Raw genomic sequence first — 70,587 nt, forward strand, 5'->3', positions numbered from 1 at the left:
ATTTCCTCCTTGCTTTTAGGGTCTGACTATGCAGCTGGAGCTGGGATATGGGGATCCCCTTGCTGACTCTCTGTCCACTCTTCTTCCAAATTCAGCCACCCTTCCCATCTCCTTTTCTATATTTGGGTCCAGGTGGAGGCATTTCACCTTCTGCCAGTTCCCTAGCTCTGTCAACTCAAGTTGTTCTTGGTCCTCAGAAGTCAGACCTGGAGAAGCAGTCAGCAGAGCACAGATTTGAGTGCCTCAGTGTCCCCCTGGTCCCCAGGCCTGTTCTCACTACTTCTGAGTTCCCAGATGTTGCTCACCCATGTTGAGGACCTGTGTCCCAGAGACGCTACGAAGAATCTTCCAGGTCCCCAGCAGCCCAGGTCACAGTGGGTCTTAGGGATGGACAGGAGACTAGAGACCCAGCTGGAGCAGGACTCTGTTCTGAAGCCACAGTGGCCTTTGAAGAGCAGAGGGGGAGTGCCAGGGCCTCAGCAGGAACAGCCACAAGCTGGCAGGGCTGAGAGCTCCCACTCTGTTGTCCACAAACACAGATGGGCTGGGAGAGTCAGAGGGAGGTCCTGGTGGAATGTGGGTCATTGTCAGCTGTAGGATTCTAAAGGCTCCTCAGGACTGTGGGGAATGAGTCCTGATGGAAACACGAGGGTCTGTGGACGTCTAGGTTTAGCAACTTTAAGACCTACTTCTGCCACTGACAAAGTACAAGGTCTGTCTGGGAAACAGTTCACAGACGGGAGTCACACATGGCCTTCGGGACTTGACTGGCCCAGCCAACCCGAGTCAGTAACCTTGACCCTGAATCTGGATCTAGTCACTTTGAACATATGAATGAAGCACGGGATGGGTGTTACAACAGTGTGACAGCTCTCAGGCTGAGGAGCCCTGGTTTAGGTCCTCCTTGGGGTCAGAGGCTTGTTCGTAACCCCACGTCTTAGTCCAGGCCCAGATTCAAGAGTCAGCCTCAGGGGTCTGCAGCTCAGCGGCAGGCTTCTGGCTACCCACACCAGAAGGGTGGCAGGTGAAGTGTTTGTATCAAGGTGTGTGTATGTGTGTGTGGTGGGGGGTAGAGGGTGGGCTACCTGGGGGCCAGGCAGTGAGCCAGTGACTCCAAGTGGACTGGCTCAAGGCCACTGGGTGACCTGGCTCCAGCACAGCACGACTAGACCTCACGGGGCCGCCTCCACAGCTTCACTTTCGAAGGAATCTGCCTGGCTGTTCTGTGGCCAGGCCAGAAACAATAGTGGGGTGGGGGTGGGGGGGGAATGACACCGAATCCAAGCTGCTCTTCAGCTCTCAGACCCCTGGCCACGCCACCCCCGGCATTCTTTTCAAAATTGACCTTCCCTTCCTCTCAGCACTGGGCGGAAGGTAGACATGGGAAAGGGTTGACCCCATCCCAGATGGGCTCTGCATGAGGCATCCTGCACCCTGGGGTCCCCATAGACCCAACTTCATGTGCAAACCAGGGTTTGGCCTGCCAGCTCATGAGCCTAAGAAAACCCCAAGAAGAGCAAGGGACAGACCATTGGCTCTTCTGGCCACTGGGGCACTTCTCAGTGCCCCCTAGGGCTTTGGAGAACTACCACCAAGGTCCTACCCGGAAACAGTTAGTCTGCACCCCTGGCCTGTTTGCTTAGCCGTTATGTGAGAAGTTGCATGGATTACCCCTACACTCTCCTCTCGGCAGCTGCAATTCTAGGCAGGCAGTAGACAACTCTAACCTAAGACAGTCTAGGAATACTGCAGACACCTACCTGGGCATTTGTTCATCTGCTCCATGGGCATCTAGGAAGCCTAGACCCCAAAGGCCACACCCAGCATGATCAGACACCTTCTCTGCTTCTCAAGCCTCCTACCCTCCAGAGTCCAGAGCAGCCAGTCCCTTGGGAAACCCCTTTGTCCCTGTGAGTGAAGGGAGCAAAGGGAGAAACTGCAGTCACTAGAAGGGCTTATGGTAGGGCCTTTGGACTTGGAGCGCCTCAAAAGCAAGGCTCTGCTGCCCTCTGTTGGACACTTCTATAACTAGCCATTTCTGACTATATTGTCCAGAATTCACAAATGTCTACCTCAAAACACTGAGGGACACCCGATTTGAGTCTGTGGGAAGACTCCTCAGGGGTCTCCTCCACTCACAATTAGGCCAGAGACCCAAAAGCCAGTGTTTGGGGCTGCCTACTGGCAACTTTTCTGGGCAGGCTGACTTAAGAGCAACCTGGTTCTGTGGTGCTTCCCAGCCCTTGGTTCAGAACCTTGCTGGGCATAAAGACCTCAGAGGGAAAAAGTGGACCTCAGCATCCCTGAACCCACTTTTCATGTCACTCAGGGTCTCTTTTAGGCCTGGAGAACATGATCACAGTAAACATTTATTGATAACATAAGAAGGCAAAGACTGTCCCTGGGGCTGGGCTGAGGTGCCAGGTCATCTGTGCCAGGAGACAATGCGATCTTGTGGAGCCAACCTGAAGGCAGCTACATTGGCAGATCATTTGAGGTGCCTGGAGACCTGTATTGAGAGTGCACAGCGGAAGAGTGGCTGCCCTGGCTCCAGGCCTCAGCCATCCTGTGTGTAACATCGGTTTGAGTCCCTCCATCCCACATACATGGAGCCGAACCACCTCATTAGACCAGGCAAGAGTACAACACGGGTATAATGGCTGTCCTTGATAATACCCTAAAAGATTCTGGGCCCCCAGATGGTAGGCAGAGGTGATGAGGGGCCCCAGCAAGGTTGGGGGTTGTTAGGGAGCAGGTCCCCATACAGCCCCAGTTCCAACACCAAAGTGACAGGCATAGCTTGAAGAAAATGTTTATTGTGGTGAGCTCTGTGGACAAGGGGAGTCCTGATTCTGAGGGCAGGCAGGAGCCTTTGTGCTGCAGGCTGTTGTGTGCCTGGAAGGGGCTGAGTGAGGCAAGGTCAGCAGGAGCACCTGAGGCAGGTCAGTGACTCACCTACATGGGGCAACCCAGGGGCTTATGGAAACCTCCGAAGTCATCCCCTGGCATCTCTGGGGTTAGTACTCAGTGTGGTGCCAATCAAAGGCCGAGCTGATCCAACCTCCGCTCCCTGGGCACTGGGCCACTTTGGGTGACTGCTTCTTGTCCCCTGGAGGGATTGAGAGGCAGCACACACCTGTCTCTAGTATTCTGCCTCTTCTCCTCTTCAAGGCCAAGAAGGAGAGCCCCAAACCAAAGTTTCAGGAGACCCCAGGAAACCAGGAAGGTGAGGATTGCCTCAGCCTGGGAAGGTTAAGAGTTCTGGGGACAACCTGCCTCTCCCTTGAGGCCTGGTCAAAGGCCCCAGGAGTGAAGCCAAAGACAGGAATTCTGATATCTGGGCCATACTCTGAACTCCCAGAACCCATAGCAAGAGTCTCCTGCATATTGGGTAAAGCTGGGCTTGTCCCACAGGTCCAAGGACCCTAAGATTCTTGTTCCTGTCGTCCCTGACTCATGTGCTCTAGAGAGTTTGTAGCACCTGAATGGTGGGGTGCCACATCTGTCCATCCACCTAAGGCCCAGGCAGCCATGGCCAATTGCTTTCTGGATGCTCAAGAGATTCCCCCTCCCAACCAGTCTACTTCCTAGTTTCTGCTTCTGCTCTTGCTCTGCAGAGACTCACATACCTCCACTCCAGCAGGGTGCCCATCTCAGACTGTGCTAACTGACTGCTGGGGTGTTCTCCTAGAAGGATCACAGCCACCTCCCTCTCTCCTCTTCCAGGCTCAGTGTCCAGCCATCCACCCTCCCGTTCAGTTATGGCCTCTTTTTCAGGGGCAGGGCTTGCAAGGGGGCTATGACATTCCTCTAGGTAAGGGTGTGGTATTGTCACAAAGAGGAAGTGACTGGGAAGGGGTCCTCAGGGATGCTCTAAGAGTTTCAGCAAGAAGCTTCCATGTCTAGCTCAGAGCCCTGTCACTCTGGCCCTGGGTCCAGCTCTTAGGGTGACACAGATTGGTTTGGCTAGGGTAGCTGGTAGGTCAGCCAGCCCTTGGGATGACCAGGGTCACTAAGTTTTCCTCTGCCTGACAGGTGCCACCCAATCTGTGTTCAGTGGGTGCTGGAGAGAGAGAGAGAGAGAGAGAGAGAGAGAGAGAGAGAGAGAGAGAGAGAGAGGGGGGGGGGGGGGGGGAGGGAGGGAGGGAGAGAGAGAGAGAGAGAGAGAGAGAGAGAGAGAGAGAGAGAGAGAGAGAGATGCTTTGTGTTGAGATTTCCCCAAAGACCTAGATGTTATGTGGCCTTTCCTTAGGACCAAAGATTTTCCTAGAGGAATTGCTAAACAGTCAGGTTCAAGGAATCTGGTGAGAGACCCTACTTAGAGGCTGAGAAGTGACAGGAGATCCCAGGCCTAGGCCTTGTATCATCTGGCTCCCTCATGGCCCACATTGCCTAGAACTCACTAATGGGTCACTCCTGAGCCCTGGGGTTCTGAGGCTCCTGCCCAGTGCTGAGGGAATCCTTCAGTATGTCCTTTCATCCCTGTGGAATACCTCTCCTGTCCAGAGCACTAAGGGTGGCTTGGAGAGCCTGAGAGGGGCTGGGGATGTTCTCTGCCTAAGAACTAAGCACCGTGAGCAAGGTTTCCATAGCTGTACGTTCCCAAGCCCAGTTTCTGGTCCTTCGGGGACTCCATCTAAAATAGCTCTGGAAACAGAACTCAGGAAAGTTAGCTAGAAGCTTTTGTTAGATTATTCTGGCCCTCTTTCTTTTAAAAGTTTTCTGGGGCCCTTGAAGTTCCAGGGCTACGAGGCAATGAAGCACCAGTTCTTAGCTGCCATCCGCGCTGTCTAAAGATGCCTAGATCTTCTCTATTCAGCCAGGACAGCTCAGGGTAAGGGCTATAGGTTACCTGAAAGTGTTGACCACTTTGGGGAGGGAATTGTCTATGTTCCAGTGGACACTTGTGGTTGCTCAGGGAGCCAAGAGGAAACTGGGAATGCAGAGAGCCCAAAAGAGAGAGTCTTGGGGAGATCCTTGAGGAGCCATCATGACCAGGCAGGTGAAGCTAGGGCCACCCCAGACATTCCCGCTCACATCCTACACACACACACACACACACACACACACACACACACACACACACACACAACTTGTAATGCTCCTTCAGAGGTTTTATTCATTGCAGGAAAGTGAGGAAGCAGGCTGGGTGGCGGCGGGGCCTAGTTGCAGTAGTTCTCCAGCTGGTAGAGCGAGCAGATGCTGGTGCAGCACTGATCCACAATGCCGCGCTTCTGCTGGGCGACCTCCAGCGCCAAGGTCTGGAGGTCACCCGCTCCGGGGCCCCCACCCAGCTCCAGTTGTGCCACTGCCAGGGCAGGCCGGAGCACCAGCAGCACAGAAACAAAGAAACACAGGACAATCCAGTTAGGAGCAGTGGAGCGGTCCCCTGCCTACCCCAGGCTTTCTCTCACCCTGTCCCCTACTAAGTCAGTGTAGGTGGCAGGGATTGCATGTATGTGGGACAAGTCACTGGGCATGGACTCAAGGAGCTCCAAAGGCTACACACCCTGCCACCATCCCCCAATCAGTGAAGTGCTTTATGGGGGCCCAAAATAGGTGCCTATCCCGGGGCCTACTCATATGTCTCCAGAACCTAGGAGCCTTAAGGCAGGATCCTCATTTATTCCTGGCAGCTGCCGTCTTTACCTATGTCCAGCTGCCCATGGAAGTGTGCGCCCACCTTCCCCCCAGTTACCCTGAGACCCCCACATTCCCCCCTCCCAGTTACCCTGAGACCCTCTACACCCAGGACACAATCTGTGAGGTCTTGAGGGTAAAGAAAACCAGGGTGATAAGCACTGAGGACAGAATTTAGGGGCAGAGCTCACCTTGTGGGTCCTCTACTCCACGTCGTGACTTGGGTGTGTAGAAGAAGCCACGCTCCCCACATACCAGGTAGAGCGCCTCCACAAGGTGGGAACCACAAAGGTGCTGGTTGACAAAAGCCTGGGCGGGGTTGGGCTCCCAGAGGACCAGCAGGGCCAGCAGGGGCAGAAGGCGCATCCACAGGGCCATGATGGGACAATGACCTGGAAGATAGGCAGGGTTGAGACTAGCAAAAGGCGCATCAAAGAGAGGAGTCCAGCACATCTTCCCTTACATGCTGGGAGTCTTGGCCGTGGAGTCAGGTCAAATAAGAAGAGTACGTACCTGCTTGCTGATGGCCTCTGATTGTAGCTGGTCAAGTAGGACTGGGGACTACTGGGTCCCCATTAGTTTTATAGTTGAAAGCCCCTCCCCTCTGCCCCCTGGACTCTGGTGTTCAGCCCATTAAGGTCTCCCTGGGGTGGCTCGGCAGATGGCCAGAGGGGCTGAAGCTGCAGTTTCCGAACACTTTCCTGGTGCTGGGTCTGCAGAAAGTTCTCCTTGGACGTCAACACCTCTACTTAGCCCTAGGGTAATTAGAGTCTTAACAAGGGGCAGGGTGGCCTAATGATCCACTTCACAGCAGGGGGCATTGCCCCAGCTAGATTTAGGCCTTCTTTGGCCTTGACTGAGCAATTTCCACATCATTTCCCCCAGGGTGCTGGAGCTGTTGGGGGCCTGGTATCTCTGTCCCTTGGACTGTTTCACAGTCCCCATTGGTAGCCAGGTTCTTAGCTCAGCTGAGAACCCCTGCTCACCCTCAGAGGTAGGAAGAAAGCAGAATTCAGGCAGCAAGATGCTTGTTGGTCCCTTCCCCTCTGTCTCTCCTTTCACAAACCCATAGACCACTCAGGGGTTAGCTGTACTGAAGGCCTGTGGTACACCTTCCTATCCTAATACCCCAAGACAAGCACCCGAAGGCCAGCAGGTCATCATCAGAGAACATGTTTCAGAACTCAGAGTCTCTGCCTCGATCTCTTAGTGCAGGCTCTACCCCAGCTACAAAACCCTTCTCAGACTCCACTTGGAGTGGTTGGGGGTTCCTTGACCCCTCCTGTCCCTGATTTGGGACTGTCCTGTTGCCCGGCCAACTAGCAAAAAACCTTGGTGTAGCCACATGAGCTAGACTCTACCTTATGCAGGGCTTTATAGCCACTAGACTAGAGCTGTGGGCCCCGTACTCCCTGCTCCCTGTCCCCCGAGAAGTGCTGCAGCCATTCATACTCTGGGTATCTGGGACACTCCAGTGGACTCACTGGAGCAGGGGATATGTGGGTACCTCAAGAGGAGTGCAAGCAAGGACAGGGCTAGGGCAGTGGGGGAGGGCTGTCGTCAGGACCATAGAGAGGCTAGAGAGCCTTGTTGAGGGTCTCATTGGGGCTCCAACTTCCCAAGGAGAATTTTCTTTTGGCAAAAGAGTCCTGTGGTATATCTAGGCTTGTCTTAAACTCACAACCTTCTTGTCTCATCCTCCCAAGTTCTGATACTCAGGTATGTATCTCCTTGGAACTTTATAAAGGCTTGGTTTTTCTGTGACATTTAAACTCTTTCTGGGATTTCAGTGACACACAGGGACAACTCTGAGCATGCTTTCAGGGCTTTAAGCCCTCCACAGGCCCATCATAGGTGCTCAAACCTCTCCAGGGTTTCCATGGGGATCACACCTGACTTGAGTCTCAAAGGAGCTCATGAACATGCCAACACTGCAATGGGCTTACCCCACCCCAAGGTTGCGGCAGGGTTCACAGCCTAGTTCAGGGTTTCCCTGTGACTTAAGGCCTTCCTTAGGGCCTCACATGGCTCAGCATCCACTCCCTGTGAAGGTGTCAGTGTGACTCTGGGCCTTCCCTAGAGTACCAACAGAACAAATGCCTTCCTCAAGTCTCTGTAAGGTTATCGAGCATCCTTAAGTACAACAACACCCAGAGACAGCTCCAGTTTCTTAGTGGTGCTAAGACCTTCTCTAGACATTTCTGGAGCTCACAGCCACCTTCCTCGGAGTCTTAATAAGCACCATGGTCCTACATTACTGTGGCTATTTCAAATCCTCACAGCCTTCCCCAGGGTACTAAAGGGACTTAGGTTTTCTCCAGGTGTTAGTGAAGCCCCGTCTGCTTGGGGACTCAGTGGGGCTCATATTGTCTCCCTGGCTCTCATTCAAACTCAGGATATTCCTGAGGGCCACAAGGGGACATAAGGCCTTCCCTAAGGTCCCATTGGGCTTCATTGACTTCCCAACATCTGAAAAGAATCTAATTCATTGGTTCCCTGCATTAATTCCTTTCATATCCCTGTGAATGAATCCCCCAAAGAAGCAACTTTGGGAAGGAGGAGTTTATTTTAGCTCAGTGTTTGCGGGTACATGGCCCGTCATGGAACAGAAGGCATGGTGGCTGGAGTTGGTCTGATTGTGGCAGCAGGAGCTTGCAGAGGCACTGGTCAGAAGGTGAGGTCAAACTGGATGCCAGCCGGGCCTGTGACCCTAAGGCTCACTCTTATGACCCTGTGTCTATCAGCTAGGATCCATGTTTCGCAGTCTTCAGGAACAGTACCACATGCTGGAGACCCAGTGTTCAAACATGTGAGCGCGCGCGTGTGTGTGTGTGTGTGTGTGTGTGAGAGAGAGAGAGAGAGAGAGAGAGAGAGAGGGGGGGGGGGGGAACTTCACACTCAAACCATCACAAAAGGAACTCAGTGGGTCCCAAGACCCACTCCATGGCTGCAGTGGGACCCACAGCTTCTCCTAAGGTCTCAGAGGAACAGCGAACCCGCCAGGGATCTCAGTGGGGTGCATTGCTTCCAGTAGGGTCTCAACACAGTTCCAGGTTCTAAACGGTCTTATTCCCTGCCCCGGGGTCCCAGATTCTTAATGAAGACCCCGTCTTCTACACTCAATAGAGTTCATGGCTCTCTCCAAATTCCCGCTAGCATGTTGTGAGTCAGAATTTTCCAGGGCCCTGAAGGAGCTAAAGCCTTGGCACCTCAGTGGGGTTAAAGACTTCCCTAGGAGCTCGGGAAAGTCTGTCTTCCTTGGGATCACAAGGGATTGAAGGCCTTGCTCAAGATTTAACATTGTTGCAGCTCTTCTCCAGGTCTCAGTGGGGCTCACGGACTTTTCAAGAATTGCTGAGGTCTGAGGCCCTTCTACAGTGTCCTAAAGGTGCTCTCCTCCCTCCTTAGGGTCTCAGTAGCCTAGCAACGTTTTCTAAGGCCCCAGTGGAACACAAGGATTTTCCGGAGTCTCAGCAGTTCTCAAACACTACTCAAGTGTCTCAGTAGGGGAGAAGGCTTTCTCCAGAGTATCTGTGGGCTAGAAGATAGTCTCACTAGATTTCATGGCCCAAGGTCCCATGGCCTCAGCGAAACTCAGACTTCTGAAGTCTCAGCTCTTCTTTAACCTCTATGTTCTAACTAATTAATCAGTTTGTTTGGTCACTTCCAAATGTGGACGTCAGATGGCAATCCATGGGGCACGAGTTCCTCTTTCCACAAAATGAGTCCTGAGATAAGCGTAGGTCATCAGGCTTAGAAGCAAACACCTTTACAAGCTGAGCCATCTTGTTAAGCTCAGATATCAGTACTTGTTAAGGGCCTAAAGCCTTTCCAAAGGTATCGCTTAGGCCTAAAACCTAGAGATGGACTTATCAGGGCCTAAGTTCTGTCCAGTGGCTGAATGGGAGCCCAAGAGCTTCTTCATGTCTCATAAAAACCTAAGACCTTTCACAGAGACTCATCGGGACCAGGCTTTACCAGGGTCTCAATGGGGTCTAAGATTTTCTCTACGCTCTTTTCTTAGGGCCTTATTGTAGCCAAAGGCTTACCCCAGGGTCTCACTGTGGCCAAATATTATCACCAGGGTCTAACTGGGGTCTAATATCTGAGCAGGATTTCATGAAGTCCAAAGGCTTCCTTTGGGTCTCTGTAGCATAAGGCCTTCCCAGTGTCTCACTGGGGCACAGGCCTTACCCAAGTTCTCCCAGGAGCCTACAAGGGCTGTAATGGGGACAGATAACTTCTCCAGGGTGTAAGACCCCAGAGTCTAAACTATCACTGAGGACTTAGGTCTTACATCAGGTGACCTAAGGTGTTCTCAGGTTCTGACTGGGACCTAAGCAATTCTCCTGGCACTTACTGGGGTAGCAGACTTTCCCTAGGTTCTCACAGGAGTTTCAGACTGGGGCCTGAGGTCTTCTCCAGATTCTCACTGAGATCCCAGGTCTTCCCCCAGGGTCTCAGTGGTGCATAAAGCTGTCTTCAGGATTCAAACTTGTCTTATACTTTCCCTAGGGACTCACTGGGATCTAAGGTCTTTTTCAAAGTTTGATTTGAGCTTAAGAGCATCTCAGGGTTTCAATAAGGTATAAGGAGTTCCCAGGGTCTCACTGAACTCAAGATCTTTCTATGGACTCTCTGGGGGACCAAAGCATTCAGTAGGGTCTTTCTGGAACTTAAGGGGCATCCCCAGGGTCTCACTAGGGCTTCCTGACTTGACTGGTGCTTAAGGCCTCCCAATGGAACATAACATCTAAAGAGAACATAAAATTTTCCCTCCTTCTCACAGAGGCAGAAAGGCTTCTTCAAATATTATTTGTAGCTAAAGCATTCCTCAGTATCTCACCTGGGCCTTCCCAGAGGAGTAACATCTTGAGGATTCTAGAATCTTGCCCAGGGTCTCAAGGTGGTTGAAGGTTATCTCAGGTTCTAGTGGTACCTGATGACTTCCCAGGGTTTCACCAAGGTCAAAGTTTTTCTTCAGGGACATTCTGTGGCTTAAGCTCTTCCCAGTGTCTCTCTGGGACCCAGGCCTTCCCCAGGCCATCAAGATCTCCAAGGTTTACAATGGGGGCTGAGAATATCTCCAAGATGTCATAGATACTGAAGACTTATCCAAGATATTATGAAGGACTAAGATCTAATGTCAGGTATCACTGTATTTCCCCATATTCTTACTGGGGCCCAAGACTTTCTCAGCTTCTTACTGGAACCTAAAGCTTTCTGCCAGTACTCACTGAAGTCTAAGGCTACCCCCAGGTTTGCTCTATGACTTAAGGGCTACACTGTATTCTCACTGGGACCTAACACCTTTAACAGGTCTTCACTGGGTCCTAAGATTTTGCTCATGTTCTCTTTGGACCTAACACCTTCCCCATGTTCTCAGCAGGGCTGAAGGCCTTCTCCTAGTACTTGTTGGAGTTTAGGGCTGTCTTCAGATTTCCTATAGGGCCTAAGGACCCTCCTCATTATCTCTGAGACCTAAGGCCTTTAAGTTCCCACTGGTTCTTAAGCACTCATCTTAAGCACTGGCCTAAGGACTTCCCAGGTTGTCACTGGGGTTTAAGTCCTTCCCCATATTCTCACTGGGTCTTAAAGCCTTTTCCAGGTTCTCACCAGAGCCTAAGGCATTACCCAGGCTCTCAATAGACCTAAAAATTTCCCCAAGTTCTCACAGGGACAATAAGGCCTTCAACAGGTCTTAAGTAGGTCTGAAGACATTCTCCATGTTCTCACTGTGGCCTAAAACATTCTAAAGATTGCTACTGGGTTTCTCCTGGTTCTCACAGGGGCCTAAGCCTCAGGTCCTAAGGCTGTCTCTAGAGTCTTAATGATCTTCTTATGTTGTCAGTAGACCCTAAAACTTTCTTTAGGTTCCTACTGGGGCTTAAGGCCTTCCCAGGTGGTCCCTGAATAGTAAGGCTTTCCTCATGTTCTCAGCGAGTCTTAAAACCTTGCTCAGGTTCTTACTGGAGCCTAAGGCATTACCCAGGCTCTCACTGATACCTAAAACATTTCCCAAATTCTTACAAGGTCAATAAAGCCTTTAACTATTTTCACTGCATCTCTAGATCCTCTAAATATTCTCACTTGTTCTAAAAGTTTCTAGATCTTCAGCCGGGCGGTGGTGGCGCACGCCTTTAATCCCAGCACTCAGGAGGCAGAGGCAGGCGGATCTCTGTGAGTTCGAGACCAGCCTGGTCTACAAGAGCTAGTTCCAGGACAGGCTCCAAAACCACAGAGAAACCCTGTCTTGAAAAACAAAACAAAACAAAAAAAAAAGTTTCTATATCTTCTCACTCATGCTTAAAGCTTTATCAAGGTTCTCACTGGGACCTGAGGCCTTCCCCAAAGTCTCAGTGAGTCCTAAGGACTTCCCAGGTTGTCATCAGGTTCTAAGACCTTCCCCATGTTCTCACTGGGATTTAAGTCTTTGCCCAGGTTCTCACTGGCACTAAGACATTATTCAGGGTGTCACTGGACCTAATTTTTCCCCCTAGTTCTCACAGGGTCTTTAAAGCATTTAACAGACTTTCACTGTGTGATAGTTTAAATAAAAATGGCCACCATAGGCTCATGCACTTGAATGCTTGGTCACTATGGAGTGGCACTATATTGAAAGGATTAGGAGGCATGGTCTTGTTAGTGTAGGAGTAGCCTTGTTGGAAGATGTATCACTGAGGGTGGGCTTTGAGATTTTCAAGCCAGTCTCAGTGGGTTTCTGTTCCTTCTGTCCACAGGTCTGAATGTAGAACTGTCAATTATCCTAACTGCCTGTGTGCTATCATGCTTTCTGCTGTAAGGATAATGGACCAAGTCTCTGAATCTGTAAGCAAGTTCCAGTTATAACTTTTATAAGAGTTGCCATGGTCATGGAGTCTCTTCACAGCAACAGGACACTAAGACACACTGGGGCCCAAGACCTTCCTCATGTTTTCAAAGTGGCATAAAATCTTCTACAGGTTCTCACAAGGGCTTAAGGCCTTCTCCAGGTTCTCACAGGTATCTAAGGCCTTCCTTTCTCAAAGTCTCATTTAGGTATTTGGCTTTCCATGGGTATTCTCTGAAGCCTAAAACCTTCTATAGCTTCTCACTGAGGCTCAAGGAACTGGAATCTATGACTTTGCCTACATTCTCACTAGGCCTTAAATCTTCATCCAGGTTCTCACTGGAGCCTAAGGCATTCCTCAGGGTCTAAATGAAGCCTAAGGCCTTTACTATGGTCTTACTGGGTCTTAAAGTTTCTCCAGGGGCCTAAGGCCTTCCCAGATTTGTCACTGGACTCTAAGTCCTTCCCCATGTTCTCAATGGGTCTTAAAGCACTGACCAAGTTGACCCAGGATCTAGGGGCTCTCTAGGGCCTCAATCTCAAGTTCTCACAGATGCTATAAGGCCTTTAAGATGTTTTCACTAGGTCTGAATGCCTCCCCCATGTTTTCACCATGGTCTAAAACCTTCAAGTTTTCACTGGGAATTAAGGCTTTTTATAGGTTATCACTGGAATCTAAGGATTTATCCAAATTCTCTTTGAGGAACAAAGGGGGCCTAAAACCTTTTATAGGTTCTCGCTGAAGTTTAAGGCATTCCTCAGTGTCTCAATGTCTTAAGATCTTTCCCATATTCTCACGGCATATTAAAGCTTCAGGTTCTTACTAGGGTCTAAGGCCTTCTCCAAGTTATCATTAGGGCCTAAGGCCTCCCAAGGTTCTCATTCTGGAGCTGAAGGCATTACCCAGGATCTCACTGGACCCCACAATTTTTCCCCAGTTTTCAGAGGGTCTCTAAGGCCTTTGACAGATTTTCACTGGACCTGAAGACCTTCCCCATGTTCTCATTGTGGGTTTAAATCTTCTATATGTTCTTATTGGGGTTTAATCCATCTAGACCTTCTCATGGGATCAAAGCCCTTCTCGAAAGTCTCACCGAGTCTTTGGCCTTCCCCAGTTTCTCAATGGAGACTAAAACCTACTATAGGTTCTAATGGGAACCTTCAGTCTTCTGAAGGTTGTCACTGTGATCTAAAGCCTTCCCCCATCTTCTCATTGGGATCTAACATCTTATGTAAGTTCCCACTGGGTCTTAAAGCCTTGCTCAGGTTTTCAATGGAGCTTAAGGCATTACCCAAGTTCTTACTGATACATAAAAAAATTTCCAAGTTCTCACAAATTTTATAAGACCATTGACAGGTTTTCCCTTGGTTCTCATTGGGGCCAAAAACCTCCTGCAAGTTATCATTGTGGTTTAAGGTTGAAACTGAGGTCTAAGACCTTTCCATGTTATCACTAGGTCTGAAAACCTTGCCCAGGGTCTTCTGGTGCCTGAGACATTACCTAGGGTCTCAAGGGTGCTTTAAAATTTTTTCCATGTTATCCCACAGTCTAGAAGACTTTGACAGATTTTTCCCTCAATCTGAAGACTTTCCCTTTTTCTCATTGTGGCCTAAACCTTCTACAGGTTCTGACTGATGCTTAAGACAGTCTCTAGTTTCTCAGTGTGAGCTAAGTCCTTTTCCATAGTCTTGTTGAGGCCAGTGGACTTCCTCAGATTCTCAATGGTGCCTAAAACCTTCTGCAGGTTCTTACTGAGGCCCAAGGCCTTCCCAGGTTTTAACTAGTATCTATGTCCTTCCCCACATTCTCACTGTATTTTAAAGACTTGCTCAGGTTTCACTGGAGACAAAGGCATTATGAAGTGTCTCACAGGAACCTAAAGGTTTCCCCATGTTCTCACGAGGTTTATAAGCTTTCAACATGTGTTCACTATGTCTGACAGCCTTTCCCATGTACTACTCACTATAGCCTGAAACCTTCTATATTTACTCACTGGAGCTTAAAGCATCCTTCAGGTTCTCAATGGGGCCTAAAATCTTTCTCATGTTCTCCCTGGATCTTAAACCTTTCTCACTGGGGCCTAAAACTTTCCTCTAGTTATCAGTGATATCCTAAGGCCTTCCCAGGTTGCCATTCGGGCGTAGGGCCTTCCTGTTTCTCATTGGTGTCTAAGGCCTTTCACAGGTTCTCACTGAGCCTAAGGCCTTCTCAGGTTATCACTAAAACCTAAGGCCATACCAGTGTTTTCAGAATGTCTTAAACCTTGCTTGCCCACATTCTCACTGGAGACAAAGGCATTACCAAGTGTCTCACTGGTGCCCAATATTTTTTGGTACGTCTCCCAAGGGTCTTTAAAAAGACCCTTCAGCTGGCTTTCACTGTGTCCTTCTCCATTCTCACTTTGGCATAAAACCTTTCCCAGGTTCTCATAGGTATCTGAGGCCTTTTCCAAAGTCTCACTGAGGCCTTAGGTCTTCTCCAGGTATTCACTGGTGCCTAAAATTTTCTTCAGGGAGTCACTGGGGTCTAAGTCCTTTCTATGTTCCCAGTGTGTCTCAGTGATGCCCAGGTTTTCACAGGAGCCTAAGGTATTACCCAGGATCTCACTGGGGCCTAAAAGTTTTCTCTATTTCACACTATTTTATAAAACTTTCAGCATGCTTTCACTATATCTAAAGGCCTTTTCCAGATTCTCACTGGTGTTTAAGGCCTTTCTTATGTTCTCACTAGTATCCAAGGTCTTTACCAAAATCTCATTTCCCCAGGTATTCACTGCAACCTGGGAAACCTAAAGATTCTCTCTGGGGCCCCAGGTGTTCTTAGGATTTAACTGGTATATAAGGCCTTCTTCCTGCACTCACGGAGTCAAAATCTTTGCTCAGGTTCTCATTGGATCATAAGGCATTCCTCAGGGTCTCAATGGCACCTAAGGTCTTTCCCTTGTTCTCACTGCTTCTTAAAGCTTTTTCAGTTTCTCACTGGGGCCTAATGTCTTTCCTAGGTTGTCAGTGGGCCTTAAGGTCTTTTCCAGGTTCTGAATGGGCCTTAAGTTCCTGCCCAGCTTCTCACAGGAGCCTAAGGAGCCAGAGTCTCACTGAGGCCTAAAATTTTTCTTAAGTTCACTCTGGTTCTATAAGCCCTTCAACATGTTTTTACTCATGTTCTCACTATGGCCAAAAACCTTCTACAGGTTTTAACTTGGTCTAAAGGCCTTTCCCAGGTCTCACTATGATCTCAGGCCTTTCCTAAAGTCTCATTGAGACCTAACACTTTCTCCGGGTTCTCACTGGGGCTTAAAGCATTCTACAGGTTCTTATGGTGGCTTAGGATCTTTCTAGGTTGTCACTGGGGTCTACATCCTCCCCCGTGTTCTCAATGAGTCTTTCAACCTTTTCTATATTTTCACTGAAGCCTAAGGCTTTCCCCAATGTTTTACTACTACCTAAAAACATTTCCAAGTTCTCACAGAGTCTGTAAGGCCTTTATATTTTCTCTGGGTCTTAAGATTTTTCACACGTTCTCACTGAAGCTTAAACCTTTGCTCTGGTTCTCACTGGGGCTTAAGGCATTACCCAGGGTCTTACTGGGGCCTAACAATTCTCACTAAAGTCTATAAGGCATCCAGGAAGTTTTCACTGGGTCTGTAGCCCTTCCCCATGTTCTCATAGTGACCTAAAATTTCTAGAGGTTCTCACTGGTCCTAAGACATTACCCAGGGTCTCATAGGTGCCTAATATTTTCCAAAGTTCTCACAGGGCCTCTAGGGTTTTTTTTGGCAGGCTCTCACTGTGGTCTACCATCTTTTACAGCTTCTCGCTGGGGCTAACGGCATTCTCCAGGTTCTCATTGGGTTCTAAGGCCTTCTCTAGGTTTCTTTGAGGTCTTAGGACCTTCTCAGGATCTCACTAAACTGAGGTTTCTCACTAAGGATTAAGTTCTCCAGTTTTTCACTATGAAATAAGGCTTTCCCTAAATTTTCATTAAAACCTTCCTTAAATTCTCATTGAGGCCTGCCTAGGCTCTCACTATGGCCTAAAACCTATAGATTCTCACTAGAGTTTAAGGTATTCCTTAAGTTCTAAATGTGGCCTAAGGTCTTTCTCAAATTCTTAGTGGTTCTTAAGTCGGCTCCAGTTACTCAGCGTAACTTAAGGCCTTTGGGAGATTATTACTGGGTACTAAGGCCTTCACAAGTTGTTACTGAGGCCTAAAGTCTTCCCAGATGCTCACAATTTTAAAATCCTTTTACAGGTGCTTATTGTGGCCTAAGGTCTACCCAGGTTGTCATGGGGGACTAAGACATTCTCCTAAGAACCTAAAACCTTCTATAGGACTCACTGAGGTCTAAGGCTTTCCCTAGGTTGTCAATGGTGTTAAATTCTTGCCCAGGTCCTCACTGGAGCCTAAGGCATTTCCCAGGATTTCAGGATAGCCAGAGTTTTCCTAAGATCACACAGACTCTATAAGATGTGTGAAAACTTCCCTCTGGGTCTGAAGGCCTTCGCACAGTCTCACTGTAGCCTAGAATTTCCACCACATTCTCATTTTGCCTTAAGGCTGCTCTGCATTCTCAGTGATATCTAAGCATTTCTCCTCAGTGTCATTGAGGCCTTATGCATTTCCCATCTCTCTTACTGGGGCCTAAAGCCTTCTATATACATTCACTGGGGACTAAGTGCTTCTCACTTTGAAACTAGGGACTAAGGCCTTATCTATGTTCTCAGTGGGTTTTAAAACCTTGCCCAGTTTCTCAGTGAAGGCTAAAGCATTATCCAAGGACTCACTGGGGAAATAAAAATTTTCCCAAGTTCTCACACAGTCTATGAGGACTGTGACAGTTTTTTACTGGGCCTGAAGGCCTTCTGTGTGTTCTCACTGTTGTCTAAAACATTCTAGTGATAACCTGTGAAGTTACTTAGATCCAAGTGAAAAAAAATCTCAAGAAAGCGGTTGGCCTCCTTGAGTCTTTCAGGAAGACCTTACAGCACAAAGAGAAACTGGAAAAAGCCCTGAGCCCCAGAGAGAATCTATAGAAGGTTTCAGGTTTTCTTTGGGGCTTGCTGGCTGTGGGGTACCGGGCGGGACAGAAAACCCCAACAAGCAGGTTCTTAAAGGAGTCTAAAGCTTTCAACAGATTCTCACTGGATTCTAAGTTGTTTTTTTTTTTTTTTCTGGACTCATGCAGCTAAGGACATCTCCTTAAGTGAAGCCCTAGTGTTTTCCCCCAGCTAGTAACTCAGGCCTAATGGCTTCTCATGTAATCAATTGGGCCTAAGGCCTTCCCTGGTTGTTACTGGAACCTAAGACCTTCCAGATTCTCATTGGTGCCTAAAGCCTTGCTCAGGTTCTTACTAGGACTTAACCCTTGACAAGTACTGTATGTGTCTAAAGGCCTTCTCTGTGTTTTCACTTGGATCTAAGGCCTTAGTCAGGCCCATCATTTCTTTGGCCTGAGATGCTCACCCTGGCTTCAAACCTTCTTCTGGTTCTCAATAGAGCTTAAGGAATTTCTCAGAAGTTCAGTGGGGCTTCAGCTTTCCCCATGTTCTCATTGTACCCTCAAACTTTCTGCAGGTTCCTTCTGTGGTGTGAGTACTTCTCCATGTCCTCACTGACATCAGAGTTCTTCTCTAATGTCTCCTAAAGTCCCTAGCTCTTTCCCTTTCCTCACTGGAGCTGTGGACTTTCTTACACTTCTCCCTGGAACTTGAGGCCTTCTCTAGGCACTCACTGCAATCTAAGACTTTCCTCAATGGTTCCTTGAGGCCTGAGGCCTTTCCCAGATTCTCCCTGACTTTTAGGCATTCCTACCTCATTACTAGTGTCTAAGGTCTTCTTCAGGTTCTCACTGGGGCCTAAGGTCTTCCCAATTTGTTGATTGTTCTTAACACCTTTCCCCATTCTCTCAGTATCCTTAAGGCATGGTCCATACAATCACCGTGGCTTCAAATTATCCTCAAGTCTTCATGAATTCAATAAAACCATTGCTAGATTTTCATTGTATCTGTATTGTTTCTCCTTGTTTTCCCTCTTGTTTAGAACTTTCTGCAGTACAAATGGAAGGAACTAGAAAAAGAATCCCAAGTGAGGTAACCCAGACCCAGAAAGAGGAACATGGTATGTACTCACTCACAAGTGAGTACTAGCTGTGAAGCAAAGGATATTGAGCCTATAGTCCATGATCCTAGAGAATCTAAGTAACAAGGCGAACCCTAAGAAAAACATACATAGCTCCACTTGGAAAGGGAAAACAGACAAGATTTCCTGACAAAATTGGGAGCATGGGGGTGAGGGGAGTAGGGAGGATGAAAGGAGAAGAGGAGGGGAGAAGGAGAGGTGGGAGGAGAACTTGAGGGAATGGGATAGTCGAGATGGAGGAAGGACAGAGATGAGATCAAGGAAAGAGATATTTTGATTGAGGGAACCATTATGGGGCTGGCAAGAAACCTGGCAGTAGAAAAACTCCCAGAAATCCACAAGGATGACCCCAGCTAAGACCCTAAGCAATAGAGGAGAGGGTGCCCAACTGGCCTTTCCCTGTAGTCAGACTGATGAATATCTTAAATATCACCATAGAATCTTCATCCAGCAACCGATGGAAACAGAGGCAGAGACCTTCATCAGAGCACTGGTCTGAGCTCCCAAAGTCCAGCTGAAGAGTGGGAGGAGCAAGAGTATGAGCAAAGAGGTCAAGACCGCTGAAACAGTCTACCTGAGCTAATGCAAGCTCACCAACTCCAGCCAGACAGGGAAGGGAACAGCATAGGTCCAAACTAGTCCCCCTGAATGTGGGTAACAGTTGTATGGCTGTGGCAGACTGTGGGGCCACTGGCAGTGGTATCAGGATTTATCCTTACTGCTTACACTGACTTCTTTGGAACCCATTCTCTTTGGATGGATACCTTGCTCATCCTAGATATGGTAGGGAGGGCCTTGGACCTTCCCCAAAGCAATGTGCCTTACCCTCTCTGAAGAGTGGACAGGAAGTGGGGTAGGGGAAGTAGGAGGAGGGAAGGGGAGGAGGGGAGGGAGTGGGAACTGGGATTGGTATGTAAAATGAAAAAAGTTTGATTTTTTTTTTAAATAAAAAAATCTTTCTGCAGATTCTCATCTGTTCCTAAGGCCTTCTCCAAGTCCTCACTGGGATCTAAGGCCTCCTGAAAGGTTTGTATATTCCCCATGTGTTTCCTGGAGCCCAAGATCTTTGACAGGTTTTCACTGGAACTTATGGTTTTCTCCAGGTTCTAATCGTGACCTAAGGTCTTCTCCCCAACTCTCAGTGAAGCCTAAGGCTTTCCCCAGGTTTTCCCTGGAGCCAAGACCTCCCCTGTCTTATCACTTTGCCCTAAGACCTTCCCAGGTTGTTCAGGAGCTCCAAGGGTCTCACAGGTGTCTAAGACATTTCAGCTCTTCACTGGGTCCTAAAGTCTTCCCAAGTTTTCAAAGGTGTCTCAGGTCTTGCCCATATTCTCTCTAGGTCTTAAAACTTGACCCAACTTCTCACTAGAGCCTAAGGCCTTTCCCAGTTTCTCGCTGGGGCTTAAGAAGAGCAGGAGTTGCCAGAGTATAGCAGATTGCTTTTATTCCAGAGTGTCAGCACGTGGACTTTGATCTGCTTTTTGTGATTGATATCTTTTGCGTTCACTACCCTCTGTTTGAAGTGTGGAATTCTTATCCGAGTGCTGCGAGATATTTGATCACTTTGTTCAAATATGATCCTGGTTTACCTTGCCCGCCTAGGCACCTTCTGATTGGTTTATCAAAGAGCTGACTGATCAGGCGAGGACAGGTGGAACTTCTGGAGCGAGGTAGGAACTCTGGGAGCAATCTGAGTTGAGGGAAATTCACCAGGCAGATGCAGAGGGGAGCGGACATCCTGTGCTCTGGAGAGGTAATGAACCACATGACAGAACATAGGTTAATATAAATGGGTTAATTTATAAGAGCTAGTTGGGAACAAGCCTAAACTAAGGTCAAGTTTCCGTAATGAATTAGAATCCTCTGTGTCGTTATGTAGGAGCTGGCAGCCCAAAGGAAGTCAAACGACATCTGAGTTCTTCCTAAAAGGTTCAAAATCTGCACAGAACTTGATCGAGATGTCCTCTGACTGAGCACTGCTCTGTCATCCATTTCCTTGTGAATTTTATGACAATAGAAAAGCCTTTGGCGAAGCGACAGTCAGTTCACCAGAAATTGGTTCCCCTGCTGCAGCAAAGCCAAAATTCACCCTGGAGTGACTCTGTTTCTTCCATGGCCTATGTGAGACCGAACACTAGCACTTGGTGCCCATGTGCTGGGGCTGGGGATTAAAGAGCTCCAGATGCTCAGGACTGGAGGGAAACCCGTGCCCTCAGGATAGGAGGGCTCCAGGATGTGGCGGGGTCATGGGGAATTTAAACGCCCCATCTCAGGAGCACCAATAGAATGACTCCCGAGACAAATAATAAATCAAGGAAAATGTCCCTCCATGGTAGAAAAAAAAGGGAATTGTTTAATAAAAAAAAATTCTGGGTAGAAGAAGGAAAAAAATGTTTAACCAAGGCCTAAAAATAAATAGGCCCCATAAATGAAAAATAAAGAAAAGGAAAAAAAAAAAACTCTTCCAAGTAGGAAGAGAGGAAGGAATAGGCTCTTTCCAATAAAAGAAAGAAATTAGGTTAGCTGGAACCCAGGACTCTCTGGTTGCACACTGTCTGTCAGTTCCTTCAGCCAAGGGGCCCACCGTCACAGAGCGGTGACATCTGAGATGGAAAATGATGGGGAGGCCTCACTGCTGCAGCCTGAGCTAGCACAGCCTTGCAAGAACTTAGATTTTCTTGTTGTTTATTTGCTTGGTTTTTGTTTAAATGTTTTTTTTTTTTTTCTCTCGGAGCAGGAATAACTCAACACTAAAGGTCCCTTCGTAGGAAATATTTACTGTTTTCCTTAATAGTGGGAATAACTCATTAACAATGGTCCCTTCATGGGAGAAAGAAAAAATTAAAACAAGCTCAACTTCTAGAAAAAAATCGCAATCAGGCATATTAACTATAAATACTAAGTCATTGCTGTTTAAATTTCCAGGGGTTTTAGTCATTTGTTGTATGGAGTACGTTATCTTCTCTTGATTTTCTGATTAATGTTTAAATAAACGTGTAATTTTCATAGCAAATTAACTAAAAGAGCAAAATTCATGATCTTAAACTATATTTTTGGGTATTCTCTTGTCTTTTTATCATTATTGAGGGTTTTACTTTTCTCTTTAAGTTGCTTTCTGGAAACTCTAGGTTAAATTCTATAAAGTGTAGCACTTACTTGAGACAGAGCAGGTTGTTATCTTATTTAATAATCTGGCTGCTAAGGCAAAAGATCTCAGAAATAGTCTCTTCCTGATAAAGAACCTACAAAAGTAATTTTACTAATAAATAAAATATAGGTAAATTATTTGCTCCACACTGTTAATTATTGGTAAGTCATATTAACATGTTACTTGGGAATCTACATAAAAGGATCCTATTTTTAAGGTTTTATAAAAATACTCCAAGGGTATTGCCTGAAGTTACCTCTTAAAATTCTATAGAGATTGCTTTCATGCTTTTATAGACGGCTTATGTGAAAGGGACTATGCGGATAGAAGCTGGTGATAGAATTGCTCAACTCTTATTGCTTCCATATCTTAAAGGTAAAGCAGCTTCAATATGTAGGACAGGAGGTTTAGGAAGGACCAAAGAGAAAGTATTTGGCAAACTGTTATTAATGGTGAGAAGCCGAAGCTAAAACTTCAAGGAAATGACATTGAGGCTGGAAGTTTGATGGACGCTGAAGCTAATGTATCTATAATTTATCAAGAATCTTGGAATCCCAATCGGCCGTTCCAAGAAATCTCTACTTGCTTTTTAGGCATTGGGACATTATCTCAGGTGAAACAAAGTGTAGAATGGATTAAATGTGTAGGACCTGAAGGATAAGTAGGGATATTAAAGCGTTCCATGACTAATTCAGCCATGAATTTATGGGGGGAGAGATTTGTTACAACAATGGGGGAGCTCCAGTTGGTATTCCTACAATTTCGAAAACAGCTCATGAAAAGATGTTAATATGGGATGCGTTCTTGAGAAAGGTATTGGAGAGAATTATCAGTGCTAATCACAGACTATATAGGTTGTCCAACAGCAGGACAAAATAGGAAGTGGCTGTTCAAATTTGGAATAGGGGCCACTGCTGGTAACCCAACTGCTCTGCCTTTAAAAAGGCTAACTAATAAGCCTGTATGGGTGGGGCAGTGGCCCTTAACTAAAGATAATTATAGGCACTTGAAAAGCTAGTTTAAAAAAAAAACAGATTATAAGCACATTGAGAAAACTACTAGTCCTTGGAATTCTCCTGTATTTTGTAATAAAAAAGAAATCTAGAAAATGAAGTGTGTTAACTGATTTAAGAGCTGTAAATAAAGCAATTTCAACCTATGGGATCTTTACAGGCAGAATTCCTTTACTTTCTTTATTACCTAAAGATTGGCCTGGTATAGTTATTTATTTACAAGACCGTTTTTTCACTATACTTTTACAAGAAGAACAAGAAAGAGAAAAAAATTGTTTTATAATGCCTACTTATAATAATGCCCAGCCTGTAAAGAGACAGCAATGGAAAACCCTTGCTCAAAGAATGTTAAAGAGTCTAACTACATGTTAATATTTTGTGCATCAACCACCGGAAATGATTTATAAACAATTTCCTCAACCCATTATTTACCATTATATGAATGATACTTAGTTGGCTGCTTCTAATATAGATACCTTACAAAGAATGTTTAATGTGCTACAAGAAATTTTACCCTGTTGGGGACTACAATATTTTTCTAAAAATACAAAGAGGAGATTCTCCTCATTATTTAGTATTTAAAATAACTGAACAGAGAATCTAGGCACAAAAGGTACAGATTAGAAGAGATAAATTTCACACTCTTAATGATTTTAAAAACTTATTGGGTGATATCAACTGATTGGAGCCTACCATTGGACTGACCACTCAAGAAGATAGCAAATTTTTTAAGGTGACTCAGCCTTAAACACTCCAAGATAATTAATAGCTGAAGCAGAAAAGAAATTGGTCCAAGTAGGCAAAAATAACAAAATACCTATGTAAATTGATTATATCTTACAACCGTATATATTTCAATTGTTTTACCTTCTACCCATTCCCCTACTGGACTCATTCTGAAAAAGGAAGGTAATATTTTAGCATAGATTTTCCTAGCTTGCAAATAGAGTAAAATGTTAAAAGCCTATATAGAAAAGGTTTCTAAATTAATTATAAAGGGAAGATTAAGACATCATCTGTTGTGAGGAATGGACCCAGCTGAGATTGAAGTATCCTATACAAATGCTGAAAGTACGCAATTGTGGGTGGTTAATGGTGATTGGCAAAGAGCTCGCAGCAATTTCTTAGGGGAAATTAAAAAGAAATATCTGAAAAGTAAGTGGCTTCAACTGATAAAAAAAAAGAACACTGAATGGACTCTTCCCTGTATAGCAAACACCACACACACACACACACACACACACACACACACACACACACACAGATTTCTGGGGCTCTTACATTTTATACTGACACAAATAAATCATAAATGGCTGGTTATATAGCAAGAAACATAAGTGACGTAATGCAAAGTCCTTATGCTTCTGTTAAAACACCAGAGTTATATGGCATTCTAATGGTTTCATTAGACTTTACTGAATCTCTTCATATAATCACTGATTCCCAATATACAAAACAGGTTGTATTGCACATAGAAACTGCTGAAGTTATTTCTGATAATTCAGAATTAACTTTGTTACTCATGCAACTACAACAAGCAATCCAGGACATAAATTATCCACTATACCACTCATATTGGGTCTCATATTGGATTGTCTAGGACATTAGCAAAAGGAAATGAAAAAACTGATCAGAAATGTGTTGGAGCCTTCAGAATTCCATAAGAACCGCCATGTAAATAAAGGCTTAACCTGGTATTGGCATAAGAACAGACAGGAGGACTAATGGAACCAAACTGAAGACCCGGATATTAATCCACACACCTTCGAACATCTGATTTTTTAAAAAGAAGTAAAAAATATCAAATGGAAAAAAGAAATCATATTTAACAAATGGTGTTGGCATAACTGGATATCAACATGCAGAAAAATGAAAATAGATCCATATCTATCACCATGCACAAAACTCAAGTCCAAATGGATGAAAGACCGCAACATAAAGAAGCCACACTGAACATCATGGAAAAGTAAGTGGGAAATACACTTGAACGCATTGGCACAGGAGACCACTTCCTAAATATAACCCCAGTAGCACAGACACTGAGAGAAACAATTAATAAATGGGACCTCCTGAAACTAAAAAGCTTCTGTAAAGCAAAGGACACGGTCAATAAGACAAAACGACAGCCTACAGAATGGGAAAAGATCTTCACTAACCCCACATCAAACAGAGGTCTGATCTCCAAAATATACAAAGAACTCAAGAAATTGATCATCAAAAGAACACAAAATCCAATAAAAAATGGAGTACAGACCTAAACAGAAAACTCTCAACAGAGGAATCTAAAATGGCTGAAAGACACTTAAGGAGATATTCAATATCCTTAGTCATCAGAGAAATGCAAATCAAAACAACTCTGAGTTGGTGGGAGTGCAAGCTGGTACAGCTCCTTTGGATATCAGTATGGCAATTTTTTCAGAAAATTAGGAAACAACCTTCCTCAAGACCCAGCAATACCACTTTTAGGTATATATCCAAAGGATGCTCAACCGTGCCATAACGACATGTGCTCAACTATGTTCATAGCAGCTTTGTTTGTCATAGCCAGAACCTGGAAACAACCTAAATGCCCCTCGACCGAAGAATGGATAAAGAAAACGTGGTACATTTACACAATGGAGTACTACACAGCAGAAAAAAAACAATGACATCTTAAAATTTTAGGCAAATAGATGGAGCTAGAAAACATCATTTTGAGTGAGGTACCCAGAACCAGAAAGACAATTATCATGTGTACTCACTCATAAGTGCTTTTAAATATAAAGCAGAGAAAACCAGCCCACAAATCACGAGCCCAAGAGAACCTAGACAAAAACGAGGACCCTAAGAGAGACGTACATGGATCTAATCTACATGGGAAGTAGAAAAAGACAAGATCTCCTGAGTAAATTGGGAGCATGGGGACCATGGGAGAGGGTTGGAGGGGAGGGGAGAGGCAGGGAGGAGAGCAGAGAAAAATGTAGAGCTCAATAAAATCAATTAAAAAAAAAGAAAAGAAAAAAAGAAAATGTCCCAACACACACACGCACACACACACACACACAATAATAAAGGCTTAAAGGAAAAATTTCCATTACCTGGCAATAAGCTAAATAAATTATTTTAAAAAAACGTCTTGCTTGTTCTTTGTATAATCAAGTTCTTTTACCTGCTGAAAGTAATCCTTAAGGTACATTAAAAAATGAAATTTTGCAAACAGATGCATTTTATTTAACAGAATCTAAAAAATTAAAATTTATTTATCGTATCACTGATATTTACTCTGGATTTCAAAGGACATCTGGCTTAAGTTCTGAAAAGGCTGATTCTACATTACACATGTATTAGAGGCAATGACTATAATGGGCATATCAATAAAAGTTAAAACTTATAGGCCGGGCGGTGGTGGCGCACGCCTTTAATCCCAGCACTTGGGAGGCAGAGGCAGGCGGATCTATGTGAGTTCGAGATCAGCCTGGTCTACAAGAGCTAGTTCCAGGACAGGCTCCAAAGCTACAGAGAAACCCTGTCTCGAAAAAAAAAAATAAAAATAAAAAAAAAAATAAAACTTATAATGCCCAGCTTATGTTTCCAATAAAATAAAATATTTTTTGCACATTATAACATAAAGCACATTACAGGGATACTGTAAAATCATATAGGACAATTTTTGAAAAATATAATCACACTCTAAAAGAGATGCTTTTTAAACAAAAGGGGATATGAGGACTCTCCAGGGACAGATTAATGCTTTGCTTACTTTTAAATTTGAAGTGCTAATGAAGCAGGGACTACAGCTGCTGAAAGGCATTGGATTCTGTAATAAACTGCTGAATTGGGTCTCACTGGTCTCCAAAATTTTCCTTTGTTCTCATTCATTCTGTAAGATTGTCAACAGATTTTTACTGTTTTATAAGGCCTTCCCTATATTCTCACCATGTACTAAAACTTTTGGCAGGATCTCACTGTGACTTAAAGACTTTTCTGGGTTCTCTCTGTGGATGAAGGCCTTCTCCAATTTCTCACCGAGGCCTTAGGCATGCCCCAGGTTATCACTGGAGCCTGAAACTCTCTACAGGTTCTCACTGGAGCTTAAAGCCTTCTAAGGTTTTCTCTCTGACCTGTCGTCTTCCTGGATTCTCATTGGTATCTGAGGTTTTCTGCAGGTTCTCCCTGGGTCTTCAATTCTCACTGGGGCCTCGAGGATTAACCTGGACTCACTGGAGACTAAAAACTTTCCTAAGTTACCATATGTTCTCAGACATTATTTGGATAGCATGCAGATTGCCATCCTAGAGAGTTACTGGGCTGTGGACTGTTTCTGCCTTTAAGCCAATCCAACCTAGTTTTCCCTGCCTTGCTCTGTTCCCCTGTAGCTCTGCTGAAGGCCCGGAGCAGGTTCCTTTACTTATCAATGGTAATCACGGCGTACAGAAGGGAATCCCACATCACTCACTGTTTTAAAATTTATTTTATTTTTAAACCTTGCATACAAAATACTAGTTCTATAGCATCATTTTGAACAAAGTACATTACAGCTAATTATCCTCTTCTAATTTTTATGAGAAATCAAATAAATTTTAAAATGTAAATGGTGGAAAATATCAATTTAAACACGGTCACCATATCGAAGTTCTTATAATTCTGCTAATAACTCAAAGTCAAAGTTAGGATGTTTCTTATACAATGAAAATTAGGATGTTATTTTGAGAATCATACAATTCTCAATCCCTGAAATAATAAATCTTGACTCTAGAACATATTTTATTATACAGATATTGATTTAAAAAAATCTGTGTTTAGGCATGCATCTGTGTATCTGAATGTGTCAGTGCAGGTGCCTCTAGAGACCAGAAGATGGATGGCCACAGAGTCCCTGGAGCTGGTGTTACAGGCCTTTGTGAGTGACCTGACTTGATTGCTGGGAACTGAATTTAGGGCCCTGAAAGAGCAGTATGTGCTCTTTTTTTTTTAAATCTTTTTTTTATTTTACATAGCAATTCCAATTCCCCCTCCCCTCACCTTCCTCCCACCCCACCCTCACCCACTCCTCAGAGAGGGTGAGACCTCCCATGAGGAGTCAACAAAGTCTGAAGAGACTGAATTTTTATTTTAATTGGTAAATGTGTAAAAACTGTAGGACTTCTAAAGTTATTTATGTTTTTAATGTAAAAATGAGAGAGGTTGTGGCTTTACATGGTGTGTTCCTGTATCAAGTCAACAAGGGATCAATTGTGATGGATAGTTCTATGTCAATTTGACACAATCTATAAGTCATCAGAGAACAGAGAATCTTAATTAAGAATGTGCCTCCATAATGTCAGGCTATGGGAAAGCCTGTACAGTATTTTCTTAACTAGTGATTGATGGTGGAGGGCCCAGGCCATTGTGGGTGGTGCCATCCCTGGGCTGGTGGTCCTTGGTTCTATAAGAAAGCAAACTGAGAAAGCCATGATGAGCACCCTCCATGGCTTCTGCTTGAGCTCCTGCTTCCAGGTTCTTGCCTTCTTTTGAGTTCCTGGCCTGACTTCCCTTGATGATGAACAATAATATGGAGGTGTGAGCCAAATAAACCCTTCCTCCTCAACTTGCTTTTGGTCATGATGTTTCATCACAGCAACAGAAACCCTAATTAAGACACCAGATTATGAGGCTAGAGAGATGACTGAGAGGTTAAGAGCCTTGGCTGTTCTTCCAGAGGTCAACCACACGGTGGCGCACAAGCATCTATAATGAGATCTGGTGCCCTCTTCTGGCCTGCAGGTATACATACAGGCAGAACATAGTGTAAATAAATAAATCTTTAAAAAAGACACCAGGTTATTATAGGATCCTAGGTACTTTCTAGGTTTTCCCTGGGGTCTGCATCCTCCACAGATACTCACTTTGTCTAAGGCTTCCTGCAGATTCTCTCTGAGAAGACCTGCGCAGGCTGTTGCTGGGGTTTAAGGCTTTCCCCATGTTGTCTCTGGGTCCTAAAACCTTGCCTAGCTTCCTCTGATGTTAAGGTATCACCCAGGGTCTCACTGTTGTCTAATAAATTTCTGAAGCTTTCAAAGTTTCTATAAGTAATTTAACAGGTTTTCTATGTGTCTGAAGGTCTTGCATATGGTATCATTGTGGCCTAAAACTTTCAGCAGGAGGTCGCTAGGGTTTAAGGCCTTCTCCAGGCTCTAACTGGGATCTAAGGTCTTCTCCAGTGACTCACTGAGGCCTTAGATATTCCATAATACAAATTGGAGCCTATAACCTTCTAGGTTCTGAATGGGGCTTAAGGCCTTTCACAGTTTCTCACTGCAATTAAAGGCCTTTCCCAAAGTCTCAGGGAGACTAAGACCTTCTCTATAGTTTCTCAGTGAAACCAAAGGCCTTCTCTGACACCTCTGGAGGCCTAAGGCCTTCCTTAGTTTTCCAACGGGTTATAAAACCTTACAATGGGGCCTAAGGCCTTCTCATGCTGTACTGGGACCTAAGACCTTCCCCATTTTTTCACTGAGTCATGAAGTTTTGCCCAGGTTCTCAGTGGGTCCTTAGACATCACCCATGGTGTATAAGGCCTTCTGTGTGTTCTCATTGAGATCTAAGGCCTTCCCAAGTTTTCACTGTGATCTAAGGCCTTGCCCATGTTTTCACGGGGTCTTAAAGCCTCGACAAGTTTCTCACTGGAGTCTACAAGGGTTATCACTGGTTACAAAGGCCTAAAAGTTTGTCAAATTCTCATGGGTTCTATAAGTTCTTTGACAGGATTTACTGGTTCTAAAGGTCTTCCCCTGTGTTTTCCCTGTGGCCTGAAACTTTCATCGGGTTGCCACTGGAACTTCAGGCCTCCCCAGGTTTCCTCTGGAGCCTACAACCTTCACCAGGGTCTCACTGTGGCTAAAGGTCTTTTACAGATTCTCACTATAATCAAAAGACTTCCTCAGATTCTTATTGGTTCCTAATGCATTCTCCATGTTCTCACTGTGAACTAAAACTTTCTGCAGGTTCTCACTGGGGCTTAAGGCCTTTTTTGCAGTTCACAAGGGTATCTAATACCTTCTGCAAAGACTCATTTACACCCTAAATTTTCCCAGGTTCTCATTGTTGGCTAAAACCTTCTACAGATTCTCATTGGAACTCGAGGCATCCCTCAATGTCTCAATGGGACCTACAGATTTTCTATTGTTCTCACTGGGTCTTAAAGCATCATTACTGTCTCACTGGGACCAAAGGCCTTCCCACCTTGTCGCTGTAGATTAAGGATTTTCCCATGTTCTCATTGAAGCTAAGGATAAAAGGTCTCACTGGTGCCTAAAATTTTTCCAGGTTCTCATAGGTCCTATAAGGCCATTGGCAGGTTTTCACTGGGTCTGAAGACATCCCTATACTCTCACTGTGGCCAAAACCATTCTACAAGTTGTCACTGGTGCTAAAAGCATTCTCCAGGTTCTCACTGGGATGAAAGGCTTCCTTAAAAGTCTCATTGAGGCCTTAAGCCTTTCCCATGTTCTCACTGTAGCTGAAAACCTGCTACAAGTTCTCACTGGGGCCTAAGGCCTTGCCCAGATTCTCACTGTTGCCTAAGGCTTTTCAAAGGTTATCACTGGTACCTACAGCCTTCCCAGGTTGTCACTGGTGCCCAAGACCTTCCCAGATTTTCACTGATTTCTAAGTTTTACTGTCGGTTTTCACTGGGGTTTTCAATGCATGAGGTGAGCTGGCTTTGAGTTCATAAAAATGGGAGAGCTGTCCCCTGTCCCCCCCCCCCCCATCTGCAACATTCTGGACAGCAGGCCCTGAACCTTGACTGGGCAGCACAGTCGAGCCAACCCTGTTGGTGGAGGTGTGGATGAACCAGCCCCGAAGTTGTGAGCATGGGAGAGCTGTCCTCATTACTCATCTGTCATGCGGTGGCATGGGCCAGCGAGGGATGCCGTCCCCCACCTCATCAATGCATGAGGCAGGTGGAAGAGCTAACCCTGAGGTCATAAGAGCCGGGCACTGTTCCTGCCCCTTCTCAGTTGTGTCATTTAGGAGAGTGTGACCCCTACACCTTCCCTGGAAAACACAGTAGAGCCCTGAAGGTGTGGATGTGGAAGAGCTGACCCTGAGGATATGAAAGCAGGAGATTTAGTCCCTTCCCTTGCACTTTGCTGCAAGGGGTGAACCAGCCAGGGCAGTGCTGGAGAGCGCACTCTGGTGGTGAGGACAAGGAAGAGCTGGCGGACTGACCAACCCTACAACTGCTCAGGTCCAGAACCAGGGTTATGTGTTGGCCCAGCCCAACATCCCCCCATCTGTGAGCTGCTGGAGCATGGGGGGGGGGGTCAGTCCTGTGGACCTAGCGCTGCAGGATCTTCACAACACAGGGCAGCAACAGAATGTCCAGGAAGAGTCCCAGTAAGGGCACAGCGTAGCAGAGACCAGGAGCCCTGAGCCAGACCGACGATTCTCTGCAATGAACACCTGCATGTGAAAATGTATGGATAAAGGGGTCACTGCGTGACTCACTGTGTCACACTGCAGCTTCCATGATGAGATCTTTCTTTTCTCCCCTTTCCCTTTTTTTCCTCTTAAATTTTATTTTATTTCATTTTATTGTGTGTATGGTGGAGGGGAGAGACAGGTCGGATCAGGAGGCATGATGTGAAAGACACAAAGAATAAATAAAGGAACAGATTTTTTTTAAAAAAGCTTCTGCAGTTTCTCACTGGGACTTACGACCTTCACCAGGTTATCACTGGGCTGTAAGGTCTTCCTAGGGTTGTCATTGTCATCTAAAGCCTTCCCAGTTGTCCCTGGGATCTAAGGCCATTCCAATGTTCTTACTCTCTCTTAAATCCTTGCCCGGGTTCTCCCTGGCATCCTAGTGTCTAAAATTTTCCCAAGTTCTCACAGTATCTATAAGACCTGTGACAGGTGTTCACTGGGTCTGAAAGCCTTCCCCATAGTTTCCCTGTGGCCTAAAACATTTTACAAGTTCCAGCTGTGAATTATTGGCTTCCCCAGGTTTGTACAGCAAAATAAGGCCTTCTCCAAGGTCTCCTTGAGACCTTAGGCCTTCCCCAGGTTTTCACCGGATGTTATGGCATTCCTTGGTGTCTCAATGGAGCCTAAAGTCTTTTCCATGTTCTCCCTGGGTCTCAAAGATTCCTCAGGTTCTCACTGGTTCTTAAGGCTGTTTCAAGATATCACTGCAGCCTAAGGCCTTCCCAGATTCTCGGTGCTGTCTAAAACCTTCTCCTGGTACTCACTGGCACCTAAGACCATCCTAAGTAATCACCAGGATATAAGGCCTCTCTTGTGTTCTCACTAGTTCTTAAAGACTTGCCAAGTTTCCTCACTGAGGCATTATCCAGGGTCTCACTGGTGCATAAAACGTTTCCCAAGTTTTCACAGGTTCTATAAGTCCTTTGCTATACTTTCCCTGGGCCTGTAGGCCTTCTGAATGGTCTCACTGTGGCCTAGAACATTCTGGAAGTTCTCACTGTGGTCTAAGGTCTTCTCCAGTCTCTCACTGTAATCTAAGGCCTTCTGCAAAGCCTCTTTGTTGACTAAGGGCTTTTCTGGTTCTCACTGTAGCCTAAAGCCTTCCCAGATTCTTTCTGGTATCTAAGACCTTCTGCAGTTAAGCTTTGACAGATTGTCACTGGGTTTTAAAGCCTTGCCCAGATTCTCAATGTAGCTTGAGGCATAACTCAGGATTTCACTGGGGCCTCTCTACTTTCCCAAGTTCTCATAGAAGTTCTTTGTCAGATTTTTACTGGTTCTGATGACTTTCCTCAATTTTTCTGTAAGTTCTCACTGGGGCTAAAGGCTTTCTCAAGATTCTTCCTGGAGTCTAAAGCCTTTCTCCAAAGTCTCACTGAGGACTTCTGCCTTCCCAGTTGATTACTCAAGACTAAAACCTACTGCAGGTTCTCACTGGGTCTTAAATATTTCTCCAGGTCCTAAATGTGATATAAGGCCTTCTCCCAGAGATACGCGGATGCCTGAAGCCTTAAGCATAGTCTCCATGGTTCTAAAGACATTTTACCCACGTTCTTACAGAGTGTATAAGGCCTGCAACAGATTTTCACTGGGTCTGAAGGACTTCCTCGTGTTCTTCCAGGGGCCTTAAACACTCTACAAGTTCATACCATGACTTAAGGATTTTTCCAGGTTTATACTATGATCTAAGGTATTCTTCAAAGTCTCATTGAGACCTTAGGCCTTCCAAAATTCTCCCTGGAACCACAACTTTGAACATGTTCTCAGAGGTACTAAAGGTACTGTCCAGGTTTTGACCTTAGATCCCAGATCTAAGAACTTTTTCAAAGTTTTGTTGATGTCTTAGGGCTTTCCCAGGTTCTATAGTCTAAGGCATTCTACAGGTTCTTACAAGGTCTTTAAAGCCTTCTCCAGATTCTAACTATAATCTAAGACCTTAACCAAAGTCTGATTGTGGCCTAAGGCCTTCCCCCAGATTATCACTGGTGCCTTTGGCCTGTCCCATGTTGTCAATGGAGACTAAGACCTTCCCAGATTCTCGCTGGTATCTAAGGCCTTCTGCAGGTTCTCACTGAGGCTTAAGGCCCTCTCCATGTACACACTGGGATCTAATGCATCCTCCAAAGTCTCATTATGGCCCTAGACGTTTGCCTGGTTCTCACTGTGATCTGACGTGGGAGTGATTTCTTTCTAATCTGTTGCTTTCATTGGTTAATTAATAAAGAAACTGCCTAGGCCCATTTGATAGGCCAACCCTTAGGTGGGTGGAGTAAACAGAACAGAATACTGGGAGAAAGAAGCTGAGTCAGGGAGTCGCCATGATTCTCCCACTCTAGGCAGATGCAGGTTAAGATCTTCCCTGGTAAGCCACCTCGTGGGCTACACAGATTATTAGAAATGGGTTAGATCAATATGTAAGAGCTAGCCAATAAGAGGCTGGAACTAATGGGCCAAGCAGTGTTTAAATGAATACAGTTTCAGTGTAATTATTTCGGGTAAAGCTAGCCATGCGGGTGGCCGGGTGCCAGGAACATAGCCCGCCGCTCCAATTACAACAGTGATCTGAAACCTTCTACAGATTCTCACTGGGGTTTCAGACATTCTCGGTGTCTTAGTAGGACCTAAAGTGTTTTACTTGTTCTCATAGGATCTTAAAGCTTCCCTATATACTCACTGGGAACTAAGGTATTTCCCAGGTTATCACTGGGGCATAAAGCCATCCAAGGTTGACACCCCCTAGGCCTTCCAGTCTTACTGGTACCAAAGGCCTTTTCCATGTTCTCACTGTGTCTTGAATCCTTGATCAGGTGCATTAAAAAGTGCTTCACTGTTGCCTAAAATTTTCCCAAGTTAAAAGAGGTTCTATAAGACCTGTATCTACAGAGCCCATGTCTCCTGTTTCTCAGGAGCCAGCTCTCGTGCTGTTCTCCCCACCTCCCACAGACCTCTCCACCTTCCTATCATTCCCCTCCCCAGAGAAGCAGCTGCATCTGGGTCCCAAGGTCTCTGTGCTGATTGTAACGAGTTTTATCTGGATCTGAAGGCTTTCCCCACCTGTTCTCCCTATTCTGTAAAACCTTCTACAGGTTCACATTTTGGTTTAAGGGCTTTTCTAGGCTCTCACTGTGATCTAAAATTGTACCCAAAGTCTCATTGAGGTCTTGGGCCTTCTCCAGTCTCTCACTGTTACCTAAAACCTTCTGCAAGCTTCTCGCTGAAGTTTAAGGCATTCCTCAGGGTCTCAATAGGGCCTAAGGTCTTTCCCATGTTCTCTCTGGGTCTTAAAGCCTTGCCTAGGTTTTCATCGTATCCTAAAGCATTACCCAACCTCTTACTGGGCCTAAAACTGTTTCCCAAATTCTCGTAGGTCCTTTAAGTAATTCTATGGGTTTTTGCTGGGTCTGGAGACTTTCTTTGTGGTCTCATTGTAGCCTAAAACTTTCTTATTGGGGCTTAAGGCCTTCTCTAGTTTCTTACTGTGGTCTAAGTCCTTCCCCAAAGTCTCATTGAGGCCTAAGACCTTTTCCAGGTTCTCAATTGGGCCCATTCCTTTTCCAGGCATCACTGGCACCTCAGGCCTTCCAAAGTTGTCACTGAGACCTAAGGCCTCCAAGATTCTTAATAGTACCTAAGGTTTTCTGAAGGCTGCCACTGGGTCCTAAGCTCTACCCAAGTATTCCCTGGTCTCTAAGTCCTTTCCCATGTTTTCTTGGGTCTTAAAGCATTTTCTGGATTCTCTCTGGAGCCTAAAGCTTTATGGAAGTTCTCACTAGGGCCTAAATTTTTTTCAAGTTCTCACACATTCTCTAAAGCCATCTGTAGCTTTTTAATTGTTCTGAAGGCCTTCTCCATGTTCTCTCTGTGGCCTAAAACTTTCTACAGGTTTCCATTCAGGAGAAGGCCTTCGCCAGGTTCTTACTGAGATCTAGGGCATCTATAAAGTATCATGGTGGCTTTAGGGCTTCCCCAAGCTCTCACCAGAGCTAAACATTCTATGGGTTCTCATAAGGTTTATTTATAGTTTATCATGGGGCTTAAGGACCCAGGTTATCACTGGGGCCTAAGCCCTTCCAAGTTTGTCACTGGAGTCCAAGAACTTCATAGATTCTCACTGCTGTCTAAGGCCTTCTGCAGGCCCTCACTTTGGTCCTTCCCACCATTGTCAATAGGGTTTATGGATTTCTCCATGTTTTCACAGGCTATTAAAGCCTTGCACAGGTTCTCACTGAAACCTAAGGCATTACCCAGGTTTTCAAGTTCTTCCAGTTTCTATAAGGCTTTTGAAAAGTGTTTCACTGGGTCTGAAAGCCTTCCCCCATGTTCTCACCAGGGCCTTCTCCAGGTTCTGGATTTTTCAGGTTCAAAGACTTTCTATAAAATCTGATTGAGGTCTTAGGCCTTCTCTGTCTACTCACTGGGTTCTAAAACTTTCTATAGGTTCTTATTAGGACATAAGGCCTCTTCTAGATTCTAAAATCTAAGGCCTTCTCCAAACTGTCACTGAGCCCTAAAGCTTTCCCTCAGTTCTCTGAGGGCCTAAAACCACCTACAGGTACTTACTGAGACCTAAGGACTTCCCAGTTGTAACTGGGGTCTAAGGCCTTCTCCATGTTTTCACCGGGCTATGAATATTTACCCAGGTTCTCATGGGTGTCTAAGATATTAAACCAGGGTCCTACTGGAGCATAAAAATGTTCCCATGTTCTCATAGCTTCTGACTGGAGCTTTGGATCTTTTCCAGTTTCACACTGGGGTCTAAGGCCTTCTCCAAATTCTCATGAGGCATTAGGCCATTCCCATGTTCTCACTGTGGTCTAAAGCCTTCTGGATATTCTCACTGGAGCTTAAGACATTCCTCAGTGTCTCACTGGGGCCTAAGGTTTTTCCCTTGTACTCACTGGGTTTTAAAACTTTCCCAGTTTCTCAACGGGACCTAAGTCTTTTCACAGGTTAGCACTAGGGCATAAATTCTTCCCAGCTTGTCACTGGGGCCTAAGCCTTCCAAGATTCTTACTGCTGTATAAGGCCTTCCGCAGGCTCTCACTGGGGCCTAAGGTTGTCTCTGGTTTTCACTGGGGTCTAAGGCCTTTGCTATGTTCTCTCTGGATTTTATAATCTTGCCCAGGTTTTTAATGAAGCCTAAGGCATTACAAAGGGACTCACTGGGACCTAAAAATGTTCCCAACTTCTCACCAATTTTGTAAGGACTTTATTTTTTAAGATTTATTTATTATGTATACAACATTCTGCCTGCATGTATGCCCACACGCCAGAAGAGGGCACCAGATCTCATTACAGATGGTTGTGAACCACCATATGGTTGCTGGGAATTGAACTCAGGACCTCTGGAAGAGCAGCTGGTGCTCTTAACCTCTGAGCCATCTCTCCAGCCCCCTTGTAAGGACTTTAACATGTTTTCATTGTGTATGAAGACCTTCCCCATGTGCTTATTGTGGCCTAAAACTGCAGATTCTCAATGGAGGTTAAGTCATTCCCAGATGCATATTGTCTAGCTAGCCTTCAGTTAGTTCTCACTGGGGACTAAGGCCTTCCCAAGTTGACACAGGGTCTTAAAGCCTTTCATAGGGTTTCATTGGCACCTAAGGCATTACCCAGACTTTCACTGGGGCTTACAGATTTTCCCAATATCTCTTTGGTCTATAAATCCTTTGACAGGTTTTGGCTGAGTCTGAAGAATTTGCCAATGTTCTTCTGTAGCCTTAATCTTTCTACAGGTTTTCACAGGGGCTAAAGGCATTTGCCAGGTTCTCTCTGTCATCTAAGGACTTGCCTCACAGATGTATTGAGGGATAAGACCTTCCCCAGGTTCTCCCTGGGGCCCAAGACCCTCCCAGGTTATATCATTGGGGCCCAAGGCCTTCCCAGGTTATATCCATTCTGTCTTAAAGCCTTGCTCTGGTTCTCATTGGTGCTTAAAGGAACCCTGGAACTCACTGGGGCCTAAAAATTTTGCCAAGTTCTTACGGTTTTTATAAGGGCTTTGATCAGTTTTTAGTAGATCTGAAGGCCTTCCCTATGTTCTTGTGTGACCTAAAACTTTCCTCAGATTCTCCTGGGATTTAAGGCCCTTTCCAGGTCTCACAGTGATTCGAGGCTTTCTGCAAAATCTGATTGAAGCATTATTTTCCCAGCTTCTCACTGGAGCCTAAAGCTTTCTACAGTTCTCACTGGGGCATAAGGCCTCCTCCAGATTCTAGTTGTGATCTAAGGCCTTCTCCAAACCTTTCACTGAGGCCTGAGGCTTTCCCCAGGTTCTTAGTGGGGCTTTAATCCTGGTTATATCACTTAGCAAATTAAAGACTCTTGTGATCAGAACAAGAGAAATATACAGTAAAGATAGATTCAGATGAAGAAAATCTTTAAGTGGTTTACCGTGTGTTTGAAAATATATGTAGGCATGGGAGAGAAAAGAAGAAGGATAAAGTCCTTAAAAGAAAAAAAAGAGAGTAGTTGAGTTTGCTGGCACACACCTGTAATCCCAACACTTGGGAGGCAGAGGCAGGCAGATCTCTGTGAGTTCAAGAACAGCCTGGTCTACAGAGTGAGTTCCAGGACAGCCAAAGATACACAGAGAAACCCTGTCTCAAAAAGCCAAAAATTAAAATTAAAAATAAAAGAAATAGAGTTTAAAATAAAGCCACGTAAAAATGAGAAATACACAGAATCTGGATACTGTATATTATTGTGTTGTCTTTAAATTGTCTGATGGGTGAGGAAGGAGCAAAAGCTGCTAAAAAAGACATTTGATTACAAATGCTGCTGGATTAATCCAACATACATATTTTGAAAATGCCTTGACTTCAAAATCTAAGTCAAAAGGTATGTTACTTTGGAGAAGAGGTTTTGCTTTTGTTTCCACAGAAAGTGAGAGGCTGTTGATTCATTCTGGGCTAAGAAAAATCAGGTTGGATTAAGGAAGACCCCCTGAAGAATCTCCAATAGAAGCAGATGGTCCAGATGATCCAACATTTCAGAGGACCTCTGTTGGAGTTTCCTCTGAGTTCTGCATCCAGAACAGTTTCAAGGCTGCTGGCTGAGATGATCAAGCCTCACAGAATATTCCATTCAGGACTTGACTATAATTCAATATTTTCTTTAGGTCCCCATAAGATTATCAGCTCCCTCAATCAACAGGAAGTATCCTAGAAAACTATGCCATCATTCCCAAAAAGTGCATAATGGATATTTTCTTTGTTTAGAGTTGTGGTTACAAATTGTATGGATAATAGTTAGGAAGAAAGCTAAACAAGTGAGATTCGATTCAAAGTTCTTGTTTTGAAAAAAAATGGGGGTAAGTGCTGTGGGACATTGGTTTTACCCTGTAAAGATTTGTTTCTTGTACTTGTTTAATAAAATGCTGATTGGCCTGTAGCCAGGCAGAAAATATAGGCAGGGCAACTAGGCAGGAAGTAGAGGTGGGGCAATGAAAAAAGAAGAATCTGGAAAGAGAAAGAGTCAATCTGTAGTTGTCGTCCAAACACAGAGGAAGCAAGATGTGAATGCCTCACCGAAAAAAATACCAAGCCACATGGCTAACACAGACAAGAATTATGGCCTAATATAAGTTACAAGAGTTCATAAGAAGCCTGAGCTAATAGGCCAACCAGTTTATAATTAATGTAGGCCTCTGTGTGTTTATTTGGTGATGTAGACGGGTCTTTATCTATCTGTTGTTTCATTGGCTGATTAATAAAGAAAACTGCTTGGCCTGATAAGTCAGAACATAGGTGGGTGGGGTAGACAGAACAGAATGCTGGAAGGGAAATGAGGTCAGACGCGATGAAGCCAGCCACCAGGTCAGACATGCTGAATCTTTCCCGGTAAGCCAGCACCTCGTGGTGCTACACAGATTATTAGAAATGGGTTAATCAAGATATGAGAGTTAGTCAAGAAGAGGCTAGATATAAGAGGCCAAGCAGTGTTTTAAATGAATACAATTTGTGTGTTGTTATTTTGGGTAAAGCTAGCCAGTGGCTGGGAGCTGGGAGGCGGAAGCGGCCCGCAGCTCCTTCTACAATTTGGGACTAAACAGATGTGGGACCTGATGGGACAGAAAGCTCTGCCAACACTCCTGTCTGTAATTTCTCTCATGAATCATTTCATTTCTTCTCTAAAAAATCTTCATTTCTTCTCTAAGAATAGCTTTGGGTGTTTCCCCACTGCTTGTGTGTTTATCTCATGAAAATAGTTCATCTACTGGGCACATATTTCTGTGGGTGGTCAGGAAGATGACTTTTCACTTGGCTGTGTAATTTTGATATATAGTGTATATAATGAGACATGCTTCACAACTGAATCTATTTGTCCCATAAGAGCTGTGTACACTTAAAGACTAACTGCACACAATTACCTCACTTTCACCTCAGAACAAATTCAAACTAGACTAAAGGCTTTTTGTAAATAGATCATAAGTTTGAAACTTTACAGTTACGCACAAGGTCAGAGTCGCAGACATCCAACCAAGGTTGCTACACAAAGCACCCTAAGAAAAGCATGCCAATCTTTTGGTTGCCAGTCTGTTAACAAAAGACCTATGTCTCACAACTTATCTCACTGGGCATTGTACCTCAGCTCTCTGGTCAATGTCTTAGTCCAGTAAGCTTGGATCCTTGTGTTGTCATAGCAATGGCTCAGCTCCCTATCACTTATCCTAGGAATGTGCTTTTGACCAATGAGAGGGTAATGCTTGTATTTTTCTTTGTCGATTCAAGGCTCCTGAAGGAGAAGAGTCTTTAGACTAGAAGAGGAAGCTAGAGGAAGAAGCTAGAAGAAATTAGAAGTAGGACAGGAGAATTAGAATAGAAGCAAAAGAGTAAAGAGGCTTGCTTGGAACAGCATGTGTGAGGGAGTTTGTTCATTCACCCTCAGGTTTTTCTAAGCCCTCCCAACTTGATTTAACATTCTCTCTGAACCCTGAGGGGACATTGAAGTTGGTCCTCAAAAATCCTCATTACCAGAGATTCTCTCTGTGACTTAAAACCTCCTAATGGTTCTCCCTAGAGCTTAAAGCATCACTCAGGAATTTAAGGGGGCCTCTTTTTCCCCCATGCTGTCACTGTGCCTTACAGCTTCCCCAGAATGCCATTGGGGCCTGTGTTGTTTCATAGGTTGTCAACTGTTGTAGCCAGTCTTACTCTGTTTTGCCTACCAGCTCCCAAATAACTACACTGAGACTTCTTTTTAATTAAGAAAGCTCACTCTATAACTTAAGCTTGTTTTTAGCTACCTCTTATAACTTAAATTAACACATTTTAAAAAAATCCATGTGCTGTCATGAGGCTCATTTACCCCATCTAAGTATTGCCTATTCTGCTAGCTCTGCATCTCCTGGCATCTCCACGTGAGTTCACCCTTCTTCTTCCAAGCATTCTCTCTGCCCTGAAAATCCTGCCTAGCTATTGGCCGTTTATCTTTTTTAGTAAACCAATTCGAGTGACAAATCTTCACAATGCACAAATATATTATTCCCCAATATTTCTCCCTTTTATCTAAATAAGAAGGGAATTTTTTAACTCTAATACAATAAAAGTATAAAAATAAGAACAGTTGTCAGGTAAGAATTACATTTAGAATGTCCAGTCCATTTGAATTTTCATATTCAAAGAAAATTCTCTATTATTTATCCTAATTTGGTAAGTCCACAGTTTTATACTAATTTGCCTTCTATCAACACTAAGGAAAAATATAACTATATAGTCTTCAACTCCATCAAAGACACCAGAAGAATATGATATTACCTAAGTAAACAGGAAATGCAATTCAAACCTCTTCCAAAATGACAGAGATGTCTGCCTGGACAGTCACCTGTGGTTTCTCTGCAACTTTGGGGAATCCATCTTTGGCCTATAGACCTAGAAGATCTGGAAGACATTTTTGTGAATCAGGAATTTTTGATGGACTATCCTACCCTGTCTTGGAAAAGTTCAGCAGTTGCTTTCTTTTCCTCCAGTTTAAACAGCATATTGTCAGCAGTTCAGGCAAGGGCAATTTCTTGCCAAAATGGCTAGCTTTCACTACAAAGAAAGCAAACTCTATATTGAACTTCTTTGATGTCTGTCATCCTTTTTTTTGAAGTAAATTGGTACTTCCAGGTACAGATATGTCTCACAGTCATAGAAACCTCAGATTATTAAATATCTTAAGGTATTTGAAGTTCACCTCTCCGTCTATTTTTTTTTTTTTTTTTTTTTTTTTTTTTTTTTNTTTTTTGATTTTGAGACAGGGTTTCTCCATAGCTTTTGGTTCCTGTCCTGGAACTAGCTCTTCTAGACCAGGCTGGCCTCGAACTCACAGAGATCCACCTGTCTCTGCCTCCCAAGTGCTGGGATTAAAGGCATGCACCACCACCGCCCGGCCTTCACCTCTCTATCTAAAGTATATCTTTGCATGACCTTGAAAACATACTTAACATGACTCTAAGTTTAGTTGTTATAGGTGACTATTAACCTGTATTCCTTTATTATTCTAAATAGATTTTAAGGACTAAAGCTTTATATTACATTTTAAAATGAACTGCATAGGTACAAAATCTTAAGCAAGAATATAAACATATACACAGTGTAATAAAAATAACCTTAAATTTGTATCAATATACAAAAACCCATACCAATGTAAAATAATGAGACTAGTGGTTGTTTAAATGTAGACTCAACAATCTACCCTTTTATCTTATCATTTCTATACTATATCTCCCCTTTTTCCTTCAGAAATAGATCCTTGAATCTGTTTTGTTTAGCTTTTTTCCTGACCATGACCAATAAAAACTTGTAATCAATCAATGCCCCTAAATAATGACAAACATCTATAACCCATCGAATGACCAACAGCCATCTACTCCACCTCTTGGGAATGTGAGTATCATAGTTTCTTTACTCTTTCCTGTTTTTTTGAGGGTGTTGGCATATTTAGGAGACTCTGGAAAAGTTGAAATAATGGTCAAGTCCTGGGAGAGCTAGCTGTATTATTTTTTGTCCAGTCCCTGTGCAGTGAGATAGTGCAAGGCTTATCTGAAGTCCTGGCAGGAGTAGTCTGTGAGGCTAGACCATCTCAATCAGGAGCCTTGAAGCTGTTTTGGCTACAGAACTCTAAGGAAACTGTAACAGAGGCCATCTGAGATACTCTATCACCTGGGCCACCTGTTTTCACTGATGTCTGGTCCTGTTGCTCTGAAAATATGTAAACATTCAAAGATAACATACCTATCTGCATTAACACAGATACAGAATGTGTGGTGTGCACAATACAGTTAGAGATGATTTTTGTTTTATGTTTGAGCAGGTAATAGGCATTGTTAGGAATTTTTCCTAACGTGACCTCTCTGCCAATGCAAAAATCCCAATCAAACCAAATTAAAACAAGCCAAATTAAAAATTATCCAGGTTTAATAGGAGTCCTGCACTCTTGGGTGGCCCCGGGGGGGAACCGCTGAAAGGTTGTGAATGCGACCACCAGGAAGAGGGGAAAGAGATCGCATGTTCCTCTTTTGGGAGTTCACTTAAATACCCCATGGGAGTGGTCCTGATCCCCCCCCCCCCACACACACACCCAGGGAGGGGTCAGGACCTAGCATGCTGGAATTTGGAGTCCAGACCAATACAACTCACAAGCCTGGGGGCTGGGGTAGATGTAAGGGGCTGGGGTCTGTGCTCCCAACTTAACATTCTAGACACTTTGGATATAGTGATGACAGGAAATTGAAGTGATAGGCTCTCTATGGAAAAGGGGCATTGACTCAAGTCTGGCTACTTCCTGTGGGTATAGAGGGATGTGGGAAAGGGGAGAGCTAGGTGTTGGTGGGTCCACACTCAGCAAGAGGTGTGGCTGGAAAGGTATCCCATGTACTGTCATCCCGGAGACGTCAGGCATCTGTTCCTTGGGGGAGAAGGCAGATGTCTAGGAAGAAAATATATTGTTATTACCAAAGATGAGTGTGCCAGGATGAGGAGCCGGTAGGCCCTTCATTGTGGCATCCTGGAAAACCGGAGGGTGGAAGGTCCTGTCTGCTGGACAGACCAAGTGTCCTGAGTAGGTGCCCATTTTATCCTGGAGAGATGGTACCAGCATGGGTGTCCCAAGAGCTTGACATTTGAGGGGGTGGTGAGGATTACTGTGTGAGATCCTGTCCACCAAGGTTCAAGAGACCTAGGAGTTAACTGTTTGAGGAGTACTCTGTCCCCTGGGGAGAGTGGGGGCGGTTTAGGGGCAGTAGGGTCTGGTGTGGGGGCAGGGAGACAACTGTCAGTGTGTGAACAGAGGAGGGACCTTAAAAGGGAGAAGTAGGGTAGGTACCCTGCCAGTGGAGGACTTTGAACTAGGAGGTGATGGTTAAGGAGAAAGGGCCTGCCATAAAGCATCTTAAAAGGGCTCAGGCCCATAGGGGAATGTGGGGTGGCTCTGGGGTGAGTAAGGGCACTGGGGAGAAGGGAGGGCCAAGATAACCTGAGTTCAATAGAGATCTTGGTTAGCTGTTGTTTGATGAGTTCATTGGCCCTCTCCACCTTTCCCAAGAATTGTGGATGGTAGGGGGTGTGGAATTTCCAGATGTTGAGAGCTTCTGACACGAGCTCAGTGACCCTGGAAGTGAAGGCTAGCCCATTGTCCATCTGAATGGTTCATGGGACACCAAACCGAGAAATGATGTGGTTTAGGAGTACCTGAGCCACCACATCTGCTGTTCCCCTGGAGGCTGGAAACACTTCTATCCATCCTGTAAAAGTGTCCACAAGTGTTAAGAGATAACGGAGTTTTTTTATGAGTAGGCATAAGAGAAATCAACCTGCCAGTCTTTACCCAGTTGGGGCCCGCAAAGCTGGTGTAGAGACTGATGTCTGTAGAGAGCCCTTTGTGAGTTGGCCTGGGCACACGTCTGGCAGGAGGAGTGAACCTGTAAAAAACAATCTCAGAGATGGGTGGGGTCAAAATGTGCTCCAAGAAGCGGAACAAAGCTTTGGGGAAGCGGCTAAGGATTTCTCAACCCAGTAAAGGTGCTGGGCAAGCAGGTATTACTAAGAAAGAATGAGAGAAAAATTGTCCTGCAAGAATAAAAGGCAGGGCTGGAGAGATGGCTCAGTGGTTAAGAGCATTGCCTGCTCTTCCAAAGGTCATGAGTTCAATTCCCAGCAACCACATGGTGGCTCACAACCATCTGTAATGAGGTTTGGTACCCTCTTCTGGTCTGCAGACACACACACAGACAGAATACTGTATACATAATAAATAAATATTAAAAAAAAATAAAAGGCAGTGGCAAAGTTTTAAGTGGGGAGGAATGGGTCCCATCTATTCCCATAACTGAAATTGGTGAGGGAAACTTAAGGCCTGAGTGAGAATAAAAGTAATGGACTTACCCGCTACCTGTTGCTTTACCCTAGGCTCGGATAGGGTTACGGGATATACCAAGTCTGGGCAGCGTCAATTCTCTGCAAGGCTGAGACGTTTGAAGGCTGGCACAGTTTCACTTGCCAATGTTGGTGAGGCTGGACCTCCGTGGCATGGCATAGAGGACAAGCCCACAGGGGGGCATTGTGATTTCTGGTATCCAGGCTGCTGGCAGATAGGACATAACCTTGGAGGAGGTGTAGTGCAACATCATGCCGCATGACCATTTAGGCCACATTTGAAATAGCTTGCCTGTGAGGTTGACTTAGGCTGGGCTCCACCAGGGTAGAGCCTTGTGGTTGGCTTCCCTTGTTCCCCTTGCTGCGACCCTAGGGCAGCTGCTAAGGCCTGGGCCTGTAGGTTAGCTGCCTGATGTAGCCATGTAAAGGCCATTTTTACCAGTTTTCATGAAGGGGTTTGGGGACCCCCTCAACCTTTCTTAACTATTTCCTAATATCTGGTGCTGACTGAGAAATAAAATGGGTAAGCAGAAGGATTTAGTAGAAAAGGAACCTAGCTGCTTTTCTATCTGAGAGAGATCTGGAAGAGAAAAGGGAACACGGGGAGGATTGGGAGGGGCTAACCCAGTGTGCAGAGGGTGGAGTGATGAGGTAGGGTGGGGAGGGTAAGGTGGACGAGGTGGAAGTTGACCTTGAGCCTCCGGATTTGGGAAGAGAGGGGTAAGACCAGAAAGGAGAGGAATGTGAAGAATGTTGCTCCACTGGAGGGGGTTGGGTAGTGTGGGCTTGAGGGAGTAGGGGAGGGGCCAGGGCCTCTGGCAGCCTGGTGCTGCAAGGTACTGGCTACTGAGGGAGGGGCGAGAGCACAGAGCCCAAACAACCGTGGATGTGGTAAGCTCTATCCATTTGTCAAGGTCCCAGAGGATGGTTGAGGCCAATATTAGTGCATAGGGAAATTAGCCATTTGGGACAGATTGTATCGGACAGGCTCAATTTTAAAAGATTTTGTAAGAGGCATCCCAGGGGAGACAGCGGATCTGGCTTTGAACTGCAAGTGCCCATTTAAAAGTCTATGCCCAACCAAGTGGCCTAAGTCTATTACAGTGCATCCGCTAAAATAGCTCTCAGGCCCAACAAGGTTGTGGAAATTGAATTCTTGGTGTCCTAAAGCAAACAAAGCCCACCTCAGCAGAGCCCAGTCTTGCTGGTCTGGCCGCTACTGAGATCAAACTCTTGGCACGAGCTCGTGGCTTTAACCAGAGTCCAATAAACAGCAAATATGAATACAAAGCATAGACAAGAAAATGGACTCACCAAGACGTAGCTGCTGTCGCCCAGGAGCCGGTTTTAGCATAGTGTGGAGAGCTCAGATTGTAGACTAGGGGACTTTCAACAGTGGCCTAGGGCCACACGGAAAGACCGCCCTACCTGGTGGGACCTCTCTGATGTTAGGAAATTTTCCTAACGCGAACTTCTGCTGACGCAAAAATCCCAATCAAGCCAAATCAAAACAAGCCAAATTAAAAAATATCCAGGTTTAATGGGATTCCTGCGCTCTCAGGTGGCTCTGAGGAGGAACCAGGAGGCCAGGAATGCAGCCACCAGGAGGAGGAGAAAGAGACCACCTGTTCCTCTTTTGGGAGTTTATTTAAATACCCTGTGGGAGTGGGACCTGGCATGCTGGGATTTGGAGTCCAGACCAATACAACTCTCAGGCCTGGGGCCTGGGGGGGGCTATGCTCCCAATTTAACGGGCATAAGTCCATTTGAACTGTATAATCAAACTGTAATATAAATCTCTATCCTTGTCATATGAAAGGATAGCATGTGATGATAAGTTACAAAGGCTCTGTAGCCAACAAGATTTATCATGTCTCAGCTCATCTCGGAGCTGTTCCCATGTCAAGGGATCAGCTTACACATCACCTGCCCTGTAGTCTCTTTTGGGTTCCTTCCCATGTCTATAACCAAGACACTCAGGAGGTGTACCCCAGTAAAATCTGATCTCCACTCATCTGGAAGGAAGCCACAGCCTTTTGTTTCCTGTGAAAATAAAAGCAGAACCTTTCCCCCAATGCAACACATGATCTGACTTAAACCTGCCTGCCATGTGGCTCAGTTCATGGCACACTGGGGGCTCAAGCATGCAGGCAGCTGCAAGGAAATGTGTCTCTATGCCATGCAGGCATGAGAGACACAAGACTGGGAAGGCACATCTGTAGGAGGAGGCCACTTGTTCCTCTCAGCTGCCCAGAACCGAAATAATCACACAGAAACTGGTTATTTAAAACACTGCTTGACCCATTAGCTCTAGCTTCTTATAGGCTAACTCTTATATTAATTCAACCCATTTCTATTAATCTGTATATCACCACATGGCAGTGGCTTACCAACAAAGATTCGGCATGTCTGACTCTGGAGGCTCCATGGCATCTCTCTTTTTCTCTGCCTCCTTTCTCCCAGCATTCTGTTTAGTTTTCCTTGCCTACCTAAGTTCTGCTTTATCAACAGGCCAAGGCAGTTTCTTTATTCATTAATGGTATTCAAGCACACAGAGGGAAACTCCACATCAGACATCTGGCTCCATTTTTGTGTGTTTAGAACCTTTTTAAAAGCTTTCTCAGTTCTTATGTGGATATAGGTGGTCAGACATCGGCACTATTTTTAATTAGACCTGTTGGTTGGTACCACTGGCTCCTCAATAATGACATTGAGACTTATTACTAATTATAAAAACTTGGCTGAAAAACTAGCTCTTACAACTTAAATTAACCCATTTTTGTCAATCTACTTTTGTCTCGTGGCTTTATTTTCTTTACTCTGTACCACCCATGTTGCTTCCTCTCCAACTGGCTGATGACTCTCCCCTTCTTCTTCTCAGCACCCTGTGTGCCTGAATATCCTACATAGCTATTGGCTGTTCGGTTTTTTTTATTAAACTAATCAGAATGCCACATCTTCACAGTGTACAAAAAGATTATTCCACAATATTTCCCCTTTTTTGTCCAAATAAAAAGGAAAAGGTTCTGACTGGGGCCACATATCAGTCACAAGTACTCATAAGGCTCTAAAGCCTTCCAAGGTTTTCACTATGGTGTTGGGCCTTTCCAGGTTCAATAGGTCCTTTGGCATGTCCCAGTTCTCACTGGTGCTAGGCCTGTCCAGATTCTCAATGGGTCCTAAGGCCTTCTCAGGGTCTCACTGGGCCCTAAAACATTCTTCTGGGTTCTCACCCTGCTCTAAACCTTTCCCTGGATCTCACTGGGGCCTCAGTTCTTCCTGAGTTCTCACTGGGACCTAAGACCTTCCCTCAGATCTCAATGGGGCCTAGGCCTTCCCCAGATTCTCAGAGAGGTCTAATGCCACCCCCAGAATGTCACTGTGAGAAGGCCTTTCCCCAGGTTCTCACTGGGACCTAATATTTACCTAGGTTCTAACTGGGTCATAAGGCCTTCCCCAGGTACTCACAGGGACTAAAGGGGCTAACAGCCTTACCAAGTTTTCTTTGTAATCTAGGTTTATATTGGGGCCCAAGGCCTTCTTCAGTATCTGACTGGGACCTAAGACTTTCTCCAGGTTCTCACTGGGGTCTAGGAGAACCTTTTTTCACAGGTTCTCAGTGGTGCCTAAGGATCTACCAGGATGCTGACTGGATGATAATGCTTTTACCACATACTCACAGGGGCCTGTGGCCTTCCTAGTATTTTACTGTAGACACCCACTTTGGACCAAGGCCTTCTCCAGTATCTCAGTTATACAGAAACATTTTCCATGTTTGCACTAGTGCCCCAGGCCTTTCTCTAGTACTTACTAGGATCTAAGGCTTTCCCCAGCATCTCTGTGCATCTCCAAGCCCTCCCCACTATCTCACTGAGATCTAAGGCCTTTCCAGGTTCTCACTGGTACCCAAGCTACAGGACAGATCAATGTCTCCAGTAGTCCTGAAGAGGCAAAGAGCTACTACGTTTTGCTCAAGTAGGAATCATGGAGTTCTCTGCCTGTGCAGTAGTATGTCTAGTTATCAGGCACAGTGTTGGGTATAGTGGGGTTCCTGACTAAGCTATTTTTGTTTCATGACTAAAAGGTGTTAAGGGATATTGGTGCACTGTGTGAAGGTGTATAGCTGTGATTAGTGTATTAAAAAGCCAAATAGCCAATAGGTAAGCAAGGGGTATAGGTGGGGTTTCCAGGGAGAGAAAGGAAGAAGAGGAGAAATCTAGACATGCAGAACATACCAGGAGAAACAGATAGGAAACGGGAGGTACAAGATGGAAGAGAGGTAATGCCACATGATAGAATGTAGATTATAAATGGGTTTAAGTTATAAGAGCCAGTTAGAAACATGCCTAAGCTATAGGCCAAGCTTTCATGATTAATAAGAAGTCTCCATGTCATTATCTGGGAGCTGACTGGTGAGACAGAAAAAGACTCATTACAAAAAGGCATTTTTATTATGCTCATCATACTGAGGAAGGCCTTTGGCTCCACTGAGAATCAGGAGATGCCCATTGGCCCCAGTGAAAACCTGGGAATGCCATAAAGATGGGCATTTTTTAAGAGATAGGCTTAAGACTGTAGTCAGGAACTCAGAGTGTGAACCTTGTGTGAAAACCTCGGTGTAACAAAATACAGCTTTTGTTATACCAACTACACATACCTACCTTCTTGCTCATGACCTTGGATTCTTACTTGGGCTTATGTGCACCCCCCATTCTAACTTGAGTTAGAACTAGAAGTTTTCTTGAGATTCTTGCTGGGATCTAAGCCTTTCTCCAGGATCTCATTAGGGTCTAATGTCTTCTCCAGTGCTCACTAAGGCAGAAAGAGATCCCCAGATTCACACTGGTGTCTAGGGCTTTCCTCAGGTTTTTACTGTGTCATAAGGCCTTCATCCTCATTTCACTGTGGTCAAAATGCTTCTCCAGGATCTCACTGAGCACTAAGATTTTTCCAGGTTTTTATTAGGACACAAAGCCTTCTCCAGGTACTCACTGCTATCTAAGGCAATCCCCAGAATATCACTGGGGCCTGAGGCTTCCGTCTCAGAGTCTCACTGGGACCTAAGACCTTCCCCATGCTCTCACTTGGTTCTAAGGCTTTCCCCAGACCTCACTGGGAGCTCAGGCCTTCTCAGGTTCTCAGGGGAAATTAAGACCTTCCCCCATATTTTCACTTGGACCTAAAGACTTTCTCAAGTTTTCGTTACTACCTAAGGCCTTACCTAGATTGTCCCTGGGCCTAAAGCCTTTCCAGGTTCTCACTAGGGTATAAGGCTGTGATCTAACGCCTTCCCCATTATCTTACTGGGGACTAATATCTTCCCGAGTACTTACTGGGGCCCAAAGTCTTCTGTAGTATATTATTGGGACCTAAGGTCTTCTGAGGTCCTCATTGGGGCCCAAGGCCTTCCCCCAGGTACTATTGTAGCCAAAATCTTTCCCAGAGAAAATATCTCACTGGGATCTAAAGTTGTTCTTAGAATGTCACTGGGGTCTGGGGTTTTCTCAGGGTTTTCCCTGGGCCTAAGAGCTTCCCTAGAGTCCTACTGCAACCTAACATTTTCTCAGGGTCTCACAGAGGCAAACTGTCTTTCTCAGCATCTTACTGTGTTCTAAGGCCTTCCACTTGGTTTCAGTTGTATCTCACCCAGGCATTCTAAGGCCTTAGATCTTTTCTAAGCTCCCATTGAGGCCAAAGATCTTCTTCAAGTTCTCTTTGGAGCCTGATACTTTCCTCAGGTTCTTACTGGGACCTAAGGACTACCCAAGGATCTCAGTAGGGCCTAGGGCCTCCCAGGATCCCACTGTGGTCTAAGGCCAATCCTTAGAGTTCCAATGGGGCCTAGCATCTTCCCCAATGTCCCTCAGTTGCCTAAAGCTTTCCCCAGGGTCACATTGAGGTCTAAGGTCTTCCCCAGTGTCCCACTATTGGCCAAGACCTTCCCCAGATTTTCATTGAGGCCTAAGACCTTCTGTAGGTTCTCATTGTGGACTAAAGCCTTCCCCTAGGCAGTGTTTCTCAACCCTCCTAATGTTCCAACTCTTTAACACAGTTCCTCATGTGTGGTAACCTCAGCTATAAAATTATTTTTGTTGCTACCTCATAACTGTAATTTTGCTACTGTTATGAATCATAATGCAAATGTCTGTGTTTTCCTGTGTTTGTGGGTGACTCCTGTGAGAGGATCATTTGACCCCCAAGGGGTCATGACCCAGAGGTTGAGAACCGCTTCACTAAGGTCTTACTGAGTCTACATGTCTTACAGGTGTTCTCATTGAGTCTTAAAACCTTCCTAGTATTTCACAAGAACATGAAGCCTTCTCCATGTCTTCCTGGGGCCTAAGTCTTTTCCAGGGTTTAATAGGGGGTCTCAGGCCACCCATCCACTCCTTCAGTGGAGTCGAAGTTCTTCTCTTGGTTTCACAAAAGCAAGCCTAGGGCTTTCCTTGGGGTCTCACTGGGGATAAGGGCTTTCCAGAGTTTCCCTGGATCCTAAAGCCTTCTTCCATGGCCTCACTAAAACCAAAGGTCTGCTACAGTATTTCTCTATGTCTTAAGGCCTTCTTAGGTTCTCACTGGACCCTAAGACCTTATCTAGGGTCTCTTCCCTGGGGTAGACCATAAGCCAATAACCTTTCTCAGGGTCTCACTGGGACCTAAGGCCTCCCCGAGATCCCATTGTGGCCTACAATCTGCCTCCAGGACTTCAATGAGGCAAAAGGCCTTCCCTGGGTGATGACCTTACCCTGGACCTCACTGAGAACTAAGACATTGGCAGGATCTCAGTGGCATAAAAGGATCTCACTGAGGCCTAACACCTTCCATACTATAACAAAGTAAAGCCTTCTCTAGGTTTCAGTGGGGACTAAGACCTTCCTCGGGTTCTTCCTGGAACCCAAGACCAGGCTCTCTTTGGGACCCAGGGTCTTCCCCAGGGCTGCTTTGGAGTAAAGACTTTCCAAGGTCTCTCTGGGGCCCAAAGACTTCCCCAGAATCACTTTGGAGTCTAGGATTTTCCCAAGGTCTCTCTAGGGCCCAAGGCCTTTCCCAGAGTCTCACTGAAACTGTAAGGTGTTTCCCAGGGTCTCACTTAAATCAGAGACCTTCCTCAGTGATTCCCAAAGTCTAAGACATTTCAGAGTCCGGCTGGGATATAATCCTCCCCCTGGGGCTCCTTAGGTATAGTGTAGGTGGAGCCCCACTGCTGCTGGGTCTCGCCTGCCCTCTTCATCCCTCTGTCTACTTCTTCAGTGCCTAAGACTCCTGGGCACAGAGAAAGTGCTGTTTGAGAGCTCAGAATTGGCAGGGAGACGACACCAGAAACTTCTGCCTGCTTAGGAGGCTTGGGTCAGAAGAAGGAGATGGGAGAAGAAACCGTCTAAACCTCCAGTGAAGCCGGAGCAACTATGAGTGCCCAGAGCTATCCTTGTGGTGACGCAGAGACCAGAAGCACTCCTTGAGACCTTTCCTTTCTTTATTGAGATAATGACCAGGGTGGTGAACAGCACGGAGGGAGGGGGCAGCGCAGGATCACTCTGGAGAGCATGCAGTAGTAAGACACAGGACTGAGAAGCGGTGAGGTTCCATGGGGGAGCCCATCAAAGGGCACAAGCAGATTCTGGGGATACCCATGATCCAGCTGCACACATGGGAAAGCCTCCAGGCTGGGGAAGATTGAAGAAAGGGCTGGAGACTTTGGAGAAAACCCTTGGTACCTGTGAGCGGTACCCTGTGCATTTAGCTAATGACACTCAGTGCATGGGTCAGGGTGTGCAGCTCATCCTGGATCCCCTCCAGGGAGCGCCGGATGGTGTGGGGATTGTCCAGTACATCAATGGCCAGTGTGTATGGGTCAAACTTCACAGAAAACGGGCGCTGGATACGGGAGGCATAGTTCCTGGGGAGAGAAGCCAGTATGAATCCTTCAGTCACAGGAGATTGGGTGTGGGGATGAGAAAGCAAGCTGCAGTCAGGACAGGATCTGCAACCTCCAAGAGCACAGGAAAATGGTTTTTCTGGGTCTTCCAGACCCCCAAAGCCCATTCTAGACAGTCAGGAGATTAAAGCCTCCTCAGAGGCCATAGTCAAAGGAAAGGCCCCAGCATCTCTTGCACGCAGGTCTCTGCAAGGCATTCCTCGGCTGGGCCTCTTCCTTCAGGAAGCCTTCCTTGACTGTGTACCCTAGAGTGTCCCTAAACTGGAGCGGACATGCCATATACAGTACAACAGGCCTGGAGAGGTGATGAGGACCATCCTACCTGTCTCTTCTCCCCTCTGCAGACCCCTGGATAACTGTATCCCCACCTTTGGACTGCCCACTCCCTCTATAATCTCCCCCGCCCCCAGCAGCCCCTAGCTACCACTATGCCTCTTGTTCCCCCTTGTCTGTCACCATCCCATTCGGGCCTGTGGTGCTCAGAGGAGGAGAAACTCGGGCTCTGCGGAGTCCCAGAAGGGAGGGGGGGGGGCTAGACCTGACTTTGACCTCGCCTTGACCCTGTGCTGCTGGCCTCTTCCTGCTCAGACTTTCAAGGCTCCCTCTTGGAGCATGTACACTTGTTGTAAGGGGGTGTTACTGAGGGTGCAAAGTGGGCTCTTGAGTGGATACCAGGTCTGATTTGCACGGGTGAGGTGGGATGAGGCTCACCCCTGAAAGCCTCACCCACCTGAGCTTGTCCTTGGCATCACTGAAGCTCTCGGACACAAAGTACACCGGCTGGTAGGTCTGGTCTTGGTAGGGCTGCACAGCCGCTGCATCTGGGTCGAAGGCCCGGACCTCGGGCTCCTCTGACAGGGAGTGCTAGAGAGAGAGGGGCATCACACCCAGGGGCTTAAGGAAGCTGAGTAGGGTGGGCCTCCCTCCTCCCTCAGGGTATAGTGGGGTCCGGGCAGAGGGCCACGTTCTCTAGAAGAGGCTGAATCTCGGACCTGGGCCAAGAAGACCCTCCTGATGGGAGCAGCGCCCTCCACACCCTGACACAACAGCCTTGGTCTCCTTTGCTGAGGGCAAGGAGCGGGGTAATCTCACCAGGAGCTCTCCGTAGGAGGACAACAGTCCGGCACCATAAGCCTTCAGCTCCCCGTTCTGTTTGCACAGCCCAAACTCCACAGTGAACCAGTACACCTGCCAGATGTCATCAGAGTCACCTAAACCACCTGATACCAAGCACAGCCCCTCTGGGTATATACAACAGGCCACCGCCCACAACAGGGAAGGCTGGTCTTGGGAACGCGAAGGAAGGTCCGAGCTCTGCCCTTTGAAAACCAACCGTGGAGAGTTTCTCAATTTCTTCATCCGAGGCCCCCAGAGATGCAAGTCCAATGTCCTGTGGATATAGAAGGAGGCTGACGTATGGAAAGACTCTGCTCTGGAATTGTACTTGAAGCAAGGGCACTGGGTCTCAGCTACTTCTCCAGAGGTCCTTTAGACCTACGCTATGTGTGTACCGTCCCAGGCATGCAAGAGCCCAGGAGCTGCAGTTCCCAGATATACCAGCAGGTGGCAGCAAAAGCATGAAAATGCGCTCCCCTGGGATCTGCACTCCCCTGTTGGCAGAGCTATCTCCATTTCAGCGTTTCCTTGCCTGCAAATCTTCTGCACCCATAAGGGCAACGTCTACCCTAGAGGAGATCCCCACCGAGTGAAACGTGTGAATCTCTGGCTCAACCACCCCCGCCTCAACCACCACCCGGGTTTCTGCCCTGAGGCCCTAGACACACCTGGGAAAACTGGGCAAATGTGCGGTCAGCCAACATTGGTACGTGTCCCAACAGCTCGTGGCAGCAGTCCCTGTGTCGGGCCATGAGAGAAGGAAAGTGGAATGGAAAGGTTCTCTGTCCCTGTCCAGGGACAAAGAGGCCTTGCGCCCCCCCCCCCCCCCCCCCCCCCCCCCCCCCCCCCCGCCACACACACCTCTGTCCTCATTGTTCACAGATATTACTGGATCACAAGTTTAGGGTCCCCTGCCCCAGATGGCATACTCACGGCTCAGGTGAGTGCATGGGTGAGGAGGCATGGCGGATGTACTGTGTGCATTGAAACACACGGAAGGCCAGGCTGGCCAGAAAATCACGGGCAGACAGTAGACCGGCCACAGGTCGCAACTGGAAACCAGTCCTCTCTGCAAGGGGTCACACATCAGGGTAGGCAGAGGAGATGCCCCCCCCCCCGCCCTACTTCCTCTGCATCCGCACCCTTCAAGAAGCGGGACACGTCCTCCAGCTGCGGGATGCTGTCCTCTCGGTAGCCGCAGTACCGTTCCAGAAGCTGGAAAGCCTCCAGGTGCTCCCGGCAGGCGTGGGTAGCGTAGAGACCCTTCAGTGTAGCATAGACCTCCTTCCTGTAGGCCACAGCGTCCCAGGGAATTGCCTACTGTTAGGGCTCTCCCCATGACTGCCCCACCTGCTCACAGCCTGCCCCCCCCCCCCATACACACGTGGATGCTCTGCAGGCCTCTGTAGGGCGTTTCTGTCGTTGCAGGGAACCCAGAGGTTGGGAAGGGACCAGTGGGGACCATCTCTGGATGGGCTGATATTCTGGGCCACTAGATGTCCCTCCTCTAACTGCCCTTAGTCTCTCCTGTTACCAATATTCCCAGAGGTGGCCCTCACAGACAGGGTGTCAGGGAGCTGCCTCCCTCTGGCCCTTCTCATGCCCAGCCCTGCTCTGCCCGGGGAACATGTCAGCAGGTTCTTACCAGGTAGCGATTTCCTCTGCAGTGTACTCCACGTGGGGAATTGGTTCACCCCTGTGGAGGGGATCAGAGGTCATAGGGTCCCCCTCCATCTCAGAGAGGGTGGGAAAGATGGGGTGAGGCCCTTATCCTGAAGTTACACCTGCTGGGCAGAGGCCTTAGGAGTATGGAATAGACTAGGAGGGGTGCGCTGACCCCAGTAGCTGCTTAGCCTCTCTGCCTCAGTCTCCTCAGCTGTGGCTAGGAGCTATGCCAGTGCCCAACACAGAGCCCCACAGAAGAGGCAGACAAGCAGACATGCAAAGCTGTGGGACACATGTCTTCCCCCTCTCCTCCCCTCCCTACAGGCTGGGGACTGGCCCACATGCAGGCTCCTTACTGCTTGTACTGGAAGGCAATCTCTGCGATTAGCTTCCGGCGCTGGCGGTACACCTGGTCAGAGAAGCCCTAATGGCCAAGGGACACATGTCAGGGGGAAGCTGGTCTCTCCCCGTTCCACACACAAGGGTCAGTTCCTAGCTGTGCCCACCCTACAGGCCTCGGCTATGGGACATATTCAAGACAGCAGGCTCACCGGATGGTCCAGGTCCAGGTCAGGGTCAAATTTGGTGACCAGGTGGTGGCACTTGTCCAATTCCGACACTTTCCTTGGGAACCAGGGAACTTCCCAGGCGATAGAGGCAAAAAAGCTCAGATGAGTATGGAGCCGAGGAAAGCTTTGACCAGCCTGGGTCTGGCTTCCCCTAGAGACCTCCTAGAGGGCAGAGGTTCTCCTAGAGAACCAGAGAAGGAGTGAAGCCACCAACACTCTGTGGTGGGAGACTAGCACTCCGTGGACACTTTCCGGTATCCCCTGACAGGATGTTCTGCCCCCCGCCAGGCCTCAAGGTCTTTGGGTTGCCCAGACACCCATCCTCACCCTTGTCCTCCCTGGCACTTCGCACATCGTCAGACACCCGGCGTATAGAGCTGAGGAGGGCAGCCAGGTCTCCACTGGGCACCTCGAAGCGCACGAAGTACTCCAGGTGGGGACTTCCTGCCAGTGGCCTCTGGGCAGGCCGGGTCTCTAAGTGGTGGATTTTGGCTTCAAATGTCTTTGGGAGCAAATGCAGAAAAAGGGAGGGGGAGGGAGCAATGGAGACAGACCAGACGGGAGGAGGCAATGGAGAGAAACCATGAGGGATGGAGAGAGGTTGGGATAAAGGGAGAGAAGGAAAGACGGGGAGAGAGCAGCAGAGAGGTTGAGGGAGACAGGGCACAATGGAGAGGGTGGAGTATAGAGATGGAGAGAGGTAGAGAGATAGGAAGACAGGTAGAGAGAGACGGACAGACAGAATGGTGGGAAAGAGGGAGATGGAGGAAGTAGGTCTGGTCAGTGTTTCATCCCTGCCTGAGTTTTGGAATGTGTAACCATAGATTGGGTACGTCTCATGCACCCATTCAGGAATCATCACAGCTGTGCTTTTGAACCCCCTTTCTGGACAGGCCTGTCTGTCTGTCTGTCTGTCTGGAAGTCATACCAGATAGCCTGACTCCCCTGCTCATGGAAGATCCCATGCCCTAATGGTCTCGTTTTGGTGACTGACCACACCCAAGGACCTGGACCCCATTCCACAATATCAAAGACAGAAGGCCCAGGCCCAGACAGAGCAACGAGATACCCAGGACTGGTGGGCAACAGCTGATCTCACCTCCACCTTCTGTTGCCCAGCAACAAAATACTTAGGCCATGCAGTCAACTCTGGGAGCTCGCAGAGGTTCTGGCTTTAATGTCATTTGAGAGTTTTTCTGGGGGACAGGTCATTAGCCAAAGCAGTAATGAAATCAACTGCTTCGTAGGCCCCTGGGCAGGTGGCTAAGAGAGGCTATATGTATGGCAGTGGGTGTTGGGCACTGAGGTTGGATGTTGGAGCTGAAGGGTGGTCCCTGAGACCTAGCCTCTGCGGGCCTGAGCAGCCATATTTCTGCCCTGGAGGGGGACACAGCCATTCTCACATGTCTTAAGTGTGCTTGCCCTGGCACACCAAGCCAGCAGCCCAGTGGTCTCACCTCAAATACTTTGACAGCCCGGGACAGTGAAGAGGGTTTTGTACCCTTCAGGGAGAAGAGCAGGTTGAGAACAGCCATCCCATCCTGCTCCTCAAATACCACAGATTCCAGGGGGTTCCCGGGTTCGGAGGAGGCTACTGCTGCCGCTGCTGCTGCAGCTGCGGCCGCCTCCCTCTCCTTTCGAGCATCCTCGATGAGACTCTGCCGCCGCCCGATGAACCTTGGGGACTGGTGGGGGTGGGGGAGAGATTAGAGATATGTCTATGTCTTCATGCTGGTGTCTCCACTGATCCTGCCTCCAGGGCCTGGGCCCTGGTCAAACCACTGCATGATGTGGGGATGAGGACAGAGCTCACCAGACAGTGTTCTGACTGACTGGGCATGGTGGGAAGTAGGCCTGGAAGCCATGGCAGAACTGGAGGGCAAGGGCTGCTGGCCACCATCTCCCAAAGCAGAGGTGCCCTGTTACCTGCCTGCTGGGCATAGACCTGAGTTAGTGATCAAGGACTGTTACCCAGGCTGTTTCTCCTGATGTCTGTGGGCATCACTCAGAGCTCAAAGTCTCGGGCATCACTGGGCAGTGGCTAGCTCGGGTGGTCCATTCAGGTAGAGTGTACTGTACTCAGTCAAAACAAGCATCCCTCCCCTCCTGACTGAGAGAGGCATGGGGCTGAGCCTCTTGTACATGACATCACTGGGATAAGGGGTTCTCAGCCAGGTGCCCTGTCCACGTTGTCCTCTCACCTGGGAATACCCCCATGAATATGTCTCCAGCTACCTTGTCCCTTTTCTACTGTCCTCTGCTACCCCCTCCTCCTGGCTACCTTGTTGAGGTCTGAATACGGGTTACCTCCATATGGCCTCTGCTGGCTGTGTGTCTGCCACAGTATGCCCAATCCTCCAACACCCAGAACTATCCAGACCTGAGTAAGAAGGGGCCTGAACTCTTAGCTGGGGGCCAAGCTCCCCAAAAGTTTCTGGGTCCTTTAGTTGAAATGATAAGCCACCCTGGGCTTTGAGGATGCCACAGTCGTATGGAGAAGCATTCTCCCGAGGGCTGCCTCTTGACTCCCAGAAGGACACCATGAATGCAGCTAGAGCCAAAGACTCCCTGGGAAGAGCACGCAACTGGGCGGTTCCCACGGAGACTATGGGGACAGCCACGCAGCTGAGACGGGTGAAGGGGCACTTTGACCCCACAGTCGTCTCTTGAGAAGAGCCTGCAAATTACCTTTCTAAAGGTCACACCGGTCTCATTAAGGTCTCTGTCAGGCCAGGGCAATGGTGAGATGGGGCTCCAAGGAAAATCTGAAAGCCCTTCTCAAGAGCCGAGGAGCCCCTGTGTGCAGGCTGGCAGAGGGACTGTTTGGTGTTTTGGCAGCACCTCGCCCTTGATCCCTGGGCCTCCCTAACACAGGTAATGCAGATCCAGGGCGATGGGAGGTGGCAAGGGTGAACGCACAGGAATTGCCCCAGAGCCAGGACCCCTTCTAGCCCACGTCCTGTTTGTGTGGGACAGTGGCTGGCAGACCAGCCGTTTACTGACCAGCTCTCCCCGGAAGTGTGCATTGCAGGAATCTCACACCCTGTGACAGGCAAGCCTAGAGAACCCCAAGAGGGCAGACAAGCGGGGGACTACTGGAGGGTGACCTGAATCATAGGACTCTTTCCCAAGACCACCCAAGAGAGATTATCCCCTTAGTTCATGAAACAGGACCCACAGATGCCCACAGAAGCCCCAGAAAGGATGGCCCCAGACGAGAAGCACTGACTGTCCCCCGCGGAGTCCAGCAGGACACAGCAGAGGCACTTACCCAAGTGCAGGAATAGCTAACAGGACTAGGGCCCCAACTAACCCTGGGACAGAGACCCACTTCAACCCCGGGTGCCAGACACTGGGTGGACTCCAAGCCTGGGGTATCATCCCACCCATAGGTGCAGAAACTGCTCCAGATACCCTTGGGTGACAGCATGCCCTTCTCACCATGATGGGCTCGACCTGTTTGGCATCCTGCTCTGAGACGGCTCTTCTGAAGCCCTTGGGCTGTGGTGAGGACGCGCTGGGGGTGGGCATAGTGCAGCCTGGTGGTCCCGGGTTCTGTCTCCACAGCCCTTGCTGGGCGGGCGGCCTCTTAAAGGCCAGGCTGACGTCAAAGCCCCTCTGGGTCCCCCACCTCCTACCTCCTGCGCATCCTCTCCCCGCCTGCTGCGCCTGAGGGAGGCGGGGGTGGGCACAGAGCGAGGGTTACAAGAAAGGCCTCCGTCCCATTAGATCTAATTGCATCCACTGTCGCAGGCACCTGCCTCTGAATCACCCTCAGCCCGAGGCACGACATAAGGACAGGGGCTGGCTGGTGTTCTGCTGGGCAGGAGACAGATACGGCCCTCTGCCCAAACCAGGGCACACAGGAGGGGTCTTGCTGGATTCCTAAGGGCTCATGTTAGGAAAACTAAAGCCCCTGGTGGCAGGTAGGTCCAGAAGTCCCTTGGAGACATTTGTGGTGTCTTCACGTCCCCTCCAAGGCACAGGTCGTGTTCACCCAGCCCCAGGTAACGAAGTGTGCTGCCTACTCACTGCCCTGGTCTTGTATTTGCTGGCACCGGGGCTGGATCCTCGGGTCCTGTGAGACACAGAATGTCCCAGAAGGCTATTCTTTACAGTGTTTCCAAGACCAGCCCACTTTTCAGGGTTCCTATCCCCTGATTATCATACCCTTGAAGACACTGCCCAGGAGATGGTGCCAACCCTAGCCCCTGGCATCTCCCTAGGGCCCTCTGCCCTCCCTTCCTGTGGGAGCAGTTCTGAGCTCCCGGGCTCACTCCCTGACTTCTGGTCTAGAGATAGCTGCAGCCCCATTCTCAGTGCTCCCCAATTAGGGCATGCTCAGTGCTCATCTCTCCCGTGGTACCCCAAGGACTCACGCCAAGGAGACCAGGGAGGGGACCTTTCTCGATGGCAGATGACTTGCACCGGACCCGTCCTACCTCCCTGGGGTCATTTTCTTCCTGTGGGTAATGGCTCAGGACAACTGCCCCAATCCTTCTGGAAAAAGTGTCCTCTTACCTCCTTTGTCTCTCTGGATACTATAAGGTCTGCCAGAAGGGCAGAGCTCACCCTGAAAATGGCCACCCTGGGGTTCTGAGGACCCAGTACACAGGAAATGGCAAGAGTTCCCGTTAGCTCCCCCTCCAGCTGATCACTGCACAGTGGCACTCTGCCTCCTCCAAGACATCGCTGGGTTCACACTCTCAGGAGCTGCTTGCCCTGCTCACCGGACCAGCCGTAGCCCTTCCCAACCCTCTCTTTCCCAGCAGGAACTGGGAGTTCTCCAAACAGCCTGCCACATCACTGCCTTGCGCTGTGACCCTCACAGGCTAACACTGGCCTCTGGAAGCAAGATAAATGCTGAGTCAGTACAAAAGGAAATCTCCCTAACTCACCCGCCCCCCCCGCCCCCCCTCCCGCCCCCTCCCGCCCCCCGCCCCCCCCCCCGCCCCCTCCCGACCCCCGCCCCCCCTCCCGACCCCACCCGCCCCCCGACCCCGCCCCCTCCCGACCCCCGCTCCCGCCCCGCCCCGCAAACCGTCTGCCCCGCCCCCGCCAACCTTCTGCTCCGCCCCCGCAAACTTTATGCCCCGTCCCGAAAACCTGCCCTGCCCCTACATACTATTCCTGTTCCAGGGGAGTCTTGGGCTGGGTATACCCAACTTAACATGCCACCTCTCATCCACCTTCTCTGAGCAAGCTCCTGTGAATCCCATAAAACCCAGTTCAGCCTCTGTTTACTCTGCAATGCCTACTCTCTTACTATATGAACCGCCCCTCCCCACCCTGTCCAATGCCCCTCCCTGAGCTCTCCCTGGGTTAGCATCTCTTCTGGCTTGGCCCACTCCTGTCTCTGTGTGCCCATCAGAGCCCTAGCCTATCTTGTGTCCCAGGACTCCCCCAAGAGTGCTCTCAACAGCTCAGAATGGGGATCCACGGGGACCCTCCAACCGTGAAGGCAGAGCTGGCTGCACCTTAATCTTCCATCCTGGAGAGCTGAAGGGCCTCCATGCCCGGCCTCCCCCGAGGTCTGCACAAGCCCTCCCGAGGCCCCTCCTTTGGAGGGTGCTGGGGATTCCTGAGTGAGGCAAGCCCAGGCTGGTCCACCCCACCCAGCTTGGCGTTTGCTCAGGTGGCACAGGGTAGGAGGGGGTTGCATCCAATACTTCAGAGGGGGCTGCTGCACAGCTCCACGAATGTGGATTTAACCTTTCAGCAAATGTCTTACACTGACACAAATATTGCTTTTTAATTAATTTCCTTACCTTGTCTGGAAGGGCTTGCATAGAAGCTAGGTGGGAGTGGGGAAGCGTGTGTTCTCCAGGCCCTGTCTGTGCCTGGGCTTACCCAAGTAGCACCTGGCCAAGGCTTGAGAACATGATGTCTTTGAGCTCTCTTGGGAGGGAACTGCTGCCCCGACTCTTGCCTCTGTTCATGGCCAGCCTGGTAGCACACCCAAGCTGCTGTGTACTTTTTGTGGGATAGTCTCTCAGTCTCTCTCTCTCTCTCTCTCTCTCTCTCTCTCTCTCTCTCTCTCACACACACACACACACACACACACATACACACAGAGAGAGATACACACAGAGAGACACACACAGATACACACACAGAGAGACACACACATACACAGATACACACAGAGATGCCTGCATATACACAGACAGAAACATACACAGATACACATACACATAGACACACACAGACAGACATGCACACACAGAGAGACGGACACATAGACACAAACAGACAAGACACACACATGCACTCACACACAGACCAGTGCTGGCTGACTCGACAGTGCCCAAGTCTAAGGCATCTGTAGGCACAGAGAAGCCCAGGACACTTTGGCCCTATCCCATCCCCAGTTTGATGGGAAGGACCTCAAGAGCCCCTCAAGTCTGCTCTTGGTCAGGCTTCCTGGCCTCAGCCCTTCTCCATGCTGGAGGCCCCCACCTCCTCTCGAAGCTCACCCAAGGCCAAGCAGGTTCTGTTCAGACACTTGCACGTTTCAGGATGAGACCCTCATCATGATGATTCCCTTCCCTTCCATCTTCAGACAAACCCATTCTACAGAAGGGAGATTTGAGTCCCAGAAACACACAACCTCTCTGGATCACATAGCCAGTCTCTAGCCCAGGCATCCCGCCCTGCTCCCAACACTTTAGTATCCAAGGAAGATAGCAGCGGTGGAGTCAGGGCCCCCAGCTGCAGCTGCCAAACCTCACTTTGAGGGAGCAGAGACACTTGAGGGCAGGGCAGGGCTGGGGAGAGAGGCTTCTAATTGGTTGAGGTGAGATTTTTGAGGGATCCCTGAACAGAACACAGACCGAAAGAAAGTCAAACACACAGGGCTGAGGAATGGTTGGGAGGCAGCCCCTAGCAGTAAGGAAAGGAGACCGGGCTGAAGTGCACAGCCAGTACAGCGGGCTCTTGCCTGCTCTGGGCTCAGGGGGGTGCTGGGCATAGCCAGCCCTCCCTCTTCCCTGAGCCCTCTGCGCCCCTGCAATGACTGTGCCGTCACAGTCGTCCTGAATAATCATCCTCCTCCATCACCACAGCGATTAGGCCCGCGGAGCCGGCAGCGCACAGGCCCTTTCTCTCTCCGCCTCTTTCAGCAGAATGCTTAATTGTCCGTAATGACAGCACGCCCTCTCCCTGGCTCTGGTGAGGCTGGGTCCCCCCCTGGTGTGGAAGCTGCTGCTTTATCCCGCACATACCCTGCTGATGTAGGTCTCTCTGCCCAGGACACCAAGGAATTAGAGAGGCAGGAGACTCGTGAGAGGGATGTTCTGATCCCTGGTCCTGGAGCTAAGACCCAGACACACCAATCATCCCAACTCTACCATATGGCTTTGGATACTGTGGAAACCTGTGTGCATTTTGGGACACATGTTCCCACAATCTAGGCCAAAGGCCACCTCCAGCCAGCACCATGGCCTTCTACAAGAGGCTGGGCGAATGTGTACATGTATGCCATACACCCACGCCAATGCTCATGAACACTCACATGATGAGAATACACAGGTATCTACAAACAGACATACAAGATGAAAACACACAGGTATCCATATGGAGACACATAGGCAGTGAACACACATAAATGTTCACATGTGAATACATATGAAATCATCACATTTAGGTACTCACATGTGGATACAAATTATATGAGCACATGACCACATGTAGACACACATTCATATAAATACACAGATATTCACACAGACATACATAAACATGCACACATGTCTACCATAGGCACACAGAAACATGCATGTTCACACAGAGACACATACGAGTACACACATAACTATATATGAGGATATACACACATGTATAAAGGCATATACATATGGTAATACACAGATACAAATTCAGAGAGAAATGGGTACACACAAATATATATACACAGAGGTATATGTATAGAGACATATAGACAGACACACATTCATACACACAAACATGTATGCATACAGATATATAGGTATTCACAGTGCTTACACATAGACACATAAACACACAAATACACTTGGATGCAGAGAGACAGGTACATATACAAATGCACATATAGAGGCAGCCACATGCACATACAAACACATGTGTAGAGAGATATACTCATGTGCAGAGAGACAGGTAATACATATAAACAGGCACACATAGTCATACATGTATCCATATTATGTTCATGCATCCACACACACGCTATACATATAGACCTACTCACATACATACAAACACATACCCCACCCACTTTGACAAGTCCACCTAAATTACTCTCTGCAGAAATACGGGGTACCAAGGTCTCAAGGAACCTGTCACCAGATAGGCTCTGGGGCCAGTGTTCCTGCTCACAGAGATGGAGGAACACGGAATCGCCAACTGACATGCCCTGAAGTTAGTGGGACCCTCTCTGGGATTTAAGTTGCTTGGGACATCACGGTGGGCTGTCTCAGTGCTGTGCAGAGTGAGCCCTAGACAGAAGGGAAAGGGAAGTTACACTTCCCCACCGCCCAGCAGATTGGTGTGGGCTGTGAAGCAGGGACCTGATACCAGCCCGGGCTTTGTGGTCTCATGACTGCAGGTCCATTTGTGGAGGTCTGAGGAGGTGTCCTGTCACCACTCAGGTACCTGACTGGAAGGAGAATGAAGCTCCCTGACATCAGGCAGGATCCAGCCATTCTTGTCCTCATCAGACCAAAATGCCAGAGCAATTAGCCCTAACAAGGCCATCAGATGGAGCAGCAGCCTCGGGGCTGTAGGCACAGAATATGCGCTGGACAGCACGGGCTGCGGTCGATAGGAGGCACTTAGGGATAATTGGGCAGTTAGAAGTCAGACCAGAGTCAAGAGCTGCCAGATCAGCCTCTGTGTCTCAACTGTGGGTGAAGCCTCTCCCCACGGAGCCCCCACCTGCCTGCTCCCACACTCAGGTCCAGATTATCCTCCAAGAGGCCCACCAGCCTGGCATCTAAGCCACTTTCATCTTTGGCTGGTAAGACTGGCACTCTTCCTCTTCCTGGTCATGCGGGACCTGCCTCAGTCCTGGAGTCTGTAGGAAAGAGAGCCCCAGCTCAGCTCAGTCCCTCATACTTAGGACTCAGTTTCCTTTTCTTCACAGTGGGTTCCTGGGAGCCACCATGACAGCTTTTAAGAGTTCTGGTCCTTCAAAAGAACCCTGCATCTGCCAAGAGATGGCCGGCCTTCTGTGAGCTCATTGGAAGACATCTCTGAGTTACCTGAGGGGCCTAGGTCAGGGTGGTCCTTCCAGATGAAGAGGACCAAAAGCTAGAGTGTGTCCAAGGCAGTGAGGGAAACAGCTACTAGAGGACAGGTTACAGAGCCAAGTGTCTGTCCATTAGTCCTAGCCAAGAGGAAGTCCCTGTGATAGCCAGACCTCCTAAAGAGCCTAACACTAGCCTCACATTAGCAGAGGCTCACAGCTAACCCCTGTCACTTGGCCACCCACACACCAATCCTGAGGCTCTTGAATAGGGAAGTGCCAGATGCCAAAGGCATTGGTGGCTACATGTGTGGCCAGGCCGGAGAACCATGATCTATGTCTCAGTGTATTTGGTCTGTGCATAAGAATATACTATGTGGGGACTGGAGAGATGGCTCAGTGGTTAAGAGCATTGCCTGCTCTTCCAAAGGTCCTGAGTTCAATTCCCAGCAACCACATGGTGGCTCACAACCATCTGTAATGAAATCTGGTGCCCTCTTCTGGCCAGCAGGCATACACGCAAACAGAATATTGTATACATAATAAATAAATAAATGTTTAAAAAAAAAAAAAGAATATACTATGTGAAGCCGGGCGGTGGTGGTGCAGGCCTTTAATCCCAGCACTCAGGAGGCAGAGGCAGGCAGATCTCTGTGAGTTCAAGGCCAGCCTGGTCTACAAGAGCTAGTTCTAGGACAGGCTCCAAAGCCACAGAGAAACCCTGTCTTGAAAAACCAATATATATATATACTTGCTTGAAAAATACTCAGTTTTAAAAAAAAAAAAATATCAGTTTTCAAACATTAGGGATTAGTGAGGTGATTGCTCTTCCAAGCAGTCTANAAGTGCCCTTGTGCACGTATGAATGTGTCCATGTGTACATGCAGGCAGGTCTGCATGTTTTCCACATCCCCAAGCTTATCATATAAGCACATGTGTATATACATACATGGCCTGGAGCAGGGCCTGGAGGGACTCACCAGCCATGCATATGGGACAGTTCCCGTACCCCTCAGACCTTCAGAAAATGTCATGGCTCATGGCTCAGACCCCTGGTTCTACCAGGTACTCCTGGCTCCCTTCTAGCCCTCTCTAAGGCCCCCCTTGCTCTCCCCCCACCCCCTGTGAGTCACGTAACACCCTCCACACCACCTCCCAGAGTACTTGACAGTCTCTGACAAATTAGCCTGTAAAAGCAATAAGAGTGACATTCAGTTCCCATTAGTCACTCACAAGGACCTCAACGGTGCTGTGACAGCAATCATGTCTAATTGCAGGACGGCTGCCTGCCCACCCCAGCCCCGCGGAAGCGCTGGAGCCTGAGGGCGATGTTCACCCTCCCATCCTGTGGCAGGGAGGGGCAGCGGGTCCTGCTCTGAATTGGGGTGATCTCTTCGTCATGGTTTGTGGTGGCTGGGGGCTGTGTATTCCTCCCTTCCTATCTACAAGGTGGCCCTGGGCTGTGTTAGCAGAGTAGAGAAACTCCCTAAGGCCCTGATTCCCTGGAGGATGCCTGTGGGAAGGGACAGGAAGCGGGACAACAGTAGACTCTGGAGCATTGGTCCCCCGCCCTGGACTGCAGATTTGTCCAAGGGAGAAGCTGTAGCTTCCTCGTGTGTCTGGGGCACTGACAGGGGAGGCTAAGGGGCAGTTGGGCTGAGGTGAGGGCAAAGACTCCCATGAGTTTGGGGTCAGGAGTAACCCTGTCACCTCTGTCATTAGGGTAGGCTCCTCCAGGTGGAGAGGGCTCCTGTCCCATGGATTCACAGCCTCTTAGTCACCTAGTAAGGTGGCTTGAATAACAATGGTCTCCATAGGTTCTACATTTGAATACTTAGCCACCAGGGAAAGACACTGTTTGAGAAGGATTAGGAAATGTGGCCTCCCTGGAGTCGGTGTGGCCTTATTGGAATAGGTGTGGCATCGGGGTGGGCTTTGAGGTTTCAAAAGTCCAGTATCTCCTTATCTGTCTCCCTCTCTCTGCCTAGAGATCAGGATGTAACTCTCAGATACTGTTCCAGCATCTGCCTGTGTACTGCCATGTCCCACCGTGATGATGGACTCAGCCTGAAACTGTAAGCTAGCATTCAATTCAATGTTTTATTATTATTATTAATTAAATTTATTCACTTATTTTACATCCTGAACCCCAGCTTTCCCTTCCTCCTCTCTCCCCGTTTCCTCCCCCACCCCAGCCCATCTACTCCTCCTCTGTTTTTGTTCAGAGAGGGTCAGGTCTCTCATGGGTGTCAACAAAGCATGGAGTACTTGCTTTTGTAAGAGCTGCCTTGGTCATGGTTTCTCTTCACAGCCATACAACAATGACGAAGACAGAAGTTAGTAGCAGCCTGTCTATCTATAATCTCTTATACCATCTAGCCTGGGGTAGTCAGTTTGGATGTGGGGACTGAAGTTTTTAGACCTGAGACTGAAGGTCTCTAATGATGTTCTGCCCTTGAACATGGGCCTCCTCTACAGCACTGCTACTCTTGGGTCTGGGAGCCCCTTTTGAGAAGCTGTACTTCAAAATGGACCCCATCACCACTCTGGACTTATACGGCAGTGATTCCCACTTCCGCTTGAGGTAAGGCTGACATGATGATAGTCATGTGACCTCTGGAGGAGTCAGCCTGTTTGTGCTCTTAGCACAGCCTCTTCTCTCTACCTGTATTTCTGAGGAGCCCAAGGTTGGAGGCCAGAACCGAAGTGGAGACTCAAAGAGAAGAAACTGAGGTAGCACTACAATGATAACCCAGTCCACAAAGGGCTTGTTACACAAGTATGGGGACCTAGCACATTGTGATCTCTAGGACACATGTAAAAAGCCAGATCTGGAGGTGTATGCTTGTAACTCCAGCACAGGGATGCAGAGACAGGAGGGTCTCTAGTGCTCAGCCAGCCAGCTCCAAGTCAGTGAAAGATACCGTCCCAACAAAGCACATGGTGGCCTCGTCTGTGGCACAGCACACAATTCTCCAAGCCAAACAGCCGCCATCTTCATGAGTTTGCCTGAGTTAAGCCTGCAAATGATCTTCATGGCGGGGCTTGTTGACTGTCCTGTGTAGAAGGAAGGGGGTAGCGAGAGTCACAGGACCCTCACTGGAGCCTTCAGCTACTCCTCTTTACAAGTTGTTTGTGAGTCTGCCCTGTGTACTTGGCCTTGGTGTCTTGGGGAAAGGGTCCAGCTCATAGTCTGAGGAAGACTAGAGGAACGGAGGAATGGGGCTCTTCTGTGTGACTATGGGGAAGGCTATCGTCCCTGATGAGGGAAGACTTTCCAGTGTGGCTGCTTTGGGGTTACCCATGCTCTTGTCGGTGACCCTTTACCCAGTCTATAGAAGAGCCCAGTAGGGCTGGAGAGATGGCTCAGTGGTTAAGAGCATTGCCTGCTCTTCCAAAGGTCCTGAGTTCAATTCCCGGCAACCACATGGTGGCTCACAACCATCTGAAATGAGGTCTGGTGCCCTCTTCTGGCCTGAAGACATACACACAGACAGAATATTGTATACATAATAAATAAATAAGTATTAAAAAAAAAAAAAAAGAAGAGCCCAGTAAATCCATTAGTAACTCCAGAAAAACTCTGGTCAAATTGAACTTTGCTTTGTCACTGGGACTTTCTGAGGAAGGAGACAGATAGCCAGCTCCTTCCCCTCCATGCTCCTCCCTGATTCCAGAGAGAAAATTCTCCCAATGCATCAAAGGACCGATATTCTAGGCTGACCTCTGGCTTCTACACTGCTGGTCACATACAGACACACATGAATCATGCACACATACAAAATAATAAAAGCACTGCTTACTTGCTGTCTATCGCTGTAATAAACACCATAGCCAAAAGCAGGATGGGGAGGAAAGGGTTTATTTAGCTTACATGTCCTGATCACAGTCCATCACTGAGGGAAGGCAGGGCAGGAGCCTGGAGGCAGGAACAGGAGCAGAGACCATGAAGGACTGCTGTTTAGTGGCTTATTCTCCGTGGTTCATCCAGCTTGCAGTTTTATACACTCAAAGAACATCTCCCTAAGGCTGGTACTACCACAGTTAGTTGGCTGAGCCATCCCACCTCAATCATTAATTAAGAAAATACTCACAGGCATGTCTACAGGCCAATATGGTGGAAAGCCAGTCTGGTGTAGGCATCTTCTCTTAACAGGCTTTTTGGGGTGTGTCTTTAAAATGCATATGAGTGTTTTACCTGCATGTGTGTCTGTACCACTTGCACGCCTGGTGTCCTTAGAAGTCAGAAGAGGGAGCTGGGTCCACTGGAACTGGTTATGAGCCACCATGCGGGTACTTGGAACTGAACCCAGGTCCTCTGGAAGAGCAGTCAGTGCTCTTAATGGTTGAGCCATCTTCCCAGTCCTGGAAATGGCATTTTATCAACTGAGGTTCCCTCTTCTCAGAAGACTCTAGCTTGTGTCAAGTTGACATAAACAGCTAGCACAAACAGAGCGGGACCATCAGTGACAGAGCCAAACCCAGCTCTGAACGTGCTCGCTTCTGTAAGTGAGGGCACAGTAAACCCCTAAATTTGACCACTCTATGAGCAGGAAGAAAGGTTAATTGGGGCTCCAACTGTCAGGGCTCTCTTGAGGGGGAGTGGAGAAACAAGCAGAGTTATATGACAGTAAGTAGGGTGGGGTCTTTGAGTGGATAGAGGATATCCGGACTGACCCGGAACTAGATGCCCTTACCCAAGACTGTTGACCTTTGGGGCAGATTAAGGGCAGTTCCTGTGGTTTAAGAAAGGCTTCTGGTAAACAGAACCCAGCCTGCCTTTAGGACTTGATGGACCCAATGACAATCCTTCTATTTACCTGGCCAAGTCCTTCTCTTTAGTATAATGTCCCCAGCACTGCTACTGGGGGGGAGGGGGAGGTGCACTTTGTACTTAACAACTATGACAGCTATGGCTATGACCACCTCACCCCAGAGCCTGTCTAGATGGTAGCAATTGTTCCTACCCTGCGCTCACTACCACTTGAGCAAGAGGTCAGGTTTTGTACAAGTGAGGGGGCAGAAGGGAGGAAACAAATGTGTGTGGTCTCACAGTGAAGGCCTGGACAACAAGGCTCTCTCCTCTTGAGGCTGCCCTACTCTGGGTTCCTAGTGAAGAGTTGGAGGTATGCCTCTCCACAGGCCACAGTCATTTCCGGCTCAGTCTGACCCCACAGGTGACATCCTTGCCACAGGAGGCTCAACCCCTTGATTCTGCAGTGGGCACACACCTGGGGCCTCTCTGGATTCCTGGGCCACCCCAGAGCAGGGCCAGGGCTGGGGCTGAAGCAAGCACACATGGCTCAAGTGCCTGGGCTAATCCTGAGGATCCGAGGAGGCCCCCACCACTGACATTTCCAGGCTGCGGTGCGTCTGACCCACACACCGTGATATTTAGACAGTGCTTGTTTGCCAGGCGATTACTTTGGAGTTGGGATGAAGGCGCCTGACACCGGAGCTGGCCTGTGTTCCCCACCATCTTTTTTAATCATCTCTGTTCTTC

At 47.5% G+C, this 70,587-nt stretch overlaps 2 protein-coding genes across 2 annotated transcripts; both read right to left on the bottom strand.

The window, feature by feature from the left end:
- Positions 1–5,162: 5,162 nt before the first annotated feature.
- Positions 5,163–46,141, bottom strand: Ins (insulin). The gene is made up of 3 exons (XM_050136481.1): positions 45,890–46,141; positions 5,832–6,032; positions 5,163–5,308 (listed from the first exon to the last, which is right to left on the bottom strand). Exons 1-3 carry the CDS (start codon positions 45,927–45,929, stop codon positions 5,163–5,165), a joined length of 387 nt encoding a protein of 128 aa, XP_049992438.1. The 5' UTR covers positions 45,930–46,141.
- Positions 46,142–52,070: 5,929 nt separating this feature from the next.
- Positions 52,071–59,586, bottom strand: Th (tyrosine hydroxylase). Its single transcript, XM_050136472.1, has 13 exons — positions 59,303–59,586; positions 57,319–57,546; positions 56,189–56,363; positions 55,844–55,932; positions 55,649–55,716; positions 55,273–55,323; positions 54,770–54,915; positions 54,561–54,696; positions 54,296–54,365; positions 53,845–53,901; positions 53,604–53,699; positions 53,242–53,375; positions 52,071–52,472 (listed from the first exon to the last, which is right to left on the bottom strand). Exons 1-13 carry the CDS (start codon positions 59,390–59,392, stop codon positions 52,313–52,315), a joined length of 1,500 nt encoding a protein of 499 aa, XP_049992429.1. The 5' UTR covers positions 59,393–59,586; the 3' UTR covers positions 52,071–52,312.
- Positions 59,587–70,587: the final 11,001 nt, after the last annotated feature.

The sequence above is a fragment of the Alexandromys fortis genome, unplaced genomic scaffold, assembly GCF_014885135.2.
Source record: "Alexandromys fortis isolate MF-2015 unplaced genomic scaffold, M_Fortis_MF-2015_v1.1 scaffold_3, whole genome shotgun sequence".
NCBI classification, from domain to species: domain Eukaryota; kingdom Metazoa; phylum Chordata; class Mammalia; order Rodentia; family Cricetidae; genus Alexandromys; species Alexandromys fortis.

Bases quoted from the DNA above. Each gene is read 5' to 3' on its own strand.
- Th (XM_050136472.1), bottom strand. From the start codon at position 59,392: ATGCCCACCCCCAGCGCGTCCTCACCACAGCCCAAGGGCTTCAGAAGA. The intron at 55,933-56,188 runs GTGAGGATGGGT...TCGCCTGGGAAG, and splicing joins AAGTGCCAGGGAGGACAAGG to TTCCCTGGTTCCCAAGGAAA. The intron at 53,902-54,295 runs GTGTGTCTAGGG...CTATATCCACAG, and splicing joins CATTTGCCCAGTTTTCCCAG to GACATTGGACTTGCATCTCT.
- Ins (XM_050136481.1), bottom strand. From the start codon at position 45,929: ATGCTAAAACCGGCTCCTGGGCGACAGCAGCTACGTCTTG. The intron at 6,033-45,889 runs GTGAGTCCATTT...CCTATCTTCCAG, and splicing joins GCGACAGCAGCTACGTCTTG to GTCATTGTCCCATCATGGCC. The intron at 5,309-5,831 runs GTGAGCTCTGCC...CTGCCCTGGCAG, and splicing joins TGGAGTAGAGGACCCACAAG to TGGCACAACTGGAGCTGGGT.